At 43.6% G+C, this 72089-nt stretch overlaps 1 protein-coding gene across 2 annotated transcripts; it reads left to right on the plus strand.

The window, feature by feature from the left end:
* Positions 1–6523: 6523 nt before the first annotated feature.
* On the plus strand, positions 6524–45733 carry LOC138774552 (adenylosuccinate synthetase isozyme 2). Of its 2 annotated transcripts, XM_069955538.1 has the most exons (14): positions 6524–6622; positions 6733–6898; positions 17205–17307; positions 18871–18939; positions 20422–20472; positions 23096–23162; positions 25256–25363; positions 26252–26333; positions 31896–32022; positions 33373–33527; positions 33618–33742; positions 33825–33922; positions 42498–42647; positions 45520–45733. In XM_069955538.1, the coding sequence occupies exons 2-14, from the start codon at positions 6755–6757 to the stop codon at positions 45570–45572; spliced, it is 1332 nt and encodes a 443-aa protein (XP_069811639.1). In that variant the 5' UTR covers positions 6524–6622; positions 6733–6754; the 3' UTR covers positions 45573–45733. The 2 variants fall into 2 exon arrangements, with proteins under 2 accessions (XP_069811639.1, XP_069811638.1); XM_069955537.1 differs by having other exon boundaries at positions 6581–6898.
* The last annotated feature ends 26356 nt before the right edge of the window (positions 45734–72089 follow it).

Consider the following 72089-nt stretch of genomic DNA (forward strand, 5'->3'; position numbering starts at 1 on the left):
CGCCATGGGACCATCCGGCACATAGCACTGTTTTGGCTACCCTGTGACGTCCTCCACCCCAGATGAAATGTAACAGAGACCCCTGGTATCAACGCAACACAGTAGCAGAGATAGGGATTGGAAGGGTTTCCAAAAGGTACAGGTAACGGGGGAGAACGTTCATTTTAATCGCGTTAATCCTGCCTATGAGAGAGAGGGGTAGGGTAGACCATTTTGTTAGTTGGGAAGACACTTCCTGGAAGAAATGTGGTAAATTATGTTTGTAGAGGGTCCCGAAAGAACTGAGTAATGTTAGTGCCCAGGTATCTCAGACCCCCGTCTACCCATTTGTATGAGTATGAGCCCTGGAGAGACTGCACTAGGGAGGCCGGTAAGTTCACAGAGAGGGCTTCAGTTTCATGTGAATTAATCTTGTAGCCTGATAAGGCTCCATATTTTTCCAGTATGGAGTGGAGGTTAGGGAGCGAGACTAGTGGGTTATGGAGAGTAAGTAAGATATCATCCGCAAACAAGGAGAGTTTAAACTTCCGATCCCTAACCTGGACCCCTTGAACATCTGGGGAAAGGCGGATCTGTGCTGCCAGCGGCTCTATACTATGAACAAAAAGGAGTGGGGACACCCCTGCCAATTCCCATTATGTATAGCTATTGAGGCAGAAGTGGCGTGAGGCAGTTAACTTGAGCCGTAGAGGTCGAGTAAAGCACTTGGATGGCATGCAGAAAAGGCCCTAAAATGCCATAAGATTGCAAGGCTGCAAATAGGAAGGGCCAGCCAAGCCTGTCAAAGGCCTTTTCTGCATCCAAACTTAAAAGTAGACCCTTAAAGTTTGTTTTGTTCATAATCTCAATCAGGTCAATAGTCTGTCTGGTGTTGTCACCTGCCTGCCTGTTTATCACAAAACCCACCTGGTCGGCAGGTCGGCAGGACCATCCCCAATCGCACTGCTAATACCTTAGTAAATATCTTTAGATCCGCGTTGAGCAGAGAGATAGGCCTGTAGCTAGCAGGGTCTGAAGGGTCCTTGTCTTGTTTCGGAATTACCGTTATAAATGAACCCAGCATTGCAGAAGGTATTTGTTCTTCACCACTGAGGAAAGAATTAAAAAGAGAAAGCATGTGAAGTCATAAAATGGCAGAGAACGTTTTATAATACGTGTAGGGCAGACCATCTGTACCAGGAGATTTTCCTGATGGAAGACCTTTAAACACTTCCTCTAATTGTTCTGCGGTGATGGGTACATTAAGAGATTTCAAGTCAGCAGAAGAGAGTTTCGGTAGGCCACATGACTCAAGATAGGACTTAAAAAGGCTACCTCGCTCAGAGGGGTCAGGAGGGAGAGTGGTAGGGAGGGAGTAGAGGGAGTAATAATAGTCTGAGAAGATATTGGTAATACCTGATGGGTCATAATGCAGTTTACCCTGTCAGCCTCTCACGGCAAAAGAGGTTTTCTTGACATTTTGGTCACGTAGCTGGAAAGCCAGTAGTGTGTGGGCTTTATTATTCTTCGCATAATATTTATGCTTCGTGAATGAAAGAAGACGACTGCCCTTAGCTAGTGCCAAGTCCTTTAGCTCGTTGCGTATCGCCATTATGGTTCTAAGCAAGGAAATAGAAGGCCTACGAACTATGCAGTCCTCCTTATTACGCAGAAGCTGAGTTAATTCAGTGGTGCGTGGGGCACAATAGATGTAGATGACAGACGAAGGGAAAGATACTGGAGACGTACATGGATAGGGTCAGGTACCCCCTCAGAACAGAACACATAGGAAAGCAGAATCTAGGAACCAACCAGAAGGATAGAACAAGACAGCAGAAACACCACACCACCACGGGAACACCACAACGGGAACCAGGACGGAAAAACTCAGGGATGCTTTTGCAAAACAAATACAGAAACACCTTAGCAGTACCAATGGACCTTGACTCTCAGGCATAGGAACTGCGCAGAAACCCTCCTTAAATAGTCTTAGGCCACAGAAAGAGGTAGAGAGAAATTGTGACACTGCATCTTTAAATCTGGAGAGGGTGCGCACATATTAAGAAAGGAAGTCCAGCGTAACAAGGTAAAAGAGAAGTTCAATATTTATTCATTGCATCTAAAAGCTCCATACAGACACAGACTGGTTGTTTATGTTGTATGTTGTTTATGTGTAGCCTTGGCAGCTGCTGTATGGGACTGTTAAAGTTAAGTTTACTGTAACCAATACCCCCAGGTCCTTTTATAGAAGCAGTTTTACCCAGTGTTTTTTTTTTTTATTTACAGTCGTGCTCTACGACCTGAGGAACGCACCAAGGACCCAACAGGTGCAGTTCTTACATAAATATATTAAAAATAAGGGGACCCAATACCCAATACTGTGCGCTGCGGTACCCAACTCAATCAGAATATGTTCCATAAATGACCAACTTGCTGTTTCCTATCACTCAGCCAGTTACTCATTTACATATATTTTCCCCTAGTCCCATCATCATTTTATTGACCAATCATTCATAGGGCACAGTATCAAATGCCTTTAAAAAGTCCAGATACACAACATCCACAGCCTCCCCCAGGTCCAGTCTATAACTGACCTCCTAATAGAAGCCGATCAGATTAGTCTGGCAGGACCGATCCCTCATAACCCCATGCTGGTGCTGTGTTATAAGATTATTTTCATTAAGATACTTAAGGCCCTATTCCACGGAACGATTATGGTCCGTATTCGGACGATAATCGTCCTGTGGAATAGAAGGCAACGATCAGCCGACATCGTTCATGTCGGCTGATCGTTGCAGTCGTTTGTTTTTCAACATGTTGAAAAACAAACGACTGATACAGCAACGATCTGCTGCCGGCGCTCCGCAGAATAGGAGCGGCGGCAGCAGACGCTGCTGTATGCTATGGGCTGCCCGGACGATCTAGCGATCACCCGGGCGGCCCCCCCGGACTTACCCGCTCGCTTCTGCCGTGTGGAATAGTGGTGGCAGTGAGCGGGGAACAAGGAGCAAACGAGCGCTGAGAGCGCTCGTTTGCTCCTCAAGTCGGCCCGTGGAATAGGACCTTTAGTCTTGTGCTGGTTAAAAAAAAAGAGACTAAACACATGAAGTCTTGCCAGTATAGAGTGTCACGACTCAATGCGCCCATCAACCAAGTAACAGCATTCTCTGTGAGCGCACAGATGACGTAGGAAACACGGGACTTCCTGTGTTTAGACTCTTAGGGGGAAAAAGAGTCAGAAAACAGGCAGTGCTGTGTTTTCTATGATAACTTAAAAAAAATAATAAATGTAAATTGCAATTGTGCTTTATTTTACATCAACTCTTGAAAGTTATAAATATAATAAATATAAATATTTTTTCATAATTAGCAAGTGGAGTGCAATCTTGATTGATGTCTAGTCTTTGCTTCTTTTTGGTTTGCTATGGTTATAATCTAGGCATTTGAGTGGCACCCTGTCCCTTAATTATTTAGGTAGAGCCCCCCGTTTTGTTTTTTTAGTTGAAAGTTATAACTACACTACACTTTAACTGGAATGGATGCCTTCTAGGCTCAGTGATTTATACATTTTTAATTTTCAGGATTTTGTTGAGAATAACCCCTTGCAAAATGACGTATAAGTACGCCATAATGCGCAGGGTCTCAATGAAGCGAACCCAGCAGCTGAGCATGCTTCATAAAGAGTGAGGACTAGCTGCTATCAACAGCTGGGTCTTCACATTTAAAAACGGGCAGTTGCGATCATGCTGCTGTACGCCCTTAACCAATTATTTGAGCTGCAATCCTGTCACTGTCCAATTGAGACCCCCGCAGTGTGAAAACCCAATTGTTTTCCCTGTCTTCCGGAGGTCTCATACTTATCTCCATGCAGTCAGTTCAGCGATCTTACATAGTGCGGTTGAAAAAAGACTCATGTCCATCAAGTTCAACCAAGGAGGGGATGGATGAAAAGAAGGGGGATGGATAAATTCTACATTCAATAAATATACATTTTTGTTAGTTTCAGGGGTGGATTGACTTTACCATAGGCCACCCCACTGTAACTATAGCAGCACTAGCGTAGTGTTCATAGTACAGAATAGATAATGTCATGATGCCTTGATATGTGGTAAAAAAGCAGTGATTTTTTGCAAATCATGGCAGAAATGTAGCCAGGAGACAATACACCACTGAAAGTATAAGTCTTTTTCGGTGGCCATGGGCCCTGGGCTACCGCCGGAAAAGGACCTATTATAATCCTGTACTGGTTAGTTTGGTCTAATTACTTTGATCTCCACTTTTTATGGTGTAACCAGATCCTGGGGTAGACTGTTCCACAGATCATAGTTCTCATGGTAAAGAAGGCCTGTCGCCTCTGGAGATTGAACCTTTTTTTCTCCAGGTGGAGGCAGTGCCCCCTTTTGAGGGGGTTTTACCTCGAACATCTTCTCCCCATATGTCTTGTGGGGGCCATTTATATATTTAAATAAATTAATCATATCTCCCCTTGAACGTCTCTTCTCAAGACTTAAGAAATGTAATTATTTTAATCTATCCTCATAACTAAGATGCTCAATTCCTCTTATTGCTATATCCTTACCTTCCAGCGGTCCACTGACGTCCTCCTCATTAGCTGGAGCACAGCCCCACACCTCCAGGAGTGCGCTGTGGCAGCTTCACAGAGTGTGTTGCCGGTGTGCCCTCCGCGTCATCTTGTGGCACTCCCGGCTAGGTGACGTCAAGATATTCGACTGCGTACAGTTGTGGGTCTGCGACACCCGGCGAAAAGTTTAAACCCTGTAGTTGTGCTGCACTTTGTTGTTTGTGACTGGCAGGTCCATCTGCCAGTCAGTACAGCTTGGTACAGGTGATCATTTTGAGGATCAAGGCGGTTGTCCAATTACATTCTGGACCGAGCCCCTGACCTCCTATATAACAACCCCTGATTCTTCCAGTACTCGCTAGACTAGTTTCCAGTAGCATGCTAGCATCTCCTATTTTGTATGTCTGCATTGTTATCTGGCTTTCCTGACCTCAGCTCTTGTTTCCCTGACTACTCTCTTGGTTACTGATTTTGTGCTGCATTATTTGGTTTGATCTCAGCCTGTACGACCTTCCCTTGATCTCTTTCTGTCTTGTCTCTGTTCTGTGTTATCACTATAGCGTCAGGTAAGGGAGCGTCACCATGGTTGTCGGCAGCTGCTTAGGGCTGTTTGAGGCAAGTAGGCAGGGTCAGCCGGGTAGGACAGGCTAGGGAGTCCGGTCTGTGTCCTCTCCCTGTCCCTTCTCTATTGTTCTGTACCTACTGTCCTGACATGTATTAGTTTAGTTACCTGCTTTTGTACCTGTTCTAGCTCTAGGACGTCCTTTCTATGAGTTGGGTTCCAAAACTGAACAGATTGCTCCAGATGAGGCCACACAAAAGCTTTATAATATATTATGTCCCTATCCCGGGAGTGCAAGCCTATTTTAATGCAATACTTTGCTGGGCTTATAAACAGCAGATTGACATTGCATGATGTTCTGTAGTCTATAACCTATTATTGGCCCCTTTACTTTATTAAATAAAAAACACTTATACGGACAACAAAGATAATTTCTGAATGTGTTTAATGTTATCTATCCAGTAATATTGCCAGCTCAGTTGGAGGTTAGAGCATGACAGATTCGCTTTATTCTTCATTTTTTCTTATTTTAGGTGACATTTTGGCAGCTTTAGAACCAATTACGACTTTTCTTTAATACAGTTCTGGCTTGAAGATACAATATTTCCATTCTGTAACACCACTGTAATATTACAGGTTTTAGAGTTACTAGATTGCCAAATTTAAAGTAAAAAAATAATTATTTTTCTCTCATGTTTTTGAGATGTGCACAGTGATGTTCAAAGTGAAGATGGCTTAGCTGTAATATGACACAAGGACAGCCACTCAGGGTATGTGCACACTACGGAAATTGTGTGGAAATTTCAAGCAGAGCCTGTGTGGCGGACTCCGCTTGAAATTCCATATACCCATTGACTCAATGATATTCTGAAGCACATTCCGCCGCCCGCCTAAAGAATTACCGTGTCAATTCTTTGGGGGGGATGGTGGATTGAGCTTCAGAATATCACTGAGTCTATGGGACAGGTGGAACTTTTGCCGTATGGACTCCACTTAAAATTTCCATGCAAATTCTGTAGTGTGCACATACCCTAATTCCAACCATGAAGGCTCATAGACTTACATTGTCGGCACTAGCCTTTACAGAGATACGGACTTGGCATGGAGGGCACTAGATCCAGCTTTTCCTGGCACCCGGGGAGGAGCGGCAGGGAGCAGCGGTGCCCATGACTTGTCAAAAGTTATTTTTCATGACAGTGACTCCCAAAGCAATAATAAAAATAAAAGTTGAGCTTTGGTTTCCATGATAAATCTCCCTTTACGTTCTTTGTCTATGGTGTGACTGAGGTACACATCATCTAGTGCCAGAGTTGTTGCTAGGTGTGACTGAGTCACTGGCCTCTTGGTTTCCTCCTATTGCAGCTCCCTCTGAGGACCGGCAGATGGCGCTAAATAAAACCAAATTTCGCCAACTGCAAATTACACGAGGAGGGAGGTACACAAAGGGTTACTGTTTTTTTCTTCTTCTTTTTCCCCCTTCCTGCCTTGTTAGCTGGTTGGTAAGTTACGGACAGACGCCCGGCGGCTCCGTCTAACTTTGCGCACTATTTGCTGCCATCAGCTTTCTCCTTCCTGCTGTATGATTTAAAGGTGTCATGTCTTCGGGCAGCGGAGCGACGCGAACAGCCATCATGTCTAACGGAGAAAACCCGGCTCATCCTGCGACAGTGCCGAACAGAGTGACCGTGGTGCTCGGAGCTCAATGGGGCGACGAAGGGAAGGGCAAGGTGGTGGATCTGCTGGCGCAGGACGCAGACATTGTGTGCCGCTGTCAGGTGAGTGCCGGGCCTGTGAGGGGGCGCAGTCTCCACACACCAGCCAGTCATACTGCAGTGACATTCGCCCGCGCCGCTCGCCTGACACGTGGGGCGTCCTTCACTATTACGCGCCAAATGTTCCCACTGAGGGCGCGACTGGCGGATTTCTGGGGGGATAACGGGAGGGGTTACCGTACAGGCGGCCAGGCTCATCCCTATAACGGGGACGGTGTATGTGTCCCTGTCAGGTATATGCGGCCGCGCTCTTCCCCATAACGGGAGAGCTGTGTGTTCCTGTCAGGTGCCGGGCCTAATGTTAGTAAGGCCGCTGTAGCCGGGCTGCGGGAGGCTTCACCTTACTGCCTGGGCGCTGACTGTCTCCTCAGCTTCTGCTGTAACTGTCGGGTGCACAAGGACGAAAGAGTCACGGGTCACCGAGCATGGCGGCCGGGCCCTGACTGTGACGTACAGACACACGGAGAAGAGGAAGACTCCTGGCCGCTGTAATGAGATCGCTGCCCCTCATACTACCGCAGTCTCCTGACACGCCACTATTCACACCTAGTCACTTCCTGTTACACTCTGAGTAATGGGACCTCGGGGCACAATCAGCCTGTAGCTGCCCTCAGCCACATGGTTAGGCTGCTCTTACACAGGAGGGCACCTTTACTGCACTCATAAAGGGGTTATCCAGCCCTACAATAACATGGCCACTTCCCCCCTCTCGTCTCCAGATTGGGTGGGGTTTGAACTCGGTTTCATAGAAATAAATGGAACATAATTGCAAACCACACCTGAACTGGAGGGGGTAGTGACCACTAAATAACGCCTAAGGAAACGTGCTGATATAGCACACAGCAAACTTCCCAATCATGTGCATATAGCCAGCGTCCGTGCCCAGTATGACCTGCAAATTGTCAGTACTGTCATCATATCCCTCTGGGCGTGCTTCAAAGCTCTGTCCCACACGTCACCATGAGGCGGGCCTTCTATCGCGTTGACGCTCTGACTGCTTCATTATTGCGCATGCGCACTACAGCGCGTATAGGACCCTTCTGTACCCTGCAAGTGCAGTAATAAAGTCGCAGATAGATATTGGAGATAGAGCTTTGAATCACGCCCATAGGGGTGGGGTTACAATGCTGACACATCGGGGACCATGATTAGGCAATGTTTACACAACATTTTTTCAGCTCCTTTTAAAATGACGTCCGTCATTTTGAATCTAAAGTAATGGACATTATTTAGCTGTCTAGCCTCCCCTTAGTGCAATGACAACTGGTGGTACATAAATCTAGTTTGGGTTACTAATTGCCCTCTGGATGTGGCTTAATTAAAAAGTCTATTAAATTTAATAGTAAAAGAGTAGAAAGAAAGGTGACAAAAGAAAAACTGTGTGAACAACTAATAGAAAACGTCCGTTGTTTGCAAAAGATGTCCGAAAATAATCATGTTCATTATTTTGACATCCCCGATAAAAATGTCTTTTATTCATTACTAGAAAATGTACCCGGCGCTGCCCGGGTATAAGGTTTCAGTGTGTTAAGTAGATTTATTCTAAGGTGCCCAGGAGGCCAATCTATGTCCTTGTTGTTTTTTTTTAAGGGGAAATCGCCAGTAGCCCTTTATGCCCCTATATACCCGACAATTCTGCACTGTTACTGCACATTAGAAATAAACTAAAAACTTCAAACATCCATCCTGTATACCTGTAGTGTTTAGTTGGGGGGTGGGGGTTGTATATCTGTAGTGTATAGTTGAGGGGGTCCTGAATACCTGTAGTGTGTAATTGGGGGGGGGGGGGGTTGTATACCTGTAGTGTATAGTTGAGGGAGGTCCTGTTTACCAGTAGTGTATAATTGGGGGGGGGGGGGCTGTGTACCTGTACTGTATAGTTTGTGAAGTACTGTATACCTGCAGTGTATAGCTGGTAGAGGTCCTGTATACCTGTACTGTATAGTTGGGGGTCCTGCATACCTGTTATATATAGTTGGTGAAGGTGCTATATACCTGTAATGTATAGTTGGTGGAGGTTTTCTATGCCTGTAGTTTATAGTTTGAGGGTCCTGGATACCTGTAGTGTATAGTTGGTGGAGGTCTTGTATACCTGTTGTATATAGTTCGGGGGTCCTGTATACGTGTAGTGTATAGTTTGGGGGTCCTGTGTACCTGTAGTTTATGGTTGGTAGAGGTCCTGTATACCTGTAGTGTATAGTTTGGGGGTCTTGTATTCCTGTAGTATAGAGTTTGTGGGGGTCCTGTATACCTGTAGTATAGAGTTGGTGGAGATCTTATATACCTGAAGTATATAGTTTGGGGGTCCTGTATACCTGTAGTATATAGTTGGTGGAGTTCCTGTATACCTGTAGTGTATAGTTTTAAGGCCCTGTATACCTGTAGTGTTCTATAGTATATAGTTCGGGGGTCCTGTATACCTGTACTGTATAGTTTGAGGGTCGTGTATACCTGTAGTATAGAGTTGGTGGAGGTGCTGTATACCTGTAGTGTATAGTTTGGGGTCCTGTATACGTGTCGTATACAGTTCGTGAAGTTCCTGTATACGTGAAGTTCCTGTATACCTGTAGTGTATAGTTTTTGGTCCTGTATACTTAGTAGTATAGAATATATAGTATATAGTCGGTGGAGGTCCTGTATACCTGTAGTATAGAGTTGGTGGAGGTTCTGTATACCTGTAGTGTATAGTTTGGGGTCCTGTATACCTCCAGGGTCGTATTTACCATTAGGCACTCTTGGTCTGCCTAGGGCAGCACCTTGCATGGGCGCAGCACCAGGGAGCAGGGGGAAGGAAACAACTTTTACATTTTTTTTATTTTTCTAGTCTTCCACCTCCTGTTCAGTTTTGCCAGAAAATCTAGTCTTTTCGAAGGGGGGTATGGTGGTATTGGTCAGGTCTGGCAGTGTTATCCAGTCATGGTATGGTGGTATTGGTCAGGTCTGGTATGGCAGTGTTATCCAGTCACAGTGTGGTGGTATTGGTCAGGTCTGGTATGGCAGTGTTATCCAGTCACAGTGTGGCGGTATTGGTCAGGTCTGGTATGGCAGTGTTATGGTGGTGTTAAATGTGACCTCTGGAGCTATTATGTACCAATCTATCCTGATGCTAATTGGTGAGTGAGGATGGGGCGTCCTCAGGTTTAGTGCTTAGGGCAGTAGCAGCTGGTAACACTGCCCTGTATACATGTACTGTATAGATGGAGTAGGGGGTCCTGTATACATGTACTGTATAGATGGGGGTAGGGGGTCCTGTATACATGTACTGTATAGATGGGGTAGGGGGACGGGACCTTCGCAGTAACCTTCCCGGGCACCCAATGTATCTGTGTGCAAATTTGGCGTCAAACGGTTCAGGCGTTTGGAAGTTTATTTGGGACAGACAGACTTACATTTTTATGATATAGACATTGTGTTCGTTGGACGTCCGTCTTTCTATTGACTTCAATGCATTGCCATAGCAGTCAGTTAAATCGCGGCAATAAGGGAAGTTATTTAAAACTTTAAAATCGGACGTCTTTTCTCTATTTTTGACGTTGTGGGAACATAGCCTAACTTGCCAGAAGGAAACCTCAATCTGAACTGCCGAGATCCCGGGTGCTATCTGCAGCCCGGGATCGTGGCTATTAGCGGGCACGGTCTGATTGCTGTGCCCGCTAATTAGCATTTTAAGGGCAGCTGTCAAAGCTGACAGCTGCATTAAAAATGCTGCTTTTCCACTTCCCTGGTGTCTAGTGGGGGGGGGGGGGATCGCCCGCCCGCCGCAGCCGATAGCAATAGAGTGCTTACCTCATGGATCTATCCAGTGTATCTATACTGCATAGATCTCGGGCGCTGACCGCGTACCGCTATGTGTAATAGCGGTGTGCGGCTGGCGACTGACGATATACATTATCTATCCACGTTCCAGGGCTGCTCCTGCGGTCTTCTCCCCGGGTCCCGCTCGCTCCAGCTTCAGAGCGGCCTGTCAGCTGACAGGCCACTCTGAAGCTAGAGCGCGCGGGACCTGGGGAGAAGCGGACAGCAGGAGCAGCCCTGGAGCGTGGATAGGTAATGCATCCAGTTTAAACAAGGGCTGCAAGGACATCGGTAACGATGTCCTTGCAGCCCTTGTTAAACGATTATCGTGCCGTGTAATAGGTCCAGTAAACAAGCGACGATCTAGAAGATCGCTGCTCATTTACAGGTATTATCGGGCCCTTATCGGCCCGTGTAATACCACCCTAAAAAAGTAAAAAATTTTTCATTAATAAATCCCCTCCCCTAATAAAAGTTTGAATCACCCCCCTTTCCCCATTTTTTAAAAATAAACATATTTGGTATTGCGTGGCGCATAATCGCCTGAACTATTAAATTATCACATTCCTGATCTCGCACGGTAAATGGCGTAAGCACAAAAAATTCTGTGCAAAATTGTGCAGTTGTTGCTTAGTTCTCGGCTCTCATGCAGCCTTTTTTTTTTTTGAGCTTTTATGTGACAGTTTATGTTGAATAGGGAATAAAATGTAATTGGATGGATTGGATTGGGTTGGATTTGTGTTTCTTTTTTTTTAAGTGATCACTGTTACAATACCCAGCATCACACTGTAGTGCAATGTATTGTATGTGTCAGCATTATGCTGGGGTCTTTAGAGGGCCAGGACCTCGCTGCTTGATTTCTGATCAGTAACTATAGCAGGCTAACACCACCAGAGCCCATTATTTTAACAGCAGTATGTAACAGTTAAAAGCAATGGGAACAAAATAAGGCCCATTAGTGACCGCTGTAAAAAGCTGTATCAATGGTCACTAAGGTGGTAAATATTTTTATGTTGGAGATATATACAATTTTTTTCCCTATCTTTATTATAAACTAATCCTGAGATCTTCAGTTTTCATTCTCAGCACTGGGGCTAAAACAAAACTGATACTTTGTGTTGATAAGAGAAGTCTGCTGTAAAGTGATCTGTACAGCATTGCAGCAACATGTGACACCAGTAGATAGAGACTATAGCAGCTCCCCGTGGAATGACCTCTTCACAGGTCACAGAACATGCTCAGTGATATTTTACATTCATCTCAAGGAGACAGACACTGTTGTTCAAAACCGCTCAGGCAAGGTGGCAGCCTCCATAAAAATGTACATAAAGGGGAAAAAAATCAGTCAGAAAATAGAAACAGATAAGAACAAAAGAATAATGTTTAGTATCTGAAAAATCTGGGTGATACATTCCCTTTAACGTTGAACTTAAGGTATGGAACCAAATTACTTGGATAATATAAGAGCAGCCTAAGGCAGTGCGTCCACATCACAATGCAGTGGAAAGCACATTCAAGTTTCTTAACCAATACCTGCATGATGTCGCTGATATTCCTGGCAGCACGCCCATTATAGAGGAAATTTGGACAAGGTTTTGACCGCCTTCACAATGCATTCTAAACGCAGCTTAAAGGGACACTGTCACCTCCAAACTTTGGTTATCAGTTGATCATACATCAGTAGAGTATACAACGCTGATTCTATATCTGCAATTTTCATCGTTCTATGGATTCCTTTGCTGTAAGCCATAAATGAAGGAATTCAAGTAGTCCTCCCTATTATATTCATGAGCTAAGTAGTCCTCTCTGTGCAACAACATACCAGTTTGGAGGCTTACAACTGTGAAATTTATAGGAGTAGAAAGCTACAAACTACATACTTGGAATCTGCATCCTTTACCCTAGTTAGAGATGACTTTAGTTTACGGTTTTGAGGGGGGTGGGTTGGAGATGAGAGTCCCTTTAGGAGTAGGTGTTCACGCTATGTTTTCTGACTCCGTCTCGGGTATCTGTTTGCATCCTGCCAGTGTATGCTGTGGCTGAGATCATCTAATGCCATTCATTTCAGTGGCTGAGGAACCCCAATCTGCTAATCTAACCGCCCTAAATAACAGCCGACCCGCTATCGAGTCGCTTTATAATTAACATATGCGGAAATGGCTCCAACAGAGTTGGGGGGGGGGGGGGATTTGGTAAGTATGCACTCGTTTATTTTAACCCCTTAAGGACAGAGCCTGAAATGACCTTACGGACTGTGACAACTTTCATTTTTGCATTTTTGTTTTTTCCTCCTCGCCTTCTAAGAGCTATAACTTTTATTTTTCCATCTATAGGGCCATATAAGGGCTTGTTTTTTTCAGGAACAGGTGTACTTTGTAATCTAGCCTTTTAGTCTACCATAAAATGAACGATGAAACACCCAAAATATTATTTATGGGGTAATTTTTTTTGAGGGAGTGCTCCGTTTTTACATAATGCAGTTTATGGTAAAATTAGTGTTTCTCTTTTACCACTTTTGTTTACGCTGTTCACCGTAAACAACATTCTCATTTTAATAACTCAGACATTTACGCACGTTACACTATATGTTTATTTAATTGTTATGTATTTTATTTTTGAGTTCCCCTAAGGGACTTACATATGCTTTCATTACACTTACTATATACAATAGCATCGATCAGTGTTATCTGTGATCATTGCATAGAGCCTACCTGTGGCAATATTGTGCAATATTCGCCCATCTGACTGCATGGAGGAAGGTAAGAGACCTCTGGCAGTCGGTTACAATGATAAGGACCCCCACATTAGGGCCCTATTACACCATAAGGTTAAGCTGACAGATCTTTTTTTTTTTACACCAAAGCCAGGAATAGATGTGAAAAGAGGAGAAATCTCAGTGTTTCCTTTAATTACCTGTTCCTTGTTTATGGTCTATTCCTAGCTTTGGCTCAAAAAAATCTGTCAGATAATCTGGTGGTGTAATAGGGCCCTTCTAAATGTAGTGATCACGGCATTGAAAGGGTTAATGGCGGGTGGCCGCAGGACCGTGGCAGCCCCTCATAACAGTGAGGAACTCAGCTCGCATCATAGAGCCCCCGCAGACCATGACGTAAATGTATGCCACGAAAGTCATGGCCCAGATGACACATGGCATACATTTACGTCATGGTCTGCGTTCATTTACGTTCATTGTAGTTAAGGGGTTAATGCAGGGCGGCAGTAAGGCTACTTTAAGGCCATGTTTACACATTTCATTTTGTGTAATTTCTGTAAAATAGCCCTATTTTAGCAAAAATATCTGATCACAACCTTCGGCTCAGTCCATCCTGCATCAGAGGCTTTCATTGCAGTGTCGTTTGGCACTGACAAACTGAGGCAGATGGTCACAAAAAGACCCCGACAGACCCCATTGAATTTAACCCATTTCCGCTCCAGGACATAAGTCCTAGCAACAAAACTATTCAAGCTGGCGATTGGGTGGGCATAGAAGCAGTAAAACACAGCCACACTCAGTCTGCAATGTCCAAGATCAGACTTGTGCCGGTCTCTGCAGCTTAACTCTGTAGGTGCTGTGGTCAGTAGGGTTTACAGGAGGGAAGGAATCCTCCTGTAGCCCATTGGCATCCCTGGCATATCGCATTACAGAGTTGCTGATGGTTGCTATAGTAGCCCAATGTAAGGTCGTAAGGTCCATGTTATGGAGCAGGCTATAACGGTCGGTGTAAAACGTCATTGTGTTGTAATACTGTGGTCATATTACACTACTGTGCAGAAGTGTAGCTTGACCGTGATCTGACCAGCACAGCTTCCAGCTCTTTAGCTTGCAAATAACTAAGCATCAGAAGTAAAAAAAAACTACATTTGCTATGGCCTTCAAAATCTGGCAAAAGTGTGTTAAGGTAAACTATCAGCAGGTAAATCTAACATTTTGATGTCTCTCTATTGTGCACATGGTGCTGAGGAGAAAGGCAAGTCTCTTACCTTCATCCTCGGTGTCGTTTCCATGTAGTTTGTATTTAAAGAGAATGTACCATCAGGTAAACTCTCTAATTTAATATCACACATGAACCGAACGGCGCTGGCACGGGGAAGCCGGTGCCGCGATTCTTTTCTTGCACCGCGGCCTGAATCCCCCGTACGGCGCCATTCAATTAATGATTACCGGGCCGGGGGGTGAAGCACTGGACTCTATTGGCGAGACCCCCCCCCCCCCCTTAACCATGAATTGAATAGCGCCGTACATGAGCTACCAGTATAGTGAGCACACCTGTCAGGGGACCCCATTTCTGACACTATACCCTCAGATAATTAGTCTAGGGGTATAATGAGCATTTAGACCCCATGGGTGTTCAATAGCAATTTTTTTTGCATTAGGCCTTAAAAAATAGTCATATGTACATTTAACTCGGTTACCCAAGAAACATGGGGATTTGTATGTGTATCACTGTCATTCCCCACTTCTGCTTTCTCCCCTTCTTTCTACTTACTACTTTTATTGTGTATTAATTGGAAATGGGGTAGGCTATGGGTTAACAAGAACAGGTTCCTAAGGGGGTCACACCCCTTTTTCTTTTTATCAATTGTGTTTTTTATTATTTTTCAACAAGGAAATCATGAAGACAAAGTAGACTAGGCCTCTTGGTTTACTAGGAGCATGTAGGGAGAGTTTTGGGTCAGAGTTGAAGATGTGTAAGTGGATTTGGTTAATACCCCATCCAGGCTTAGAAAAACTTGGCCACATTTTTTTCGAGTTTGAGTGGGGCTATGCAATTTTAATGGTCTAATGTAATCTATTCTTATGTATATGTACTAAGTATTCATCCAACCTTATGTTTTAGCCTAGGCGGTCTATTTATCCCCATGTACCTCCTAAACATTCAGTTACTTGCATCATCCCCTCACCATCCCTTATACACCACATAATAATCTTACAGGCCCAACCAGTCGGTATCCCTAACTGCCAGTAATGAAGACAGTTTAGTTTTCAATTTTGTGTCCCACTCTGCAACGTACAGAAAGCATTACATGTGTTTTCCTCTTTCCTGTCGCATGCAACAGCAGGAAATCGCAGGACTTCATTCTCACTAATGGCTGAATGAGATGCGGCACCTTTAGCTTTGCGGGGTCTGAGTGAATCTGACAACTATGCAATCTGTATTGCTTTGGTTGTTTGGGACCTGTGTGTATGATGATGTCTGGTTTGACTTGTGTTTCCAGCAGATCAGTGGCTAGCATCTATCCTTGTGTAGATATGTGATGTGTATATAGCTTCCTGGTATGTCTCCCCTTTGTCCCTTCCCTCTGGGTCTCCTGATGGGGGAAATCTGTTGAGAACCCCATCTCCCTTTTAATACTTGACTTAGTTTTCTGTATATTGGGTCATTGTATGGATAATACTAGTCACCAGGTTGTCTATTAGCATCTATTCTATACATTCCTTGGTCGCTGCTGATTTGCGTTTGAACCAGGCCCCGGTTCAAAAAAAGGAGCGTGGCACCAGCATTCTCTTTATTAATGTAAAAATCTTAAAGCGATGTATCTGATGGTACATTCCCTTTTACACGAAGTTCTGTGTTCACACATGCAGGAACGCAGTAAAAATATGATTATATGAATGCATCATTTAAGTACATTAAATGATCATTTCATTGCATTACTGCATCTTCTTATTGCAGTAATTAAAGGAGTACTCGAGACAATTTTTTTATTTTCTTATAGATGGCTTATTTTAAGCCATGCAGTTCCCGATCATCTGCTATTTTCCAGCTCTGCCCCTCTGTGTACTGTATAGTCTTATATACAGTATATAGGGGGAAGAGGCTGCCCAAAGCGATCCCAGTGTTTGGCAGCCTACACAGAGTGACTGGTGATTGCTGTCACTGTGCTAGAAGTAGAGTGGATGGTGACAACAATGACCGCTTTTTCTGCAGTGGCTGCCAGACACTGGGATCGTGTACTGTATATAAGAATATACAGTAAAAGGGGGTCCTGCTCTTTTTAGCACTGTGTAGCAGCACTAGAACTTAGCAGGATATTGGGTCCTGCAGTTCCTGACACAAAGTGTGGGAGCAGCAGAGGGGCCTGTGTCGTCCCCAATTGTTGCCAGGCAATTACTAAAGCCATTAGCAAAAAACAGCTCCGAGTACCCCTTTATTCAGTTAATTGGTGTACAACCGCCCTTCATTGTGTTAATGCGGTAAAACTCTGTGTGTGAACATACCCTAAGGGCCCTATTGCACCAACAAATTATCTGACAGATTTTTTTAAAGCCAAAACCAGGAATGGATCTGAAAAGAGGAGAAATTTTAGTATTTCCTTTGTTACCAGTTCTCTGTTTATAGTCTACTCCTGGCTTTGGCTCAAAAAAATGTATCGGTGTAATAGGGTCCTTAGACGTGCTGCAGTGATGGTGAGATAGGTGTCTCATTGTAATGTTACCAGATATTTATATGTCCAGATATTTATATGTCCAGATATTTAAATTTTTTAAAGCCTGTGTTTCCTTTCTTTATAGGGAGGGAATAATGCAGGCCACACAGTTGTGGTGGATTCTGTTGAATATGATTTTCATCTCTTGCCAAGTGGAATCATAAACCCAAAAGTTACTGCCTTTATAGGTAAGCTGGAAGCCGGTGTAGCCTCTTAGTAAATCCACCTGGGAAAAGGGGGCGGGGCATTTAAGATTGGTGTACTTGTATGCAGGTTTTACATATATGTTCCCCCCCATGTTATAGGAAGATCCTAGACCAGACCTTTGCAGCCTTATCGCTCCCAGCCCTCCATGCATAGCTTCAAACACTGAGCACCTAACCTTCTAAACGCTGTTGTTGTTTTTGACTAGGGCGTCTAGGGGGGTGAAATGGCTGGGATTTAAGCTTTGATTTGAGGTAGACTTTGAGGTGGCAGTTTTATATCCAGGCCATTTGAACACCTAGATTCTGTGTTCAAAAGTGAACACAGCATCTATATGGTTAGGAGGGACGTACTGAGTGGTCACAATGGCAGCTTTAGGCCTACTAAAAGTCCTTGGTACTCAAATTCCACCCTTTCAAAGGTGCTGCTATAGTGTGATGCACAATAATACGTATTGCTTGTCTCTTGTTCAAACACCTAGGGAGCTTAAAAAATATATGTGGGGGAAAAAAGGACCCCCCCCAATTGGTATTAACAGGTTTTTAAATTCCTACATATTAAAGTAAAGACTATTTATTGTGAAAGGGGCATAGATGCACACCATGAGGAATAAACTGTACATATCACTAGTCAGACTGCATACTGGGTACAGTTTTGGCAACCACTGTTGCCAAAGTAATACATATACATAAGACAAACTGTAGACATCACATGGCTCAAAAAAGTAACGTATTTTCCGGAGTATAAGACTACCCCCAACTTTTCCAGTTAAAATATTCCAACTTTTCTAATGCACAGCAAATAAAAATTAATTAAAAACATCAGACAGCAGCGAGATCTGAGAGGCAGAGAAGGATGTACACTAATGCTGATAGGATACAAGGGTGGGCCAGACAGGTGAAAGATATGTGTTTTTCTGGGCACAGCACCGCTCTATCGTATTTCTTTTTTCTCCTTACTCTGCCCTTCATACGGTGGACACATGTCAGAGATGCGCCCGTTTTTGAGCTCCCCCCAGTCCAGTTCTGAGGTTTTTCAGTACCTGCCCTATAAGACAAAATCCGGCGTATAAGACGACCCCTGACTTTTGAGAAGATTTTTCTGGGTTAAAAAGTAGTCTTATACGCAGGAAAATACAGTAATAAAACTGCAGCATTTAAAAAAAAAAAAAAAAAAGTGATACCCCTCTGTCTCCTATTAGACAAAGCGAATATTATTTATTTTTTTGTTTCCACCAATTTACAATTGCAATCGAGCGCTTTTGAGATCGACCTGAAATCATTCACCATAATACACAGAATCAGTCGTTGGTTTCGATCAGATCAAATCACCCCTAAGACGCACCCTCCTCTGTACACGCACCAGGTCAGTCCTGTCCTTCTTATCAATGACTCAAATGGCAAATTTGATTGCCAAACCTAGACGAGTTACTTTGCAGTCTTAAAAAAACTTATAGAGCAGTTTCCCTTTAAACTTATGTTACACTGTCACTACTAGGCAGTTAGTAAAGCTGTGTCATGATTCCTAAATGTGGCTGTATTTTTTAGGTAATGGTGTTGTAATTCATCTACCTGGTTTATTTGAAGAGGCAGAAAAAAATCTGAAAAAAGGACAAGGTAAGTAAACACTTACGTTTATTTTTAAGCAATAGAGGCAAGTGTAGAATAGCTAAACAAACTGTTTTAGGGCAGTTTTATTTTATTTTTTTATAATTGACTTTGCCTTGAATGATAAATTAAATCCGTTCCTAATAGATGCAGATAGAGGTGTGTGTGAAAGATTATATATTTATCTATTATAACATTTCTAAAAAAAACCAACAATGGGAACACAGCACAATGTAACGCCAAATCAATGGCATTTGTCTGAAATCAACCTTTTCAGTTATGAAGCAACCCTGATTGTGAATTTATTTATCTTGCTGTTGTGCAAATGAAACCGAAAACAGGTAGGGATGATCATCAATAACCAAGACACCCCTATCAAGGAGTGGTTCTGTAGGTGGAGACCACAGACCATGTTTCTGTTCTCCTTCTTTTTGGCTTTTTTGGGCACCTTTGCATTTTGTCATTGCTCTCACCCTTGAGACTGTGCCTACAACCCACAAAAGTTGGTTATTTAAGGCCCTATTCCATGGAACGATTATCGTCCGTATTCGGCCGATATCGGGCAGCTCCCCGCCGCCCCTCCCGCACTCACCCTCTCACTGCTGTCGCGTTGAATAGCGGCGGCAGCGAGCGGGGAACGAGAAGCAAACGAGCGATGAGAGTGCTCGTTTGCTCTTCTAGACGGCCTGTGGAATAGGGCCTTTAGTGCAGCTCATCCAGGATAGCACATCAGTGCAAGCTGTGACATGAAAGTTAGCTCTTTCTGTCAGCATAGTGTCCAGATACCAGGAGACATGGAGGTGCCATAGGAGGGCCACAACCCAGCAGCATGACTGCTAGCTCCTTCTTTGTGCAAGGAGGAATAGGAGGAGCAGTGGAAGAGCCCTGCAAAATGACCTCCAGTAACCACTAATATCCATATGTCTGCTCATACTATCAGAAACAGACAGTGAGGGTGGCATGAGGCCCTGACGTCCACAAGTCGGTGTTGGGGAGGCATATGCAGGTGCAGTCTTTGTGTTAAGACATTTCTACTGAACTTGGATGAGCCTGTAATGTGATTTTTCAATTTAATTTTAAGTGTCATTTCAAATCCAGACCTCCATGGCATAATAATATTTATTTACAGTGATCCTTTTTTTATTATTCCATCATGTGATCAATAAAGATTTGCAACTGGAATAGTACATTCATTGATATCTAGGATGTAGTCTTTTAGTGTTCCCTTTATTTTTTAACTGCGTCCAGACGTCTGAGAAGTCCAAAACCAGAAGTAGGGCCTGAGTAGGAATAAAAGAAGGTTTAGCACACAGCCCGCCAGCACTTTCTGCATCAGTGTTAAGAAAGCATTGGAGCGGGGAGCCTGTTCCTAGCTTTCTGGAGATAAAAGATAAGTGACATAAGGAGGCATTATTGTGTTATTTCCTCAATCTGTAATTATTGTTCCCTAAATATTTTATTGTCCCGTTTGATAGCAATCTTTAATTTCAGGCTTGGCTGGCTGGGAAAACAGGCTTACCATCTCTGACAGAGCGCACATTGGTAAGATTTTTTTTGTTTGAATGATTGCACCATAAGTTGTGGTATAATTTACCTATCCTTTAGATGAGGTACTTCTGTTCAAAACAGGTTTGCAACTCACTGAGGGACTAGGGACCAGGTCATTAGCTAGAGATCTAGAGTAAAAGAAAACAAAGACTGCGCTCCATGTGCAGGACTAGATGCAAGAGGATGGATAGGATGGACAGTAACTGAGTGAAACCGGGTCCCCTCTCACTTGGTTAAGTTGTGCAAGATCGAGGCAGAACTCTCCATGCGTATACTCAAGAAGGGAACCAGTGTGCAGCTTTCCTGCAAACCCACACAAGGGCCGTACCAAGATGCAGTCCTCCTCTCCCAATTCCAGCAGGATAAACAGGCGCAGCTACTCCCAACAGATGAAGTATAAAAACTACTTTATTAAAATAATATATAAAACATATATAAAAGGCTCAGCATTACGCATTTCTAGACCGGACCAGTCTCTTCATCAGATGCTGTGGTTGGTGGTGGTATAGTTTACCTATCCTTTAGATGAGATACTTCTATTCAAGACAGGTTTGCAACTCACTGAGGGACTAGGGACAAGGTCATTAGCTAGAGATTGCCAGGCACAGACAGAGACCACAGATAGTAAAAGAGTACTACATTAGATCTCATACCAGAGCTTAAAGGAGAAGTCCAGGTAGACCTTTTTATTTATTTTTTTTTTTTTCCACAAGTGCGGGGTAGGATAAAAGAAATAACATGCTCTCACCCCATCTGTGGCGCTGGTAGCCGCATACTGCCGACCTTGTCTTTGGCCTTTTCCTGGTCTGAGTGGGGACCTGGGTTGTGATTTGTTGGGTTCAGTCAGCCAGTCATCGGCCATGGCAAGGTTGAGCAGACCTGACTCGTCCTGACTTTTTTCCATTTAGACCAGAAAGCGGCCAGGGACCAGATTGGCATTATGCGGCCACCAGCGCCACAGACTGGGTGAGAGCATGTTATTTCTTTTATCCTTCACAGCACTTGTGTAAAAAAAAAAATCCCAGCTTACACTGCTAAGTACTACTTTATTGTATTCATGCCATGCTGCCACTGTCTCTTGGGATGTAATGTACAGATATAGTAGAGCAGGATACCTATGTGTGTGATCTATACGAGACAACCATGAATAAGAGGCTGCACCCACTTTCTCTTAGAGAACTTGAAATTAGAGTTGGACCATTATATTCACTCTTTGGGGCTACTGAATGCTGAACTCAGAAGTGCTTGGCGGTTCCATAGCGTATGAATAGATCCTGGCCATTGTGTCCACGCAGGTCGCTGAGCGCTTCTTTCATTGCAGGATAGTAGCATACTCAGGAATGGGTAGGGGATAGCAGGCTGAGCTGGTAATATCCCTTTAGTATCCTGTTCAGACCTACAGGATCCGCAGCAGATCCGCAGCAGATTTGATGGTGCAGATTTGATGCTGTTTTCAGTTATTTAAATAAAATCTGCTGCGGAAAATAAGCTGCAGATCCGGTAAGTGTGAACGTACCCTTAAAGTGACTGTACCACCAGGCCCAGGCTAAAGCACTGGAGGCGGCCGACCCACCCGTCGTTGGGAAGAAACTCCAGCTCCTCCATGACGTGACTCCATTACAATCGATGGAACCCTATCATAGAGGGGCTAGGGTTTCCTCCCACTAAGGGTGGGTCGGCCCGCCTCCAGTGCTTCAGCCTGGGCCTAGTGGTACAGTCACTTAAGGAGACAGGGGCCCAGCACACAGCAGTAGAAAGGAAACATTGCTCTCGATTTGAGGCTCATTCTCCAGTATTATGCGTAATGTGTGTGTATACTGTACATCAAACACGTGTCTTATACGGGGCCCATTTCTGCTTTCTCTTTCATAAAAGTGCTGATTTTTTTTTTTTTTTTTATACTGATAGTGTTCATTTTATAACCTGGGATGGGGGATAACAAATCCAGATGGAAATACCCGTTTAATTTCTATCGGCTTAGCTGTTTTCAGCAGCAAACCATCTCTGCTGACCTCAAACAGGCTGGAGATGGCCTGGCAGCCATAGCTTTCCTTAAGTAGTGAACTTTTTCACAACAGAGCAAGTTTGTCAGCTCACCCCCATAATGCTGGTCTCTTTTGCACCATCAGTGTCCCACGTGGAGAATACTCGGGCCGTATCCCGTAGCTCCGATAAAATGTAGAAAATTTATTGAAACATAAATAAAAAATAACAGTGATAATCGCGCCAGTGAACTTTTTGTTAAGGCCAGTAGTGCATGCATTTTTTTTCTCTCTATCAATTTGTAGTGCTGATATCCTTTAGAAACTTATATATTTTTCCAGTAGATGCAAAACGGTCCTTGTCATATAATTGGACACACAGGTGTTGGGTTCCTAAGCAGTCCTTATGAATGGCTGCAGGCAGAGAGATTGCAAACCATGAAGCGTTTATCCAGAGATTGTATAGGAATATGTAACTTTTTATTATACAATGAATGAAGCATTTTTCGTTAATGGTCTGTTTTACTTTATCTGCCAAAGTCTACAAGTCAATAGTATGATTTCACTGAGCCCATGGTTTTTCTATGTTGTTCTAAATTTTCATTTAAGTAACTTTCCCTTTTTATTTTTTGAAGTTTTTGACTTCCACCAAGCTGCTGATGGTATCCAAGAACAACAAAGACAAGAACAAGCTGGAAAAAAGTATGGACACTGCGCACAATCTGTCATTATACAATACTGTTTATTGCTCAGGGTAATTCTTAGTCACAGTCAACTGTTAAATGTTGATCCCCTTATCCTCCATTTACCACTGCCCACCTAGAATCAATAAAGGACTTATCCGGCAATTGTATTTAAAAAGAAAAAAAAAAAGTTTTATCATTGCAAGATAACCCTTTTTAATTAGATAATTAATCAGACTAGGTCAGCTCTGTTCTGTGTCTGAGACCTGTAGATGATCCCATAGACTTGCACTGTAAGTATGTCTAGGTAACGCAACACAGAACTGGGAATGAAGGCGCTGCACATGTATTTCTCATTGCTCATACCCCTGATCATTCAAAAGTTTTATTTTATGATTGTGCCTGCTTAGGCAATACTTTGTCTGTCAGCTAAGCAACAGAAGAATTAAAGATACAAGACATCTCAGTCTTGGGCACCTTTCACACATCAGTATTGTGTTTTTTTTTGTTTTTGTCATCCACAGTGCATTAGTATTGTATCTTGTGTTTTGTGGATCCTGAAAAGTAGTAGTCTTTAATCCCTGTGGGGATTAGTCGGGAGTGGCTGCGGTTCATTCAAATGTTATTAGTAAAGGCCCTATTCCACGGGCCGACTGACAGGATACAGCAGCATCTGCTGCCGCCGCTCCTATTCCACAGAGCGTCAGCAGCAGATCGTTGCTGTATCAGTCGTTTTTCTTTCAACTTGTTTGAAAGACAAACGACGCAACGATCAGCCGACATGAACTATGTCGGCTAATCGTTGCTGTCAATTCCATGGGACGATTATTATAGGCCGAATACGGCCGATAATCGTTCCAGGGATTAGGGCCTTTTGAGTTGTGCCTTACACCAGCACAACCTTCTCAGGTGAGAGTTCTATGTGCTTGCTTTCACCACTTCAGTCCTGTCTAAATTACGTTATGGAGCGCTGTTTTATATTTTGTTTCAAGTTCTGTGCAAAAGCCCTGTTTAGACTAGTGCGCAGAACTCAACCAGTGTGTGATGTATCCAAATGAAACACTGTCTTCTGGTGTATGCTGTGGCTGCACACTGTTCTGCACCGGCTTTCATTTCATTGTTACAGGTACCCTTGGATTTGTCTTGCAGGGAGCATTTGTGATAATATTGATAATGATATTATATTATGAAATAATATATATGCAGGCGAAACTTTTGCCTACACAATAAATAAGGAATAATGCTCGGCATACTTGCTTAAAGTTTAGGTTGGCAATGTTAGTCCGAAACCCACACGCTCTGCATTTGACTCCCTCTGACTTCTCCAGCCACCGGGAGTTGCTGAACCTGAACTTTCAGTAAGTTTACTCAACACTAATGCCGCTGTCAGCATTTCCAAAACATAATCTGATGTACCGCTCCCACCTGAAATGGACGCTCAGCATAGACTCTGTACTGTCTATGCTGAGCTGCCAGTTCCTGTTTTGGAAACACTTGACAGTGGCGGAGAACCATGGCAGGACAGATAAGTATGCATCATGGTCATGTCCCCCCTCAGCCAAGGCAGCAAAGCTATTTATGTGACTATTACGCCCAAGCCCTTTAACTGTTTTTGAGCTCACTGCATCATAATAAATTCAGTCTGTGACATACATGCTAAGGCAGGGTTCACACATGGTAGCTGAAGAAAGGACTTACGGCAGCGAAAACTGCTGACATGTGAGTCATGTGGATTTCACATTGACTGCAGCTAAAGGCAGATTAAATTGTGAATGGCCTCTCCGCATTGCAGCTAAGGGTATGTTTGCACATGTTTCATTGAAGAAAGGCTGGACTGCAATAAAATGATGAAGTAGTGCAATGAAAGGATTCAATGCTGCATTTAATTGAATAATTACTGCAATTAAATTATGCAGTAATGTAATGAAAATGCATGTGTGAACACAGCCTAAACCAGAAATACAGCAGGACTGTTAACAATCATGGTTTTTAGTTGCAGTCAAGTTGAAAACAATGCTGACGCACATCATAGCTGCAACGTGTTTTCCCAGCCTCGGTGGTATAAATTTGAGAACACTTTCTACAGTTTTTTTTTCTCTTCTTTTCTTACAGTTTGGGCACCACAAAGAAGGGAATTGGACCCGTGTATTCTTCAAAAGCTGCAAGAAGTGGCCTAAGAATGTGTGATCTTGTTTCAGATTTTAGTGAATTTTCTAAGAGGTTTGTACTGCTTAAAAAAGGTTAAACCTAAATGGTTGAATAAAACATATTGACACCCCACAGTGTGATTCATGGAAGGGTGGATGGACACCTTGCCTAGCTGTATCTTGTATGTAATTAGAGAATTAAAGCTAATGTACCATCTCATCAACTAAAGTGTTTTATATATATATATATATATATATATATATATATATATATATATATATATATATATATATATATATATCTATCTGCGCTGATGCGGAGATCCTGATGGCTCAATATATTTTTTAAATCACTGGTTCTCGTCATCTGCACCAGTTTTGTAACATACAAATAGGGTCATTCTGTGCACTGGAGGAGGGCCCAGCACCCCCAGTGTATTAATATTCCCTCCCCTTGGTGATGCGCCTCCTTCAGAATCAAGTCTGGCTGTATCACAAAGGGAAGGGGATATCTGGGAGCTGGGCACGCCTGCAGTGCATAGAGCGGGCCAAAGTGCACATGAAAAAAACAGCAGAGATAGGAAGGGGGAACCAGGTGGCGATTTGAAAAATTGTACGTTACTGGGATCTACTTGCTGGTAGGGAAGTGATACATTCCCTTTAAGAAAGCACTCCAAAAGAAATGCATGAAGAGGTCTGCACTTATATGGATTTTATTGAGGGATTCTGTAAATGTCTGAAATGATGATGATCACATTTTGAAGAAAATAGCTTAGGCACTTCTGTAATCACAAAATAAACTAAACAAATAACAAAATCACAAAATAAACCAGCGAACCCCTGACCCCTTCATCCTGCTTTGTTGGACTGCTATAATCTATGTGGTTGACCATTACTTTTATCCTATGGTTCACAACTTCCTTAAAGGTCTTGCTAATAAAGGTTTTTTTTTTCTCCCTAGATTTGAAGTTCTCGCTAAACAGTATAAATCGATGTACTCTTCACTAGAAATCAACATTGAAGGAGAACTTAACAAACTCAAGGTATTTCAGTTATAGCTATGAGGCAGAATGTCTAGCTCACACAGGATTAGAAGATCTAGATGTCTAATTGAGCTTGACAGCATTCTGTACGTTACGAGAGATGAGCGAATCTCGAGACAGCTTGGACGAACCCCTTCGTTGGGCATTTGATTACTGGTCGCTGCAGAAGTTGGATGCAGCCCTAGGGAGTCCTGGAAAATATGTGCAGAGGACAAGGTTGCTGTATGGTTGTGTCAGCACTCTCTGCTCAGAAGACTCGCCTCTAAACTTGTTTAGAGGTGAAATACAGGCGTATGATACCTTAGTTGGATAAATTGATAGTGTAAATAAGAATCTGCTTACCTGCTATCGCTTGGGCTTCGTGCATATCACCCTTTGGATTTTGACTAATTTTGTACTCCTGCAAGAGCAAAGTATCCAGTGACCAAATATGGGGAACTTTCGGGATCCATGATAAAAATGGGACATAGACAGCACTGCTAGGCTGATGGTACCTAGAGACTGTTTGCTCCTAACAAGGGCCCATATATACACTATAACAGAAAAGGAAAAAGCTTTGTACTCACAAGATCAGCGCTGTCCCAGAAATATGGCCAAATTTTACAAATAGAATTGAAAAGGAAAAATTATTCCGTTAAGCACAAGGATATGACGTGTTTCAAGCGAGCAACCCCCTTCATTAGAATAAAAGAGCGTGCATGACTAACAGCATGAGACTTTAACCCCTTGCCTCCACAGCCTGTTTTGGTCTTAATGACCAGGCTCATTTTTCAAAATCTGACCTGTCTCACTTTATGCGCTTATAGCTCAGTGATGTTTTAACGTATGCTAGCGATTCTGAGAGTTTTTTTGTCACATATGGCACTTTATATTAGTGGAAAAATTTGGTCACTACTTTGTGTGTTTTTTGTGAAAGACATCAAAATATCATGAAAAATTAGGAAATTTTGCATTTTATTAACTTCTGAAATTCTCTGCTTCTAAAAAAAAAGTCATAGCACATAAATTAGTCACTAAATAACATTACCAATATGTCTTCTTTATTCTGGCATAATTTGGGAAACATATTTTACTTTTTTAGGCTGTTATGGGGCTTAGAAATTTATTAGCAAATTATCACATTTTGTGAAAGTTTCCAAAACTGAATTTTTTTAGGGACCAGTTCTTTTTTTAAATGGATTTAGAAGTCTGGTATCCTGAAAACCCCCATAACTGACCCCATTTAGGAAAATAGACACCTTAAAGAATTAATCTAGGGTTATAATGAGCATTTTAACCCTACAGGGGCTGGAGGAAAGTACTCACAATTAGGCCGTAAAAAAAAAATCGAAAATTTAAATTTTCAAATAATATATACGTTTAGATTAAAGTTTCTCATTTTCAAAAGGAACATGAGAAAAAAAGCATGCCAAAATCTGTAACGCAGGTTCTCCTGAATACAACGGTACCCCATATGTGGGCGTAAACCACTGTATGGGCACACAGCCGGGCTCAGAAGGGAAGGAGCGCCAATTAGCATTTTCAGTGTAGATTTTTCCGAAGAAGTTTCTGAGCGCCAGGTGCGTTTGCAGCGCCCCTGTAGTGTCAGCAGAATAGAACACCCCCAAAAGTCACCCCATTTAGGAGAGTACACCCCTCAAAGAACTCATCTTGGGGTGCAGTGAGCGGTTTGACCCCACAGGTATTAGAGGAAAGTATTCAAAATAAGACAGTAAAAATGAAAAACTCGAATTTTTCAAATATGTTCGTTTAGTTTAAAATTTCTCAATTTCAAGAGGAATGGGAGAAAAAACGTACCCCAAAATCTGTAACGCAGCTTCTTCTGAGTAAAACTGTACCTTATACGTGGGCATAAACCACTGTATGGGCACACAGCGGGGCTCAGAAGGAAGGGAGCGCCAATTTGCTGGAGCAAAACCGCAGCTAGAAATAGTTATTAGAATAGCGCAGTTACTAAAATACAATAAAAAAAATGAGATTACGGGCAACCTGGGGTGGTCACGGGCAACCTGGGGTGGTCACGGGCAACCTGGGGTGGTCACGGATAAACTGAAGTGCTTATAGGTAATCTGGGATGGGTACCTGTAATTTGGGGTGGTTACATGCAATCTGGCGTGGTTACGGGCAATCTGGAGAGGGTCACTGGCAATTTGGTGGGCAACGTGCGGTGGTCGGGGGCAACGTGCGGTGGTCAGAGGCAATCTGGGGGGAATTACGTGTGATTAGGGGCAACATGGGGGGGTTACAGACAATCTGCGGTGGTTACTGGCAACATGGTGTGGTTACAGACAATCTGCGGTGGTTACGGATAAAATGAAGTGCTTATAGCTAATCAGGGGTGGGTACATGTAATTTTGGGTGGTTATGGCAATCTGGTGTGGTTACGGGCAATCTGGAGGGGGTCACTGGCAACGTGTGTGAGTTAGAGGCAACGTGCGGTGGTCAGAGGCAACGTGCAGTGGTTACGTGCAATCTGGGGGGTTACGGGCAATCGGGGCTGATTACGGACCATCTGGAGGGGGTCACTGGCAATTCGGGGTGGTTAGGGGCAACGTGCGGTGGTTAGGGGTAATCTGGGAGTAAACTGCAATTATTACTATAATAAAAAGTGTGTTTGTTTTTTTTGTATGTTTTTCACTTTTTGTACTTTATACATTCATTTTCACTATATTACTATGATTACTGTGATATTTTCTATCACAGTAATCATAGTTCAGTGACAGAGACCAAATTGGTCTCTGTCACTTTAAATTTTCCGAGATAACTGATTCTGGAGCGCATGCGCACTTCAGAATCAGCCTGGACACCGAGGAGGACGGACCTCCCTGGATCAGGTAATGTATATGGGGAAGGGGGGTGACTGGGGGGGTGGGGGGCGACACTGTGTCACTTTTTTTATCCCCTGTCACCAATCATTTATGGTGACAGGGGATAAAAAGTGCTTCCCTGCACTGGGAACAGGCGATCAGCGGTATATAGTATATACCGCCGAACGCCTGCTCCGGGACCCCACGGGGGGTCCCCGATCACTGCCCCATGCTCTCCGCTACCTCCGGTATTTTATTTCCATCCCTGTGAACAGAGATAGTCTGGCTTATAGCGCTTTTATCCTTTGGTCTATGGGGCTATGTCCGGTGTCATTTTTTGCGCCATGATGCGTTCTTTCTATTGGTACCTTGATTGCGCAAATACGACTTTTTGATCGCTTTTTATCGCACTTTTCTGGATTTGATGCGACCAAAAATGCGCAATTTTGCAGTTTGGAATTTTTTGCGCTGGCGCCGTTTACTGTGCGAGATCAGGAATGTGATTAATAGTTCAGGCGATTACATGCGCGGCGATACCAAATATGTTTATTTATTTGTTTATTTATTCATTTATATTTATAAAATGGGAAAAGGGGGGTGATTTGGACTTTTATTAGGGGAGGGGATTTTTTATTAATTAAAACACATTTTTACTTTTTTTTTTACATAAACTAGAAGCCCCCCTGGGGGACTTGTATATAGACAGCACTGATCTCTCATAGAGATCAATGCTGTGTATATACACAGCAAAGATCATTGTAATCGGTGATAGATTGCTATGGCCTGCTGCAGGCCATAGCAATCTATTGCCGAGCCGGGATCAGCGTCATTCCGACGCTGAGACCCGAGCCGGCCAGAAGAACGGATCTCGCCCCCGCGATCGCATCGCGGGGGGGAGATCCGTCCCACTAGACACCAGGGACGTACAGTACAAAGCACTTCAATGCAGCTGTCAGGTTTGACAGCTGCATTGAAGTGCTTAATTAGCCGGCGCGGCAAGGGGACCCGCGTCGGCTAATAGAGGCACTGCCCGGCTGCATATTGCAGGTGGGATCGGTGCCGTTCAGAGCGGGGTCCCGGCGGGACCCCGTTCTGAACACCCCCGCGGCACCATGACGTACCAGGTACGTCATGGGACGCTAAGGGGTTAATGACCACTTGTGTCACTTTATGCGGTTATAGCAATGTGATGCTTTTACATATGCTAGCGATTCTGAGATTTTATTTTTTTTTTGGGGGGGGGGACATTTTGTACTTTGTACAAAATTTGGTCATTATATTGTGTGTTTTTTGTGAAAAATATCAAAATATCCCCCAGCCCACCCCCAGGGGATTGCCGACACCACCTTCCCAGAACCCAGGAGATCGCCAACGCCTGTTAGAGATCCAGAAGAGGCAACAGCGATCGCCCTCCTGTCATTGAAGATAACTGGAAAATTAAATATATTGAAGAAAGTTTAAATCTTAACAAATATCAGTGACATAGACAAAGTCATAGTAGCTTTTTATGACCATGTTGAAACCTTGAAATAGATGGATGTTTTCACATTGTTCGTTAGAGCACACCCAGTTAGTAAAGACTACTTGTGTTCTGCTTTTCTGCTATCACTTGTCATCTTTGGCAGGAGACTTATTGGCTTTTCTGAGGAGATTCCAGCCCTGTGTACACAGAGAGGACATTGTATGCATCGCCTCTGCCACTTTCTGCACTCTTGGGAAGGAGACTTTGCACCCTAACTTCCCGGAGACTGTAAGGCCTGTGGCTTACATTAGGGTGATAGTCTACTATGCAGCAAAACCTCATTCGGTTTGCCAGTCGTATAAGCATAGGCTGTATAAATGTCTTCCTGGCAGCCCTAGGGCTGCATCCATCGTCTCCAACCATCAGGAGTCAAATGATGAACCCTCGTGTGTTTTATTTATTAATTTTTTTTATTTATTTTTATTTTTTTTTACAAACTAACTTACTGTAAGTTCGCTCAATTCTAATTTTCAGCTACTGGATGCTGTCAGACTTTATATTTCAATTGAGGTTTATAAGCCTCCAGCGGGATTGTTGGCTACCTGGCGTGCTTCCTCAACTCAAACGCCGCGGCCAGAGTGATTGGCTGAGCGGTCTGTCAGTTCAGACAGCTCCGCTCCGAAGCCGATGCTGCCGCACAGGACCGGGAGAAGAAGACCTGCAGCCCGGACAGGTAATGTATGAAACAAGGGCTGCATGGACATCAGTAACGATGTCCTTGCAACCCTTGTTTCACGATCATCAGGGCCGTGGAATAGGCCCAGTAAACGAGAATAGGGCCCTATGCCTAATGGACTGTATATATTGGACCTGTTGGACATTCTGTGTTGGTTAATGGGGAAAGACTACTGCCTTCACAGGGCAATGGAAAGGAGGAGCAGCAGTAAATACTGAAGAGGCTGTGGTGCACAAACAAACAGTCCCTTTTATCTGCTGCTCGGTAGGGATACTGGGAATCAGACTGGTGCCCATCTGATATTGATGACCTTTCTGGTGAATCAGCCCTCAGTTTTATTAGAGGCCCCATAACTCCTTTAAGTGTAATGGTGAACTTTTTATCATATATGGACTTTACAGATTTATGAATATACTAGTCATTGCAGATAATAATAGGTAGAAGACTAATAAGAAGAATAAAATTGCATTATGTTTCGGTGGTTATTTTAACCTACTTATTTTATTGCAAGCATCTTACCAGAAGGACTTAAGGTGTGTTTTTTTTGTCTTTTTAAGGACTATGCTGAAAAAGTAAGACCCATGGTGAAAGATGGTGTTTATTTTATACATGAAGCTCTTCATGGCACTCCTAAGAAAATTTTGGTTGAAGGTGCAAATGCAGCACTCCTGGATATTGATTTTGGTGAGTAGTTTTGCTTTCTATTGTAAAGCAGAACTCCCATTTTAGACGTTTAGTCTGTAAGTTATTTGAGCTGTGATGGAGTGCAACTTAAAAGCTAGCAACACCGAAGGAGAAAAAAAAAAAAAATCAGGTCAGCATGCCCCATGGGTTATAGAGTTAGGTGTCATCTTTCGGACCTCATCTGGAATTCCACTTGCCCTTTTGAGGGTGTCTGCATTGCAGAAATCCCTGTGAGCTGCTTGTATAGAGACCCCGCAGCATGCCTTTTAAAATCTGCACTTATCTTTTTTTTTTTTTTCTTAGCATGTGAATGCCCACACAGGGAAGGTTTTCAGTCGCTGAATAAGACGACTGCTCACTGGCTTATTAATCCAAAATAAGTAGGCATTAAAAGGTGTTTTCAGCAACATCTTTTTCTAATGACTTTTCCTGATTCTTTTTGTAATTGCTTGAAGCATACCTGTTATAAATAATGTTTTGACATGTCAGAGCAAAATAAAAATTAGCGCTTCGATGCTTGATAAAGACCAAACCGGTCGAAACGTTGCTCATTGTTTATACCCAGGATATGTGAATAAAGTCTTGAAAACTTGAGTGCTGTTTTGTAAAATTCGGAGATAGCTGACTGACCAGCATACATCCTTCACTTTACTCTTCTCTGGACTTTGATCCATTGGTGCTGTTGGATCTTCTCTCCTGTTATGTCAAAGACATGTCAAAAATTTTATCATTCGGGCCATGGCCAAACAAGTGGGTAGAGCCATGCTCTGCTGCACCCCTCTGCACTCTCCGCTTTGTATCTGTGTAAGGGTGCGTTCATGCAGATTTGATGCTGCAGATATCAATGTAACTTAATGACTGAACTCTGCATCAAATCTGCTGCGGATCCTGTACGTGTGAACGCACCCTAAGTGGGAGAGCCAGCACGGTCATTTGATATGTCCGAGACCCAGACTGATTTTTACTCATGTCAGTGGCCATTTAAATTTAGAAAACTGGCTCATGAAATAAGGTAATTTTTGTTGTGAATGTTCACTTGCGGATCTGTAACTGATCGTGTATATACACTGTGCAGGAGCACTGCACATTTTCTGCAGGAAATCAGCAGGTGTACACATACCCTTTGGGTGGAAAACACAATATAAAATGCTCTAAAACCAGTGTCCTATAGTTAAAAACCATATTACATTAGGTTTACAGTGAGTGTGCATATAACAACAATATATCCACAAGAGGTTTTTTTTCTTTTCAATTCAACAATGTCTAGTGTTGCACTGAAAAAAGAAATGCATTTTGTCCCACAGGATTTAAACTTGCAATGTAATTTTACAATTTTATTCAATTTTACAGGCACTTATCCATTCGTGACCTCTTCAAATTGCACTGTTGGTGGAGTTTGTACAGGCCTTGGTATTCCACCTCAAAGCATTGGGGATGTTTATGGGGTGGTTAAAGCTTACACTACTAGAGTTGGTATTGGTGCCTTCCCGACCGAGCAAAGTAATGTAAGTTGCCAGTTGTATTTATGGGTGTGAATTGATATTGATGGGAGGTCGTAAAACGTTTTTCATTCGCTCTGTCCATTCTTTTTATAGGATATTGGAGATATTCTTCAAACTCGAGGCCATGAGTTCGGAGTTACCACTGGAAGGAGGAGAAGATGTGGATGGTTGGATCTGGTTTTACTCAGATTTGCACACATGATCAATGGATTTACGGCGTAAGTTTGTACAAGATCTACATGACCAACCTATAAACTGCAAAAATGTTATGAGTGTTACAGTAATGAAGTTTCATTGTAGGTTGGCACTTACAAAACTTGATATTTTGGATGTCTTTTCGGAAATCAAAGTAGGTGTTTCCTACAAATTAGATGGTGTAAAGATACCTCACTTTCCAGGTAAGCTTGGCATTCACTCTATGCAAATAAAATGCAATTCCTGCCTATGGCAGAGAAATCTTTATTTATTTTTTTTGTTTACTTTCCTAGGTTAAACCTGATGGACTCTTTTCGTCTTTCAACCTTATGAACTATATTACAGGCCCTATTACACCATCAGATATCTGACAAAGCTAGGGACAGACTATAAACAGAGAACAGTTGATAAAGAAAAGACTGGATTTCTCCTTTTTTTCAAATCTATTCCTGGCTTTGGCTGTAAAAATCTGTCAGCTATCTGTTAGTGTAATAGGGCCCAAAGTCTTGAAAAGCTGACCTGAACTAGTTTCTGTAATTAATATTAGGTCTTCACGGTGACTCATTTTTGCTACCTCCTGAATTCTAGCTTTGTTACATGGCTTTAATACCAATACATAGTTAGATGGTTAGTATGGTTGAAAAAGGACGCAGGTCCATAAAGTTCAACTAAGGAGAGGATGAATGAAGGGAAGGGGGTGGGTGATGGGTAGATTCTATAAAAAAGCTTAAAGTGTCACTGTCGTTAAAATTTTTATTGCAGAAATCAATAGTCCAGGCGATTTTAAGAAACGTTGTAGTTGGGTTTATTAGCCGAAAAATGCATTTTTATCATGAAAAAGCAGTTTGAAGCTCTCCCCCTGTCTTCATGGGTTTCCTACGGAGAAAGTAAAGGCAGCAAAAACAGGACAACAAAGAGTTAATTTACATTCACATTGCAGGCTCTCTCTTCTGACAGGCACCATGGAGCTATCTGACCACTAATTAGGGCTCTGAATAGCTCCCCTGCTGAGCAATCCTTTGTTCTTGGCTCTCAGCTGCTGGCTAATCTCCCTCCTTCCCCCTCCCCCCTTCATAGACCAGACAGGATCCAACTGATGAAAGAGATGAAAAAACAGTCGAGATTTCCTGATTCTGAGGTGTGGACAGCAGAAAGGAGAGGAGGGGGGACCTGGGAAAAGGCTTTTTACATGGCTTATAAACCCAATTACAAAGTTTCTTAAAATCGCCTGGACTATTGATTTCTGCCAAAAATAATTTAACGACTGTGACACTTTAAAGTGGAGCTATCAGCAAATCAGATGAATCTAACTTGCTGAATGTCCCCTGTAGCGCCGAGGAAGCTGAGGAGGAAGGAATGTGTCTTACCTTCCTCCTTGGCACTGGTCCCGCGCTGTTGGTTAGAGTAAACTCTGCTCAGAGTGGAGTTTACCCTAACTAACTGCGTGGGACCAGTGCCAAGGAGGAAGGTGACACACATACCTTCCTCCTCTGCGTCCTGGGTGCTATAAGGGGCCATCAGCAAGTTAAATTTGTCTAGCCTGCTGATAGTTCTCCTTTAATTTTGTTTTGTTTTAACAACTTGTCTCCCCTGTAGTAAAGCCTCCAGTTTTTTTGCTGTGACTGTTCTTAGTCACTCTTCTCATGGTATAGAAAGATTGTCACCTCCGGAGATTGAACCTTTTTTTTCTTCCAGGCGGAGTGTCCCCTTTGTTGTTTTTTTTTTTTTTAAACCTGGACCATCTTCCCCATATGTCTTGTAGGGGCCATTTATATATTTAAAAAAAAATCATATCTGACTTTTTACGTCTCTTTTCAAGGCTAAACTAATGTAATTGTTTATATCTCTCCTCATAACTAAGATGTTCCATTCCCCTTATTAATTTAGTTGCTGCCTTTGTACCTTTTTTAGTTCTAGGTCATCCTATTTATGAATCTTATAGGTAATTATTCAGGTTAAGCCCCAGTTTATCTTTATTTAAGAGGGCTAGAGCTTGGTTTTCCAAATACCATATTTACTTTTTAACATACCAATTTTTTTCCCCTTTAACCAAAAGACTGGCATTTTTGAAACATAAAACCAGATATACAGTATAAAGTGGTAGTGCGGCGTTTAACATTTATTCACTAAATAACACACGTTGCAAACTTATATAGCTTTGTAATGTGTGTTATTTAAGTGCCCCCTTCCCCGTGTTCCCCCCCCCCCCCCCAACCCCGAAAGTGTGGTGCAGTATACTTGCTCAATTGCTGTCGACCCCTAGCCGCTGATGACGCGGCAGAGGGTGGCCGGCATGAGGTACGGCTGGAGCGGGCCAGCCTCCCGAAGATGACAACGTCGACCTAAGATGGCGGCCGGGGTTGACAGCAATTGAGTAAGTATACTGCACCACACTTCCGCGGTGGGGGGAACACTGGGAACAGGGCATTCACTTAAATAACACACATTACAACGTTGTATAACTTTGTAATGTGTGTTATTTAGTGAATAAATGTTGAACGCCGCACTATCCGTTCAAACTTACACTTATGCTACAAAGTGATAGATTTGTTTGTAATTTGACTGTAACAAAGGGGTTACAGAGAGGGCTCACTATGCTAGCAGCAGCCAAGGACCGCGGTTGTTAGCTGGTGCGGTCTGATCACCAGTGCCTTCTAATTAACCATTTAAATGTTGCTGTCAAAACTGAAATATCTGTCATACTTACTGGGCCTCAGTGATGTTTTGACACTGGTCCTAGTTTGATGATCATTAAAGGCTACCTTAAGGAGCTCTTAGTAATCTAGCGCCAGTTACATAGATCAATTCAGTACATAGGTACTGCATTGATCGCTTTGAGCAATTAGTATAAATAAAAAAATCCCATCTCATAATAAAAGTTTAAACTGCCCTCCCCCCTTTTCCCATTTAACAAATAAACCTTTGCTATTGCAGTGTGCGGAATTGCCTGAACTATTAAATTGTCACTTTCCTGATCTCGTACGGTGTAAGCTCAAAAATACTACAAGTTTTTTTTTGAAACACAAGGAAAAAAAAACTGGCTGTGTCATTAAAGGGAACCAAGGTTCCCTGCAGCACTGTATAGATCTACAGTGCAACTTGCGGAGCATATCAGCCGCGTCTGCAGCTGTAGCTGTATAGAGGGGATTTGGATGGGTAGACTCCTGTGCCTAGTCACAGCTCTCTGCCTGTCAGCGTGCAGGAATGATTGACAGGCAAAAAAGCCACTGACTGGTCTCTCTGCCTGCCAATCATCCCTGCACTGCACACTAATAGGCAGAGAGCCGTGACTAGTCACGGGTGGCTCCCTGCACAGATGACTAGTTGATGCCCCTCTCCCGGTCCTGTGTGGTGTAATAAAACCTCTTTTTTCCCTTTGTAAAGCTACTGCTGCAGACACGGATGCAAGCTGCACAGTAGATCTATACTATGCTGCAGGGAACCATATCGGCATAATCATGCTGATTGGTTCATTAAAACAGATTTAAAAAGTCAGACGAAAATTTTTATTAAAGTATTGTAGCCACAGTGGCTCTGGGAATCGGGTTGTGACATCATCATTTTATCCAGGAAGTGAAGCCTTGATGCAGTAGTAAGTGCAGGAAAAAAAGCACTTTAAGCATATACCATAATAAGTGTATATTTGTGATTTGTACAACTTTTGGGGGGTTTCGCCGGACTTCTCCTTTAAGTATGTTTAACACTTGACTGCTCTTTTCTACTAGTCCTGTTTGATCTGATGCTGCCAACTGTAGTACAACCTATTGACTCTTGATGTATCATATTTCCAGTGTCAAATGCAGCTTAACAAAAATAGCCATTTACTCTGTTAAATTTGACATCAGTAAAGGAAGTCACAGTGGAGGCTGGGAGCACACATGTTTGGAGCACTTCAGTTTGCTTTATATATACAGTTTGTCATAAGTTTAAGTATACTTGAGTTATCATTAAAACTCATATTTACCCTTAATACAGATTTAATGTCTACAAACAATAGTTTTAGCAAGTTGTTTAGCACATGACTTTGTACCTAACAAATGTTTATAAACTTAATTTCTTTTGTAATTCACTATATTAAAATTCTAGGGGGTCAGAAGTTTACATAGACAGCTTGACTTTCTGGTTTTATGGTATTTTGCAAGCTATATTTAAATGTACAATGTCACGGCTTTAGAAGTTTCTGAAAAGTATCTGTTAGCCTTTAGGGGAAACAGGGATTTAAAATTTTTGCTTTTTTTTTTAATTCGCATTCTATTCGCATTCTAATATCCATAAGTCTTTGATTTTTCCATTAATCATTTGAGGGCTTATTTTTTGCGAAACTAAATTTACTTTGTAATGACACCTTTTATTTTACGGTTAAACTGACATTATTTTAAGATTAAAACAATAGCTAAGTTATATAGGTTTTATTTTCCAACCTAAAAAATTAAAAACAACAAAAAAATTGTTTTAAAAGTTCCCTATTTAGATCCTTTTATGTTTCCCACCTATGGAGCTACAGTATCTAAGGGTTACTTTTTTGTGCATGGCCTGTACTTTAGATCGGTATCTCTTTGGTCTGGATCTGGATCAGCCCTGCTATTGGATGTGTCATCAGATAGTGAAGTCCCCATGGTGGAACAGTAAAATAAGCATAAACAAAAAATATAAATAAAGTGAAAAAAACACACACAATATACCCCAATGGAAATATTCAATGTAGGGGGAAAAATACATATTTGATATCGCTGTGTACAAAATGACAATGGCAATAAAAATATCACCATGATTAAATTGCAGAAATCCCCCCCCCCCCCCCCCCCAAAAGAAAAAAATTTCATTAAATGTGAGAATATATTGGCCACACTTTACCACTTACATTTTTCATGACACATTGTATTTTATGTATCTTAGAATTGCATGGATAAGTTATAGCATCAAAGAGCTATAATGACATAAAGTGAGTCAGGTCAGATTTAAAATAGGACTCTTGTTGTTAGGGTATGTTCACACTGAGCAAATGTGGTGGAACCTCGCCTGCCTCAATGTGACACTGCTTCTCTATGGGAAGGCTCTCGCACTTCCGCAACAAGAATTGACATGTCAATTCTTTGAGCACAGAGTGACGTGTGCTGTGGTGTGCGAGCCTTCCCATAGAGAAACCGTGTCACACTGGATTCTCTGCCGCAAAATACTGCCACATTTGCTCAGTGTGAACATACCCTTAGAGCCAAAATTAGCCAGGTCCTGAAGGGGTTAAAGGTAAAGGAACCAAATACTAGCCATGTGTTTGTAAATTTAGGAGCCACTGGGCACAAAATGAAGGAAATTAATGTCCATCTAGTCTGCCTTTTTATATTTTAATTTTTTTTGTAATGACTGTCATGACTTTCAAAGTCTTACAAAGTTTGCAATATACATTCGTTATTTTTTAATGATGTTATGCTGTAAAACAAAGCTGTACTTACTAGAAATCTCCTGAATGCATGAAGGCAGCTTCTTAGTCTTGTGCTGGTTGAAAAAAAACAGACTAAACGCATTAAGTCACGGTTCAATGTGTCAATCAATCAAATGGCTGGGAAACACTGGACTTCCAGTGTTAAAACTCTTTGGGGAAAAAAGTCAGAACACAGGAAGTGCCGTGTTTTTAATGATAACTAAAAAAAAAAAAAATGTGAATTGCAAACTTGCTTTATATCTACTATTGATTAAGGTTTTGAAAGTTAGAATGACAGTGACACTTAAATCTTTCTGCCAACTAACCTGTCACGTGTTCTGTCAGCTGTCTGCTGACACTGTTAGATAGTTGTTAGATCAGGGAGACGCATGGTACCTTTCATATATCTGTCTGTGATTCCAGGATGTAGAAAAATGCTTTTATACTATAGTATGAAGAGAAAAAGAGGCTTTTCCCAGCTCCTGAAGTTCAGCAAGCTGTAACACCTCCTCCCTCCTCCTCCCATACCTCACTTGATTGAGACTCAGCTTCTAGGTGTCAATGAAGCAGGGATGGGAGAGAAAGGAGGTGTTACAGCTTGCAGCTATTCAGGAGCTTGGGAAAGCTCTGAATCCTGCAACTCCAGCCGGTGACCGCGGCTATTAGCAGTTGCAGTCCGATAATTAAGGCAGTTAAATGTAGCCATCGTAAATGACAGCTGCGTTTAAATACCCCCTATAACCCATCCCTGTTGTCTAGTGGAAGGGATCACCCCCCCTGTGATGCTATTGCAGAGGGGGGATCCCTTGTTACCTGGCTGGGCCTCAGCAGCGCAATGACTCTGATCCCAGCTCGCTAAGCTACAGATCTGGGCTGCGGCAGCCCAGAACAATACAGTATACATACTGATCTCATCGATCAGTGCTGTATAATGTATACTGCACTGATCTCTGAGAGATCAGTGCAGTTGTATTAGAAGTCTGCCAGGGGGGCTTATAATTAATGTATGTGGGGGAAAAAAAAAATATTACTAAAAAATCCCCTCCCCTAATAAAAGTTTGAATACCCCCCCCCCCCTTCCCATTTTAGAAATAAAAATAAATGAATAAATTTGCTCTCGCTGCATGCGTAATTTTATTTTTTTTTGTGTGAGATAATACTGAAATCTCGAGGCCCTATCAGACCAAGCGATTATCGGCTGTATTTAGTTCATTATTGGCAGTTGCGTCCGATAATTGATTGGTGTTATAGCTAGTGTTAAAAGGCAAAGATCAGCTGACATGCTCGATGTTGGCAGATCCTTGTCTTTCAACATCACCGCGCCCGCTAATTAGGACTGTTAAATGCAGCTGTCAAACATGATGGCTGCATTTAAATCCCCTGTAGAGCTCCATCCCTGGTGTCTAGTGGATGAATTCCCCTCCCAAGATGCAATTGTGGAGGTGGGATCCCCTCTTCTTACCTAGCCAGGCCTCAGCGTCAGAATAACGCTGATCCCGACTCGGAAATCCATAGATCTGGGCTGCCCTTAGTAATACAACACTGATCTAATCGATCAGTGCTGTATTATAAACACAGCATCGATCTCTATGAGAGATCAGTGGTGTGTAATGTAAGTGAAGAAAAAAGTGATGTTATAAATAAAAAATCCCCTCCCCTAATAGAAGTTTGAATCACTCCCCCCTTTTCCTATTAAAAAAAATAATAATTTGGTATCTCCGTGTTCTTACACGGTAAAAAACGCATGCAAAAAAATTCAAAATTGCGCATTTTTGATCAAATCCACAAAAATTGTAATAAAAATGATCAAAAAGTCACATATAAGCAAGGTTATCGATAGAAACTACAAAAAAATAAAAGCATTATAAGTAGAGATGAGCGAACCTCGAGCATGCTCGAGTCGATCCGAACCCGAACTTTCGGCATTTGATTAGCGGTGGCTGCTGAAGTTGGATAAAGCCCTAAGGCTATGTGGAAATCATGGATATAGTCATTGGCTGTATCCATGTTTTCCAGACAACCTTAGAGCTTTAGCCAAGTTCAGCAGCCCCAGCTAATCAAATACCGAACGATCGGGTTCGGATCGACTTGAACCCGGTTCGCTCATCTCTAATTATAAGGATGGTAATAGATTGGTTTTTAAGGAACATTTATTTATTTATTTTTTTAAAGGTATTAATTTTTTAAAAGCTGTCAAAATAAAAGTTTTATGTAAGTTGCATATCACTGTAATCGTAAAAAATTGTGTTTTATTTTCAGTTTCACTGTGCAAATAAATTATTCCTGGTTTTGCAGCATATTTTGTGGAAAAATAAAGTCTGGCTTTGCAAAGTACAATAAAGGGCTCATATGGGTCTGTATGTGAAACAATACAAGAGCAATGGCCTTTTTAAAACAAGCAAAAAAATTAAAGTGCAAAAATAAAAATTGACTCAGTCCTTAAGGGGTTAAAATGGAAATGGTTAAAAACTGCCTTGTAATGTTCTGCAATTGAGGACTACGTTTTTGCACTGTAATCTGTAGTTATCAGTACAGTTTTTGTGAAAGGTGTCTTTTTGATAACTTTTTTTCTTTTTTTAAAAATCTACAATTCTGATTAGGGATGAGTGAACCGGCCGAGGTTCGGGTTCGTATGAACCTAAACTATCGGCTTCTGATTCCCGCTGTCTGCCCGCTCCGTGGAAAGGGTGGATACAACCTTGAGGACCGCCTGGAAAACTGGGATACAGCCATAGCCATAGGCTGTATCCCAGTTTTCTAGGCGATCCTCAGGCTGTATCCACCCTCTCCACGGAGCGGGCAGACTCCGGGAATCAGAAGCAGATAGTTTAGGTTCATACGAACCCGAACCTCTGCCAGTTCGCTCATCCCTAATTCTGATGTTTGATCCATTTTATTACCTTCATACTGTTCACCATGAAGGATCAATAACTTTATATTTAGGAGTTCAGACAATTCTGCACACAGCATTTCCAAAATGTGTAAAGTTTGGGTTTGGGTTTTGAGTTGCGTTTTTTGTGTTGTTTTTTAAATGGTGGTGGGTTTGGGGGGTGATTAGCTAGTATGCAGTCCTCCAACCACATTCTCCTTCTCCAACCATTGATTCTGCATTTATCCAGTTTTGTTTGACTCCCCAAAAACAGGATTCCTAAAATAGGGTGTGCAAACAAAAATGTTTGGAAGTTAACATCTACTAACCTGCCATAAAAATGGTAAATTATTATGAAAATGTTAGAACCAGGATGGAAAATGTCAGCTCATGGTATTAGTGTATAACATCAATATGTGCAAAGTCTGTTTTAGTAAAATGTATTTGCATCAATCACACTAAATGGTTCTTTCTGTGCAAATATTTATAGCAAATCAAGAAGTTTTGAACAGAATTGAGGTTGAATATGAAACGCTTCCTGGGTGGAAAAGTGACACTTCTAATGCCAGAACATTTGAAGAGCTGCCTGAGAATGCTAAGAAATACGTTCACTTTGTAGAAGAATCACTTGGCGTTCCAAGTAAGTTGACTATTTTTGGCTTTGTTTACAGGTGACCACAGATAAAATAAATAAATAAATAAATAAAAATCATAAGCATCCCCAATGCACTACTGAAATCTGAAAACTAAAAAACAAAACGATGCTGGACATATGTAATAAAGTATCAAATACTCATGACAAAATAATTGGATAAAAAAATAAATCTTTATTAGTGACACACAACATAAAATCAATGAATAATATGTGTGGAGAAAAAATGCAATAGTAACCCCTTGGAGGTGGGGAGCGTACTACAAATATTACGTGCATGAAGAAAAGAATATACAATACATTACAGTAAAAAGTCAGGCACGCTGTGATAGCAGCTGCGGACCGTGGCTATTAGCGTGTGCAGGCTGATCGTTGGGCCCAGCTATTTAACGATTTCAATGCATATGGTAAAAGATACAGCTGCATTAAAATTTTAAGAGCCCCACCCATGGGGGTCTAGTGAAATCCAAACGATCAGTGCTTGTGGCCAGACTGGTAGTCTGCGCCACTGATCCCAGCTCGGCACTTGATTACTATAGGGTCCAGCAGCCTATAGTAATCGAGCACTGATCTCATGGATCAATGCAGTACTCTATGAGAGATCGGTGTAGTTATAATAGAATTCCCCCAGGGAGACACTTAGTTACGTTGTAATAAAAAATCCCATCCTATAATAATTTTAAATCACCCCCTTTATCCATTTTATATAAAATAAACATATCTGCTATCGCCGCGTGCAGAATCGCCAGACCTAATAAATTATAACATTCCTGATCTTACACGGTAAACCGCATAAGTTCATAAAACCGCAAAAAAAAAACATTGCCAATTTTTGGACACCTTAAAGCCATAAAAATTGTAATAAAAGGTGATGAAACAGTTGCATATACTCAAGCAAGGTGCCGGTAGAAATTACAGATCATGGCGCGGGAAAAAAAAAAAAACACCCCTCACACAGCCTCATAGACCAAAAAATAAAAGCATTATAAGGATGGTAATAGAGCATTAAGTTAATTTAAAAGGTTTTAATTTTTTAAAAGCAGTTAAATAAAATTGTACAATTGGTGTCGTGAAAAATATACATGACTGCGGGTGGACTGGAGGCATCATTGGGGGGGATGTGGCCTGGAGGGGGCAGGGTTACAGGGTGGGGAATAACAGGACGTTCTGAGCGTGCATTGCTAAGACTGCTGGGAAACTCAGGGAAGAGGAACAACGAAACGGCGCAGGCAGAAAACTGCATTGAAGTAGCGTGACTACTTTACAACCACATAAAGAGTGTCAGGGGGTAACATGTTAACAACGCTACTGAGTTCCCTTTTAATGAAAAACTGCTGATGGTTTATTCAAGTTAAATCATTTATCGACGCTCTGTTGTTGTCAGCAGTGCCATAGAAATTTAACCCCTAGACGACCCTGGACGTAGGGTTACGTCATGGAAGTCTGTCCCCAGACGACCCATGACGTAACCTTACGTCCTGGGTGTTTTTCCCGCTATGAAGCGCGCTCCAGAGCGGAGCGCGCTTCATAGCAGGTGGGGGCCGGCTGCAAACAGCAGCTGGGACCTCACCGGTAATGACACGCTGCAGCGATCATTAGTCCCCTGTCACTTATCGATCGGGACCCCCGCAGTGTGACTGCGGGGGTCCCGATCGGTAAAACGGACTGCCGGAGGTCTCTTACCTGCCTCCGTGCGGTCCGATCGGCGATCTGCTACACTGAGCCTGCATAGGCAGGCTCAATGAGCAGATCGCCGATAACACTGATCAATGCTATGCCTATGGCATAGCAATGGTCAGTGTAAAAATCAGAGTAGTGCATGTAAAAGTCCCCCAAAGGGACTTCAAAAGTGTAAAAAAAAAAAGTTCAAAACACACACACACTACCCCAAAACCCCTCCCCCAATAAAAGTCTAAATCACCCCCCTTTCCCATTATATAAATAAAACATATAAAAATGAATAAATAGATAAACATATAATATACCGTAGCGTGCGTAATTGTCCGATCTATTAAAATATAACAAGCGTCATTGTGATCGGTAAACGGCGAACACGAAAAGAGGGGAAAAAGTGCGCAGATTACCGATTTTATGTTACATTATATATTTAAAAAAATCTATAAAAAGTGATCAAAACGTCCGATCTTCACAAATATGGTATTAATAAAAACTAGAGATCATGGCGGAAAAAATGACACCCCATACAGCCCCGTAGGTGAAAAAATAAAACCGTTATAAGCGTCACAATAGGCCCATTTTATTAATATTTAATTGCCAAAAAAAAGGATTTCATAAAAAAAATACATATATAACATTAGAGAATCTGTGTAACCTGCATGTGGTTGTGTTCGGACTGACCTATAGAATAATAGTGTCATGTCGCTGTTACCATATATTGCATTATGTAGACACAGGAACCCCCCAAACGTTACCATATTGCATTCTTATTTACGATTTCACCTATTTATATCTTCATAAATAATATATTTGGAATTCCATCATACATGTTATGGTAAAATGAATGACGCCATTACACAGTACAACTATTCCTGTAAAAAACAAGCACTTACATGGCTTGTAGATAGAAAACTGAGAGTGCTGGAGCTCTTAGACGGGGAGGAGGGAAAAACGAAAGCACTAAGATCAATATTTGCGCGGTCCACTGGGTCATTTTGGGCCTGGTCCTCAAAGGGTTAAAGGAGCTGCTAGACAACTACAACTCAACTACAGCTCTATTTAAACTCCTTATCTTGGTTAGTGGAACCAGGGTGCCCGGTGATGTCCGGGACTCCCACTGGTTATGTGAATGAAATACACCTTTAAATGCACATTAACATATTTCATTTTTTTTTCTTTGCAGTTAAATGGATTGGTGTTGGGAAATCAAGAGAATCGATGATTCAATGTTTCTGAGAAAATGCACGGTTCTCCTTCATGGACCTCATTTTACAATTGTAGATTTTGACTTGAACAATGGAGATCTAAGGGAATGGGCATGGGTTGGGGAAAGCATCTACTTTTTCTGGAACTATGTAATTGGGATATTAAATATTAATGTACTTGTCTTAACAACACTTTATGTATGCTTCAGTTTTGTCATAGTTACATAGTTTGTAAGGATGAAGAAAACATACCTCCATACATTTCAGCTTATTTTTTTATGTTGATCAAGTGGAAGGCAGAATCTACCACTATGTCAAAGCAAAGTTCCAAAATGACTTCCCGACTCCAAATCAGAAGAAATCCCTGGATCAAAAATCCATCATTCTCTATGGGCGTCGGACTCATCTCAGAAGCACGCACTGCTTCCGACGGGGATATCTCCGTCTCTGGACCAGTTCCAGGCATGGGACTTGGAGAGAAAGGGTAAGTAGAAGGGTCTCTAGTGGGGGTCAGGCGGCCTTCACTTGGGCACTCGGGTGACAGGTTTCCTTTAAGGGGTTAACCAACTTCATAGGGTCCCGTAATTAGTGTAGGTGAAGTAAATGTCGTGCTAACAAAGTATCATGTCAACCTGCAACAACTGCAGATACAGCTATTATATGCATAACAAAAAAAAAAATATATTTTTTACTTGTGCAATGGTGGTGCCAGGCTCAAAGTTCAATTGCTTGTGCTTGGTGCAATTTTTTTAATTCATCCATGTCACAGAAGCTACTTTTTCATGTCAACATGGCATGATTCCAGGAAAGTACCTTCATCAGGCAAGGTCTGCAGCGAAATCTGCTGCGGTATGCGGTACAATTATTCCCTATTCTCGCAGTGTGAGAAGGCAGCCTTTCTGTCTTAACTAAGTGTCTGCCGCAAGTTGGGCGCTTGAAGAAGCTCATGCATTACTTGCCCATGCTCAGTTTAGCATCTCCAGCTCCTGGGTCCCTGGTGGTGCTCAGCCAGTTAGTGTGCTGCAACACACTGATTGGCTGAGCGCCGTCAGTGATATGGGAACTGGATAAGCAAGCCGGAGCTTGGGCAAGTACAGTATGAGCGTCTTCAAGCACCCCACTTGTGGCAGACAGTACAACAAAGAGGCTGCATTCTGGCAGCGGACTGAAAATCCGTTGAGAGAACGCAGAGACCATAGGGAATAACTGTACACGCATACTGCAGCGGATTTTGCAGTGTGAGATCCACTGCGGATGCAGGGCAATGTACGAATGCTAGAAGCCTCACTAATAAAGCTAAGGAATGAGAACTGATAATGGAGGAATAATAATATGATATAGTGGGGGATAAGCAAGACATGGCTGGATGATGGCTATGACTGGGTTGTTTAATCTGCACTGTTATGGCCTGTTCAGAAATGACTGTACAAATAAGAAAGGGGGGAGGGGTCTGCATATATATGTAAAATCTTGCCTTAAGCTTTTTCTGCGGGAGGATATTTGTTATAATAATGTGGAGTCTTTGGGTGAAATTGGGGAGGGGGAATGGGGAAGAATAATACGAACTATAACAACCCCTATAGGGGTAAGTTTTAAGTCCAGGTATAGTGGAAGAAGCAGAAATACTCCAAATAAGACAAATACAAGAGGCAGCAAACCAGCTTGAAGTCATTATAATCGGGGACTTTAACTACCCCAGTATAAACTGAAAAGTAGTAGTCTGCAGCTCCATTATACTGGAAATGGTAAAAGACAATTACCTTACCCAACTAGTGCAGGAACCATAGATACAGAAGTTGTATTACATTTTAAACATAACTATGAGAGGACATCCGTCATGGCTTCCAAGAACATTTGACTGGTGAGAAGACCATTTTCTTGTGCCTGTCATTGGGGTTCACAGCACCAGTGGGTATAGGCTACTGCCACTAGGAGGCGACACTAGACAGAAGAAGTGACTCCGCCTGGCAGGCTATACCCCTCCTACAGACACCAGGCTAACTCAGTTTTAGTCTAGTGTCCGTAGGAGGTAGACACAGGTGCCATGCACCTCCTTTTTTATTTTAGTTTTATTTCTTTTCTTTTTCTTTTAGGTTATCGGGGGACCGTCGGCGTGGGCTGCTACACCAGACGCAGTTCCCCCTGAGGGTGCATGGAAAGTTTTCCTTCCCTGCGCCGGTCACCCGTCCCCCAACGTCTGCTCCCTGCGGCAGGATTCCGGTGCCCCACCAAGGTGCGAGGTGACCGAAGGGGTGACCCTGCGCACACCTGAAGACGCCGGACAGGTGAGTTTTCCTGTCCTTAGCGCCCCTTTAGGCCTCTCTTTAGGGGGTGGGGGGTCATCCCAGGGCACCCAAGTGCTGTCCCTAATCTCCGCAGGGCAGCCTCCACTGCAGCACAGCCCTCTCTCCCTCTCCTGCAGCCACAGTAGCTCCATAGGGGACCACCGGAGGGGTCATGGGTTTTTCCCTCCCCCCTTCCCTCCGGCCCATAACTTTAGTCCCCGCATCACCGTGGGCCGCACCTGGGGCCTCGCTGCCGCCGGCCTGCCCCATAAATTTAGTCCCCGGCTTTGGCCGGAGCTAGGCCGCATCGGCGCACATGTGTGACGTCACTGGGGGGTCGGGAGGTGGTATCTTCAGGATACAAGATCGAGTTTGTGTCCATCCCACCCCCTCGTTTCTTCCCATCAAATCTCCCACGCTCTTCGGCACGGCTTTCCGAGCTTTTCCGGGCAGTTCAGACTGTCCTTGCTCAAGGAGTTGTGGTCCCAGTCCTGGGGGCAGAGTGCCCGCCCGTACTTCTCCTTCCCGCCCGCCTGCTTTGCTCTCATTGGCTACTCCTTTCCCAGTGGCCCCCACCCTTGTTTTTCTCCCTCCTCCTCTGCTGACTATTCTCAGTGCAGCAGTTTGTGGCTACCTGCGTTTCCCCAGCCTGTCAGCTCCACAGCTCCAGCGTTCAGTGCAGCAGCTCCAGCATCCAGTGCAGCAGCAGCTCCAGCATCCAGTGCAGCAGCTGCTCCAGCATCCAGTGCAGCAGCTGCTCCAGCATCCAGTGCAGCTCCAGTGGCCGACACAGCAGGTCCAGGGTCGGGTAAGCTCACCCAGTGGGTGATATCCCCCTCCTTCACTCCCCAGGCTAACAGCCCTAGCTACCATGTTTGCCCTTCCTGGACGACCCCCCTAGGCAGCTCACCCCCGCGGCTGTGGCAACACACTTGCGTGTGCTCGCTGTAATAAGAAGTTCCCCTGCAGTCAGCCTGGTTCACTCTGCCTGCTATGTCTTAACCGTGGTGCTAACTTCCAGGAGGGCCCCCCCCCCCCCTCCAAGCTCAGATGTAGCCTCTCCTGACTGGGCTAGGTCCCTGTCACAGGCGATCGGTGACCTCTCTGAGCTGTCTCAGGTCATGTTTCATGCCATTGAGCGGTTGCCCTCCCAGGCGCCCCCAGCTGCGGGACCATCCAGGATATCTCCGGACTCCCCTTCCAGAGGACGGTCTCATAAGAGATCTAGACTCTGTCTCATGGTCACCCTCTCGGCATTCCTCAGACCCTTCTGTCAGATCCACTGCAGGCCGTTCCGCTTCCCAGCGATCCCTCTCCGCCACCTCGGGGGACCCCTCTGATTCAGAGTCTGACAGGGAGGATCAGCTGGCCTCTGCTGTGCAAGCCTTGATCCGTGCAGTGCGGGACACCTTGCGTATTCAGGAAGAGTCCCCTTCTACATCTAAGAGTGAAGTCTCCTCCAGTCGCCATGAACGGCAGCCCTTGGTTTTTCCCAGTCACACGGTTTTTGAGGATCTTCTCGCCAAGGAGTGGAAACACCCTGACTGGCGGATTCCATACTCTAAGCATGCCGAGGTTTGGTTTCCCTTCTCCCCTAACTTGGCCTCTGCATGGACGGTGCCCCCATCGGTGGACCCTCCTGTTTCACGACTCGCCAAGTCTACTACTCTGCCTCTGGCAGATGGTGCTTCACTCATTGACCCAGTGGACAAGAAAATCTGTCTTTATTGCAGCTAGTTTGGCCTTGCGTCCTACCTTTGCAGCATCTTGGGTCAGCAAAGCTTGTTCCTCTTGGGCCAGGCAGTTAGTCCATGACCTCTCCCTGGACTCTCCACGTGAGGACCTCCTGTCTCTGGCCACGCAGATTCTGCAGGCGTCCAAATACTTGTGCAACGCTTCTCAGGAAGCCGCTCGTTTATCTGCTCGGGCCCTGGCGCACTCTGTAGCCATCCACGCTCTGTCTGGCTAAAATCCTGGTCAGCTGACGCCCCCTCCAAGAAGGCGTTTACGTCTCTTCGCTTTGCAGGAAGCAGACTTTTTGGGGAGCGCCTGGATAAGTTAATCTCGGACGCTACTGCAGGGCAGAGCTTCTTGCTTCCTCAAAACCGGTCCCGACGTCCGCAGCCTACCAGGCGATCCAGCCGATTCCGCTCCTTTGAGCCTCCGGCACGTCGGCACCCTGCTACGGATACGCCTCCAGCTCCCTCTTCTAGGAAGCCCTCCTTCAAACCCCGTCCTTCCTGGCAGCCCCACTCTCGCCCTTCCAGGGGTCCTGCCCCCAAGTCTTCTTCCTGAGGCTCCTTCCCCACTCCGGTCTCTTTCTCAGTTGGGGGGTCGTCTGCACTCCTTCAAGGAGGTTTGGATCGCCCATGTGTCCGATGTGTGGGTCGGGAGGTGGTATCTTCAGGATACAAGATCGAGTTTGTGTCCATCCCACCCCCTCGTTTCTTCCCATCAAATCTCCCACGCTCTTCGCCACGGCTTTCCGAGCTTTTCCGGGCAGTTCAGACTGTCCTTGCTCAAGGAGTTGTGGTCCCAGTCCTCCCCTCCAAGCCCTTCCAGGGATTCTATTCCTATCTGTTCACTGTCCCCAAAAAAGGACTGTTCCGTCCGTCCTATCCGGGATTTGAAGCGGCTGAACAAGTTTGTTCGCCTGCAGGGGTTCTGCATGGAATCCTTATGGTTGGTGGTCGCGTCTCGGGAGCATTCTATGGAGTTTCTCGGCATGCTTTTCAACACCGAGACGGCCCGCGTTCTCCTCTGTCCCCCCCCCCCCCCGACTAGGTTGCCTCCCTGCGCTCGCCAGTCTAACTGCTTTGCGCCAGCTCTTTTCGCTCAGTTTCACTCACGCCCTCTGCAGGGAGCGATTCTGTCTCAGTGGGACAGGTCCCCTCTGTCTCTCCACAAGAAGATCCTCCTCCCCCCTGCCGTTTGCAGGGAGCTTCTTTGTTGGTTGACCTCCCCGGTGGCCCTTCTCGGCGGCTCATTTCTCCCCCTCATTTGGCTGGTCATCTCCACGGATGCCAACCTGACCGGGTGGGGGGCTGTCTTCGATAGCCACACGGCTCAGGGCTCTTTGTTGCCAATGGAGGCTTGTCTTCCCATCTTTCTCGCCCTGTCTCAGTGGACCAATCTCTTTAGGGGTTACCCGGTACGTGTTCAGACCAACAACGTCACCGCCGTTGCTTATCTGAACCGTCAAGGCGGCGCCAGGAACCGCTCAGTCATGACCGAGGCCGCTCGCATTCTCCATTGGGTGGAGCGGTTATTCCAGCTCTCTCAGCAGTCCACATTCCCGGGGTGGACAATTGGCGTCGGACTCTCAGTTGCGAGAAGCTGGATCAAGGCGAATGGTCCCTTCATCCCAGGGTGTTTCTTCGGCTCTGCCGGAGTTGGGGATTCCCAGACGTGCATCTCTTCGCACCCGGGATGCTTGCGCGTTCGCGGTGGACGCCTTGGCCTCCCATGGGAGCAGTTCTCCCTGATTTACGTCTTCCCTCCTCTGCCCTTTCTCCCGCGCTTCCTGAAGCGCATCAAGGCACTCGGCGTTCCTGCCATTCTTGTCGCTCCAGACTGGCCGCGTCTGTCCTGGTATGCCGACGTAGTGCACTTCCTGGTCGACGCCCCCTGGCGTCATCCCCTGCGGGCCGACCTCCTTTCACAAGGGCCAATATTCCACCCCAGTTTACCTCAGCTGAGTTTAATTGCGTGGCTGTTGAGGCCGCGGTATTGAGGTTTCGTGGGTTTTCGGAACCAGTCATCCAAACCATGCTTAAGGCCCATAAGCCTCAGTCGGCTCTGATCTACCATCGCGTGTGGAAGGCCTTCTTTACCTGGTGTGAACAGAATAATTTTCACCCCATGGTGTGTTCCACACCCAAGATTCTTTCCTTTTTGCACTCCGGTCTGGATAAGGGCCTCAGTCATTCCACCTTACGTTCTCAGGTTTCTGCCTTGTCTGTTCTTTTTCAGTGGGCTCTTGTTTTTCGCCCTCAGGTGAAGACTTTCCTTCAGGGGGTGGCCCATTTGGCCCCTCCTTTCCGACAGCCTGTGGAGCCCTGGGACCTTTATTTGGTCCTCGAGGTTCTGCAAGGTCCTCCCTTTGAGCCTTTACGGGAGGTGTCTCATCTCTTTTCTTGGAAGGTCGCCTTCTTGGTAGCGATTACGTCCATCCGTAGGGTGTCTGAACTGGCGGCACTCTCTTGTCGCTCCCCTTACCTGGTCCTTCACAAGGACAAGGTTGTGCTTCACCCTATTCCTTCCTTCCTGCCGAAGGTAGTGTCGGCATTTCACATTAATGAGGATATAATTCTCCCCTCTTTTTGTCCTGCCCCCTCCCATCCTAGGGAACGGTCCCTGCATTGTTTGGACCTTGTCCCGGCCCTACGGATATACTTATCCGTCACTGATTCCTTCCACCACTGGGATTCCCTGTTTGTGGTCCCATCAGGTCCGTGCAAGGGGCTGGCTGCCTCCAAGACCACCATTGGGTGTTGGATCAGGGCAGCCATCACGGAGGCCTACCGCGTTCATGGCAGGGCTCTGCCTTTTCGGGTCACTGCTCATTCTACTCGGGCGATGGGGGCTTCTTGGGCAGTTCGCCATCTGGCCTCAGTGTCCCAGGTCTGCAAAGCTGCCACCTGGGCTTCGGTTCGCACTTTTTTCAAAGTTCTATCAGGTCCATGTCCTGGCTTCCTCTGATGCCAGTCTCGGCCGCACGGTTCTGCAGGCCGCCGTGCGTCAGGCGGGCCGCATGGGGGTTGTCGTTTTCTTTCCCCACCCTCTGGGACTGCTTTTGTACGTCCCACTGGTGCTGTGTCCCCCAATGACAGGCACAAGAAAAGAGGATTTTTTGTACTCACCGTAAAATCCCTTTCTTGTGCTTTCATTGGGGGACACAGCTCCCACCCTGTTTTTTTGAGGTGGTTGCTCCCAGGGCTTGTTCTGTTCTTGGGTTTTTTGTTCCCGGAACCAGCCTGGTTTTTTGCTTGTTGTTTTCCTTACTGTGTACTACTGCTTGTGACTAAACTGAGTTAGCCTGGTGTCTGTAGGAGGGGTATAGCCTGCCAGGCAGAGTCACTTCTTCTTCTGTCTAGTGTCGCCTCCTAGTGGCAGTAGCCTATACCCACTGGTGCTGTGTCCCCCAATGAAGCCACAAGAAAGGGATTTTACGGTGAGTACAAAAAATGCTCTTTTTAGACCTCTCATAGTGCCTATTACAGTTGGAGCCTCTGAGATTGTGCAAGAAGGTTTGGCTTGCAGTGGCCAGGGGCCACTTTGATGTTGTTTTTGTGTATTGTGGGGATTAAATTTTAGAATGTGTATATTAAGTTATGTTTTAAATGTAAGGGTGGTATTACACGGGCTGAGCAGGGCCCGATAATACCTGTAAACGAGCGCCGATCTGCTAGATCGTCGCTCGTTTACTGGGCCTATTACACAGCCCGATAATCGTTTAACAAGAGCTGCAAGGACATTGTTACCGATGTCCTTGCAGCCCTTGCTAAACTGGCATACATTATCAGCGGACGGCAGGAGCAGCCCGGGAACGTGGATGGGTAATGTATATCGTCAGTCGCCGGCCGCACCGCTATTACACGCAGCGGTGCACAGTCGGCGCCCGACAAAAATAGGCTCTAACGTATATTAACGATCAGCCGAGCATTTATTACACGGAGCGATAGTCGGCCGAATTGGCCCGATTCGGCCGACTATCGCTCCGTGTAATAAATCGTTACGTGTAATAGTACCCTAATTGTTTGATTCGGTGGTATAGCCCCCATCCACCCAGCCCCCCCCCCCCCCTTTTGTTTTTTGTCTATGGTATCCATTATACTAGTGTCTGGTGGTTATTAGTGCAGGAACCAACAAGAGGGGGGGCACTTCTGGAATTAATTTTAACCAATAGGTCGAACAGAATATCTAAGGTAGAGATGGAGGGTCACCTACTTAATAGTGACCACAACACATAGAGTTTCAATTTCTTCTTTAATACAATGCTTATAGGGGGACTACAAAACATTAAACTTTAAGAATGCCAAGACCCTGGGTAAATAGACTGGAATAATGCCCTGAGAATTAAAAGTACACAAGAGAAATGGGACATTTTAAGAGCATCCTAGGTATATCTTTTTATTGACACATACCCTATGGGAATAGGAGAAAACTACAACTGCAAGGGATGCAATAAATATTTAAAAGACAAGCATTTAGACTACTAAAACAAGGTTGTGGGGGAAGCATTAAACTATTGTAAGAAAAATAAGTTTTGGAGAAAAAGGCAAGGCAAGCAAAAATTGTAACAGAATCCCAAAATAATATTCACCTATATAAATAATAAGAGACTTAAAACTAAAAATGTTGGTCCCCTCAAAAATATTCTGGGTGTAATGGTGGAGGGGGATGAGGAAAAGGCCATTCTAAATAACTTCTTCTCTACTGTATTAACAAGGGAAAATCCTATAACAGATGATACGACTTCCATCCTTCCATAAATCTCACCTGCCTAACCTAACAAAGTGTGGCACTGCCTTAAAAACATTAAAATCCATAAATCCTCAGGCCCAAAAGCCATCCATTTCATATGTTTGAAGAAATTAAGTACTGTGTTAGACAGACCCTTATTCCTAATATTTAAAGATTCTATAATGACAAGAACTGTTCCACGAGACTGGTTCAGGCTGATGTAGTACAAACATTCAAGAAAGGGTCAAAAAGTGATCTTGGAAACTATAGGCTTATAAGTCTGACATCTGTTGTGGGTAAAGTATTTGAGAGTTTTTGAAAAGATCTTATGATGATCTTGAAGAGTATCTTATTGAAAATAATCTTATAACACTGTACCAGCATGGGGATTGGCCCTGTCAGACTAATCTGATCAGCCTTTATGAGGAGGTCAGTTAAAGACTGGACCTGGGTGAGGCTGTGAACTTTTCAAATACTTTGATACTGTGTTGTATGAAAGATTGGTTTATAAAATGAGGATGCTGGGACTAGGGGAAAATATATGTAATGGGTAAGTAACTGACTGAGTAATAGGAAGCAGAGGGTGGTCATTGATGAAACATACTCAGATTGGGCCACAGCTACTAGTACGGTACCGCAGGGGTCATTATTGGTCCACTACTTTTTAATATGTTTATTAATGACCTTGTAGAGAGACTACAGAGTACATATTTCATTTTTGCAGATTCTATACTGTGTAAAGTAATCACCAGAGGGTGAATCATATGTTATTATAGGGAAGGACAATATGTTATTACAGAGGAGGTTAATATAAAATTACACATGGATTTGAGGAAGCTGACAGCTTGGGCAGAAAAATGGCAAATGAGGTTTAATGTGGATAAATGTAAGGTTTCGGCTTGGCCTGTAGAAATAGGTACAATTATGTGCTAAATAATAAAACACTTGGTAACACCTGCTTCCGAAAAGGACCTGGGGGTATTGGTGGACAGTCAACTAAACTTTAGTGATCAGGGTCGGGTAACGGCTGCCAAACATTATGGCATACATCAGAAGAGGCTGAAAAGCTAAAGATGAGTACATCGTTTTGCCTCTCTATGAAATGACTCGCCAGATTGCAACTGTGTACAGTTTTGGGCACCTGTATAAAAGGACAAGGCTGCAGAGGAGGGTGAACAAGGTCATTAAGGAAATTGGTGGGTTACAGTACCAAGACAGATTATGAAGCTTTGGGCTATGTGGTTTAGAAAAAAAGACTACTTAGGGGTGATCACAATGTACAAATATACAGTGTATACAGTACAGAGATCTTTCTAGTGATCTTTTTACACCTAGGCCTGTAACCATGACAAGGGGGCATTCTCTACGTCTAGAAGAGAGAAGGTTTCGCCTTCAGCACAAATGTTTTTTCTTTAGTGCAAGAGCAGTGGACTATGGAACTTTCTACCACATGATGTTGCCATGGCTGATTAAATAAATTCAAAGGAAGCCTGGATGCTTTTCTTCATAAATATAATATCACAAGTTATGGGCACTAGATTTCACGTGATAGGAATTAATGCCATATTTTAGTCGGGAGGGAATTACTCTCCCAAAAATGGGGCAATTGTCATCTGCCCCATAAAGGTTTTTACCGCCTTCTGGATCAACACAGTAGGGTTATATGCTGGTCTCTTGTCTTTTTTTTTTTTTTGTCAACCTTATTAACTATGTAATACTGTGTAACTAGATTTGGTGCTCCTGGCATCATAATGAATCTCTTAACAAGCTTCTTAAATCCTGAAATTGTATAAAGGTTGCACTTTTTAAAAATGGTGGGATTTAGGGGTGTTTCTAGTTTACAATCCCCTCAGAGCCACTTCAAAAATTAATTGTTAAAAAAAATTGCGCTGTGGAAATTTATCGTGAACATTTTTTGCTAAATGTCAAAGCCCCAGGAAGAACAACAAGAGGAACATGGAAAATAACATTTACCAAATGATCAAAACATAAAGGAGATATATTGTAAATATAAATGTTCAATTGATGTGGTATGACTTACGAGTGGAAAAGTTTTATGCAAATTTTTTTTTTTCCACAAATATATTAACTATATTGTTGAATGCATTGACAAAAATTTACTATTAGAATGCCTTCACACCTACCTGATTCGTAGCGGATCTCACTTCTGCGGATTCGCAGCGAGATCAGCTGCGGATTCGCAGCGAGATCAGCTGCGGATCCGCTGCGAGATCAGCTGCGGATCCAGTATCATTCACCCCTATGATAGCACATACTCGCAGCGGGATTGACATCTCGCTGTGAGTATGTGCTTTAACTCCCTGGTGCCATCAGCCCCGTCCCTAGCATCCTCCATCCCCGTCCCATCCCATCATCCCCGCCGCCAACATCCTCCATCCCTGCGCCTGGAGCCGGGAACCTCACTGCAGCCGCGCTGCCAAGCAGGTAATGTATGCTCTCGGCACGGAGATGGAGGATGCCGGGGATGCGGGCGGCGGGGCGGGCACCAGGGAGTTAAAGCACATACTCGCAGCAGGATGTCAATCCCGCTGAGAGTATGTGCTATCATAGGGGTGAATGACACTGGATCTGCAGCTGATCTCGCTGCGAATCCGCAGAAGTTAGATCCACTGCGGATCCGGTAGGTGTGAAGGCACCCTTAAAGTGTAACTTCGATTTGTAAAAAGTTCCGACATGTCGCTATCGGTGGGGTCTGGGTGCTGAGACACCTGCTGATAGCTACAGTGAATAGGCAGAAGTTCCATAGGCTCCATTATAATTGTTAGATTGCAGTTACAGCGGAGATAAATGAGCTGAGCGCTTATGTCCCTTTATTCTAGTGAGCGGCGGGGGTCTCAGCACCCGGACCCTTGCCGACATACACTTCTAAAGCTTTACTATGACACTTTAACAAAGTACATTTTGCCATGAAAAAAAAACACATTTGGAATAGCTTAGATAAGTTTAAGCATGACAAAGCCAGATTTGTAAAATTAGCCTGCTCTTCGGCCTTGAGGGGGTATTTCAGAAAATTATATTTAAACAAAACTATTTAAATCATCCAAAGCTATATATAAAAAGTGTCTGCGTCTTATTTTCCCAAAGATAGGGTGGCGTACCTGAACAGGTTGGCATCTCCACTCAATACTAATTGCTAATATAGTTATATCACAATTTATTGGGATTAATTTCTTTCATTTCTGGAGTTGTATTATCTACAGCTCCCCCCTTTTGGGTGGTGAAAGTTAGAGATGAGCGAATCGGGATTGGGTCCGAGTCCATCCAAACCCGAACGTTCGGCATTCGGTTAGCAGTGGCTATGTGGAAAACATGGGATATAGTCGTTGGCTGTTTTCCAGACAACCTTAGAGCTTTATCCAACTTCAGCAGCCACGGCTAATCAAATGCTGAACGATCGGGTTCGGATGAACTCGAACTCAAACCCGGTTCGATCATCTCTAGTGACAATGCATCATCCTGTGCTATTTCAGGATATGTGGCTGGATCTTGTTTTTAAGCTGAAGCCCCATCCTCTGAGTGATGTTACTACCTCTGACCAGCCCATACATCGCCTTAATGCCTGTTTATACATTCATATATACATCTTTATTGAGACACTTAGTGAAGAATGAGGTGTGTTTACAGGATGCTGCCTTGTGTTGACCTGATGCTGCAGAAGAGAAACAGACAGGAAATAAGCAACAGGTGCAACCTCACTGCTTTGGACAAGGACCTGGTAGGTAAGCTGGGGGGGGGGGGGGGGGGGGGAGGAGAGTAAGCAGGGGCTGGAAAGCTCTGATGTATAGCTTAGGGAAAGCAATGCATTCTGGAAATTGTAGTACTTGGCCACTGCTCAACCAGGAAATATAACCCAGACGTTCAGAACTAATGGCCCTATTCCATGGGCCGTCTAGAAGAGCAAACAAGCGTTCTCAGCTCTCGTTTGCGCCTCGTTCTCCGCTTGCTGCTGCTGCTATTCAACGCGGCTGCAGTGAGTGCGGGAGGGGCGGCTGCCCAGGTGATCGCTAATCGTACAGGCAGCCCATAGGATACAGCAGCGTTTGCTGACGATGCTCCTATTCAACAGAGCGACGTCAGCAGATCGCTGCTATATCAGTCGCTTGTTTTTCAACGTGTTGAAAAACAAGCGACTGCAACGATCAGCCGACATGAACGATGTCGGCTGATCGTTGCACTCTATTCCACGGGATGATTAGTGGCCGAATATGGCCGATAATCGTTCCGTGGAATAGGGCCTTAAGACCCCCAATACAAATAGATTTTTGGTGGTTTCAGAACTGGAACAGACCGGAAAGCTGTTCTATATGTTTCTGTAGCATTTTTAATTTTCTACCTTATGTCGAAGTTTCCTTTGAAGTGGTATTCTGCCAGCTTCTCCACTTATCTAGGACACAGACAAAAGACCTTTTGGTCGCCTCTCCTACAACCCCATTCACACTAGGCAGGGGCATGTTGCTATGGCTGAAAATGCAACAAAATTTCAAGAATGGGGAAACCGCAATGAAACATCACTTTTATTAATCATGTTAAAAAAAATAAAAACCCCACAACATTAATACCACAACAATCATCCACATCAAGTATATACCAAATCCACCACAAATTCCGTCACTCGCATTTCCTCCCCTCCCATAGACTCCATTCTATGGTTGGACGAAGGCCGCCGAAAGAATTAACATCTCAATTCTTTCAGCGGATGGCGGAATCCGCCTGAGTAGAATGGAGTTTGTGGCACAGGCAGAGATGCGAGCTGTGGTTATCCGCCCATATCCCATACTGTGAACCCTTTGGCTCCTTCCCCTTATAAAAGTCACCTGTGGTTGTTTGGCCAAAGTGTCCTATAGATCAGGATGGAGCACATCCTAATGCTTTTCTAATAACCTCCTTGCCTGATCTGTTGCCCCATCAAAAGTGGCTATTAGTCTGATTGTCTTGTCACTTGGATGCTGAGACTAGGGGAAAACGTATGCAAATGGGAAAGTAACTGGTTGAGTGATAGAAAACAGGGTGGTAATTGATGGAACATATTCAGATTGGGTTTTAGTTACTAGTGGGGTACCACAGGGGTCAGTGTTGGGTCCACTTCTTATTAATATTTTTTTTTATTAATGATCTTGTAGAGGGGCTACAGAGTAGAATCTCCATTTTTGCAGATGATACTGGCTAAAGTAATCACCACAGAGGAGGATAATATATTACAGAGGGATTTGGAGAAGCTGGAGGCTTGGGCAATGAAATGGCAAATGAAGTTTATTGTGGATAAATGTAAGGTTATGCATTTGGGCCGTATAAATAATAACAGTTATGTGCTAAATAATAAAACACTGGGTAAAACTGCTTCCGAAATGGACCTGGTGGTATTGGTGGACAGTAAACTCAACTTTAGAGATCAGTGCCAGGCAGCAGCTGCCAAGGCTAATAAAATAATATGATGCATCAAAAGAGGCTTAGATGCTAAAGATGAGAACATAGTTTTGCCTCTTTATAAATCACTGGTCAGACCACATATGGAATACTGTGTACAGTTTGGGGCACCGGTATATAAGAAGGACACAGCTTAACTGGAGCCGATGCAGAGGAGGGTGACAAAGGTCATTAAGGGAATGGATGGGTTACAGTACAAAGACAGATTATCAAGCTTGGTGCTATGAAGTTTCGAAAAAAGACATAAGGGGTGATCTGATCACAATGTTCAAATATATGAATGGACAGTACCAAGATCTTTGTAGTGGTCTTTTTACTCCTAGGTCTGTAACCATGATAAGGGGGCATCCTCTACGTCTAGAGGAAAGAAGATCATCAGCATCAACGCGGGTTCTTTACTGTACGAGCGGTAAGACTGTGGAATTCTCTGCCACATGATGTTGTCGTGGCCACTTCATTAATGTTCAAGGGAGGCCTGGATGCTTTTCTTGAAAAATATAATATTACAAGTTATGGGCATTAGATTTCCAGTGATAAATTGATCCAGGGATTATTCTGATTGCCATTGGAGTCGAGAAGGAATTTTCTCCCTGTGATGGGGCAATTGTCATCTGTCTCATAAGGTTTTTTTTTTTTTTTTTGCCTTTCCTTGGATTAACACAGTAGGGTTTCCCTAGGTTGAACCTGATGGACTCTTGTCTTCTTTCAACCTTATTTAATATGTTACTTTACTTTTTTCTATGTTAGCAACCGTGTACACTCAACTGTTTTGGCCTCCTGATAGGCCTTACGAAGAATTTCGTCAGGATAACCCCTACTAGAGAATCAAATTTGCCGACCATCAGATTGTTTCATGAATTCTCTGGGGGTAGAGCAGTTCCTTTTCATCCTCAGTATTGTCCCTTTGTAATTAGGATATCTAAAAATGCTAACTTTGACTCCTGTATCTCATGAGTAAATTTTAAACTAATCTCATTTGGGTTGAGCATGGCCACAAAGTCTGATAAGTCCTGTCTGGAAGCGGGCCCAGATCCCCACCGGTTATGTAATATGGTAATTACTCTCTGTAAACGCTAATTATTCCTCCCACCAACCCAAGGAGGAGATTAGCATACTCCGGGGCAAGACTCCCCATAGCTTTCCCCTTTAGCTGCTGGAAGATCCACCCGTTGAACAAAAATTATTCCACATCATGCTTCCACATCAATACTCATTAGTAGTGTCCCTTCATCCAAAGTAATTCCCTCTAGTTTCTGCAATAAGTCAGTGGTGTCTCTTATGTAAGAGTGTAAACTCATGAAAAAAAGGTTAAAGTATTTTATCTAGGTAGATTCCTACATTCTGGGACAAGGTTCCAACCCCTGATACTATGGGTCTTATGCTATGTTTACACGGAACGATAATTCGCCCGATCGTACGATTAACGATGTCGGAGTAACCTTTTTTTTTCCATAACGATCAGCGTTTAGACGGTACGATATCATACGGAAATTCGTTTTGCGATTGCTTAAGCCTATCTCACACATTGGTTAAATCGGCAAACGACTGTTCACACGGAACGATCTGCGAATTTTTTGCGAACGATCGACGATTTGTGAACTTGTTGAAAGATCAAAATGAACGATTTCTTGCTCGTCGTTTGATCGTTCGCTGCGTTTACACGTACGATTATCGTTCGAATTCGATCGTTATCGTGCGAATTTGCACGATAATCGTTCCGTGTAAATGCAGCATTACTCTGTGATTTATTCCTTTCGTGTATTTTCTTTGTTTTGTAGCAAGTAAAAGGTCGCCAACCAAGGGAATTTGGGAAGGACCCAGCCAAGGGGTGGCTTCTGTAAGGAAACCACCAAAACCACCATATTAAGTGGCCCTATAAGTCAATGTAATGACAAGGGAAAAACCAAGGCCAGATATCCATCCTCCTACAGCTGTTTCGGGGTGTTGCCCCTTATCAGTGTGAAGCAGGATTCTGGCTAGGTGGGAGCAATGCCTAGTAGAGCCATAAGAGAAACAGATTGCTGATCTCAGGGAGACCAGCCAAACTGCAACACCACTGGCTGCTAGTGAAAGCGCTCAAAGCAGTGAAATCCTAGGTGCATTGCCCCCTGGGAAACACGAACATGCAAAAGAAGAGCCTGGGGAGCCTCATTGAAGAGTCTCGAAACACAGGACTAGCCAGATATTCCTCTGGGAAGGACCCAGCCAAGATGAAGGCATTGAAGCTATGGACTGGCCCACCCGTTCCCCAGACCTGAATTCGATTGAGCACATCTCCTAATGTCACATTGCACCACAGGAGATCCCTCAGGAGCCTATCCGCAACCTCCTCAAGTAGGGAGGTCATACAGGCACGTGGAGGCCACACACAATACTGAGCCTCATTTTGACTTGTTTTAAGGACATTACATCAAAGTTGGATCAGCCTGCAGTGTGTTTTTCTCCACTTTAATTTTGTGTGTGACTCCAAATCCAGGCCTCCATTGGTTAATAAATTTGATTTCCATTCTTGATTTTTGTGTGATTTTCTTGTTAGCACATTCAACTTTGTACAGAACAAAGTATTCAATGAGAATATTTCATTCATTCAGGATGTGTTATTTGAGTGTTCCCTTTATTTTTTTGAGCAGTGTATAATTCCCATCATGCCTGGACAGCTAAAGCTGTCTTATTTTTATGTGTAGTAAAAGGTCTCTGCCCACTGACTCTCCCTTTCTGTTCTTTCCTACTTTCTGTAGTAGTATATTTTAGATCTCCCGGTTACACGTCCCTTTAGGGTGCGTTCACACCTACAGGATCCGCAGCAGATTTGATGTTGCAGATTTGATGCTGTGTTCCGTTATTTAACTGAAATCTGCTGTGGATCCGCAGCAAAAAATACGCTGCGGATCCGGTAAGTGTGATCGTACCCTAAATTTATCTTTTGCCAGCATGGGTAGCATCAATTACCTAGCATAAGTTGAGGTCCATCTTCTCCCATATTCACATGTTTGCCTATTTTTCAAGTCATAGAAACATAGAAGATTGTTGGCACAAAAAAAAACCCTTGGTCCACCTAGTGTGTCGTTTTAGTATTTTCTTTCTTATTATCTTAGGATAGATATATGTTTATCCCAGGCATGTTTAAAATCTGCTATTGCACATCTGCCGGAAGTTTCCTCTAAGCATCTACTACTCTTTCAGTTAAGTAATTTTTCTCACATTGCTTCTGATCTTTCCCCCAACTAACCTCTCACTGTGTCCTCTTGTTCTGAGTTCAGTTTTAGGTCTGAATGTCTGACCTTACTCTTTTTGAGGAAGATTGTTGTTCACCATTCTATTGTGGGCCTGTGCACAATGTCACACCTGTATGCCTTTTAATGGGACCTATGTGTGTGGGTGCAGACACTTTCCCTGTGAAGTTATATGTACTTATAACTATAAAGTTATATATACTTGCCCTGATGATTTATGTACATATTTGTGGAATACAGGTGCTGCTATTCCTAACATTTAACGCATAGCTGCACCAGGACCTTACTGAACATCCTGGTGCTGCTAGGGGCGACCCCCCCCCCCTCTAAACTGCTGCAATCCTGGGTGCTACATGCAGCCTGGGACAGCTGTATCTAAATAATTAGCGGGCACGGCGATCAGACCGTGCCCGCTAATTAAGTATTTAGATGCAAAGTTGACAGCTACATCTAAATACTTCTTGTACCTGGTGGTCTAGTGGGGGGATCCCCGCATCTGCTCTGGTCCGGGGTCTGCGCCGTAATCGCGCTGATCCCAGCCCGGCACTCTATTGCTTTCGGCTGCAGCAGCCGAAAGCAATAGAGCACAGATCTCATGGATATATGCAGTATATCGTCTTTTTATTAATACAATATCCCCTCCCCTAATAAAAGTCAGAATCACCCCCCCCCATTTCCCCATTTTCCCCAGTCGCATATGTGCAATCAAGGTACCGATAGAAAGTAAACATCATGGTGCAAAAAATGTCACCTCACACAGCCCCATAGACCATAGGATAAAAGCGCTATAAGCATGGGAATAGAACAATTTTAAGGAAAATATTTTTTTAAAAAGGTTTTAATTTTTTAAAAGCCATCAAATAAAATGTTACACTAGTCACATATCATCGTAATCGTAACAACTTGAGGAACATGTATAACAAGTCAGTTTTACCCTAGGGCAAATGGTGTAAAAACAAAACCCCCCCCCAAATAAAAAAAAATTGCTTTTTTTTTTCAATTTCACAACACATATAATTTTTTTCTGCCTTCACTGCATATTTTAGGCAAATATTACGTCTGCTATTGCAAAGTACAATTAGTGGCGCAAAAAATAAGGGCTCATTTGGGTCTCTAGGTGGAAAAATGCATGCGCTAGGAAAAAATTAAAACTGGCTGTGTCCCCTAAGGGTTAATGCATGATATTACACCACGAATATTTGGTTTGAAAACATGCTTCAACAGACAGGTGCCTCTTTTTTTTTTTAAAGTTCCCCCCCCCCCCCCCCTTTATTGCATATTGCCTATGAACTCAGTTGCCTGTGCATGTCTGTATGTGTCCTCCACCTATCCCCATCTGGCTTCATCTATTTAAAGTGACTCTGTCTGCTCACCAAACACTACTAACTCTGCTGCATCACCTCCTACTAACCTGCGCCACCTGCTGGATCTGCTGTATGCAACTACACTGAACTGTGCGGACTCTTCTGTAACTGTCTTAATGCAACTGCCTGGCCAGCCGTCATCTCCATCAATAGGTGACACAGTGGGACCACACCTGAGGGGTTGTTACATTATATATGTTGGTCCATGGGTTTGTAGTTTTGAATTGACTGAGAGGGAGGGGCCATAAATTTCCTAATTTATTAGCATGTACGGAATGGTTGTCTAGTTTTACTTCTCTACAATACATGTGCTACATGTTTTTTTCCTGCCCTTAACATGGAAAATAACTCTCAGCTTCCAGTACATATTCCTGCTTGCATAGGACTTTGTTTTTTTTCTCCTTACTTTGCTTATTTTTTTTAGTCCATTTTCAACTTATGGGAATATTTTATATTGAGGAATCACTGGAGTTGCAACTAATAACCACTAGATGGCAATGTTACTACATAGATACCTACAGGATAAGCCAAATGTCCCTTTATATGAGCAGGTGGCTGCCAGAGAGAAGTCCCAATCCTCCATGTACACGTCAAAACAGTTAAAAGGAGCCTTAAGATGGGCTAGTATTTGCGTTAAATGACGCCTCCACTAACAATTTTTAGGCATGCATAAAAGATGCAAGCAGTTGAATGAGCAGTTTAATCAGCTGATTGCTCTGCCTTATTACAGTGGTTAATAATTTCATCCGATGACCACTCCGTATAAGATGTTTTTGGGTACACAAAAATGTGGCAGCAAGCACAAAGACTAACTTAATTACCTTATCCAAATTATCTATGTAAATGCTATGATATATGCATTTTTGGGTCATGTTCACACGATGTCTTTTTTTAGTAATATAACGGTCATTATTTTTAGTCTTCATTGATTTCCATTGACGTCTATGGAAACAACAACCTTCACACAATGCTTAGAATAACAGCTGTCAAATTAATCATCAAGACATTTATCGTTGTCTGTTATTTTAAGTTGTTCACACACACACTTTTTTTTAACCTATGGTCATGTAAGGGTTAAGTATTGTACCAATGGCCGTCACTGCATTGACAGCTGCCACAGTATGTTAAATAATGGCTATTATTTGGTACTCAAGATAACAGCCGTAGGGCTACATACAACATGACTACGTATGACGAGGCAGCGTTGGACCCGAAGATCCACTGGCCTGCCCAGGAATCCAGGTGAGCACACCATTCAATTATGCCTCTTAAGATGCACAGAGTGACACTGACAGTATGCCAGGCACAGGCAGCATCTCTGTAACCCACTGTCTGTCCTGGAAGAGAGGAGAGCAAGTTCCAGGAGAGGGGCAACTGTGCAGTGTGTGTGTGTTGTTTTTTTTTTTTGCTGCACAGAGTGGGTTATGCATAGAAGTAGCTGACAAAATATTGGAACTGCACAGAGGGGCCTAATAATATATGGGAGCTGTACAGAGGGAACTAATACTATATGGGAGCTGCAGAAATGTGCTTAAAGGGGAACTCCAGGTAGAGGTTAACTCCTGGGGGGTTTTGTTCTGTTTTGTGTTTCTGTACTTCCTGGTTGAGCAGTTCCCAGAATGCAGTACTGGTTCCAGAATGCATTGCTTTGCCTCAGCTGTTCATCACAGTTCCCCACCCTGCACATTCCCCACCCAAATCTATTGCAGAACCTCTAGGCTGTGTTCACACATTGCAGTCTCATTGTGTTACTGAATTATTTGCAGTACTTTATCATTTCATTGTTGTCCCACCCACCCAGCACACTTGTGACACCACACAGCACGCTGTATTCTCTACCTGTAACACCACACCCCACACTGTATTCTCTACCTGTAACGTAACAACACACTGCACGCTGTATTCTCTACCTGTAACATCAACCAGCACGCTGTATTCTCTACCTGTAACATCAACCAGCACGCTGTATTCTTTACCTGTAACACCACACAGCACGCTGTATAATATACCTGTAACAACACACAGTACACTGTATTCTCTACCTGTAACGGCACACAGCACACTGTATTCTCTACCTGTAACACCACACAGTACACTGTATTCTCTACCTGTAACGGCACACAGCACACTGTATTCTCTACCTGTAACACCACACAGCACCCTGTATTCTCTACCTGTAACACCACACAGCACACTGTATTCTCTACCTGTAACACCACACAGCACACTGTATTCTCTACCTGTAACACCACACAGTACACTGTATTCTCTACCTGTAACGTAACAACACACTGCACACTGTATTCTCTATCTGTAACACCACACAGCACTCTGTATTCTCTACCTGTAACGTAACAACACACTGCACGCTGTATTCTCTACCTGTAACATCAACCAGCACGCTGTATTCTCTACCTGTAACACCACACAGCACACTGTATTCTCTACCTGTAACACCACACAGCACACTGTATTCTCTACCTGTACCACCACACAGCACGCTGTATTCTCTACCTGTACCACCACACAGCACGCTGTATTCTCTACCTGTAACACCATACAGCGCTGTATTCTCTACCTGTAACGCTGATAGCGGAATAAAGTAAAGAGAAGACAGCCGCGACGGGGGAGCGTGTTGTTAGGTGAGTTGTGTGGGTTATTTTCTGATCTGCTTTGCACAGAGACCATTTTTCTTCACTTCCTGAATTTCTATTAGCTACCAGTGTGGCAGAACCATACAGATATGGTAATACATTAAGTAGACACATCTACATAACTTTTAATGTAGTTTTAATAGAAAACAAGTTTTCCTTATCCGGAGTTCCCCTTTAATAATAAATGAGAGGTGCACAGAGAAGCCTTATACTAATATGAAGGATGCGCAGAGGGAGCTTATAACATATGGGGGCTGCAAAGAGGAATCTAATACCATATGGGAGCTGCACAGAGGGAGTGTCAAGGTTGGGATAAACAGACACCAGAAGAAGTGATCCCTGAGCTTACCCCAACCTCGGTCCCTGCCTATTGCCCCACCCATGCTAAACCGTGGGGCGACAACCACGATGACTGCGATATACACTGACTAGGGTACAGGGGATAAGAGACAGACAGACAAACACAGAAGAATGGTCAATAAGGCCGAGTCAAAACCAGGAAGGTACATCAGGACAAAATCACAAAGCAAAGAATAGTCAAAAACTAGCTGAAGTCAAAAACCAACCGGTAGCGAAGTACAAAGGGATCAGGCAAAGGCGATGGTCAGAAACACAGAGCAAGGTCCGAACTGCAGAGAACAAACCACCAAACTAGCAAGTGCAAGGATATTCAAACACTGGCAACCAGCAGACTGTTTGCAGACCTTAAATGCAGCCTGGAATCCCCACCACCACAGGTGAGAGGAGGAGAAACTCCAGAGAACAATTAACCCTTGGGTGACCAGGTCTGTACAACATGGCAATTGATTACAATGCTCGCGTTCTCCGGTGTGTACCTAATGATAGAGAACACGAGCAAGCATCCACATCACCTGCAGAGTCAGAGGCAGGACCGACAGCACGGACGCCATGACCGCCAGTCCTGACAGAGAGCTAATACCATATGGGAGCTGCAAAGAGGAACCTAATACTATATGGGAGCTGCACAGAGGGAGCTAATAATATATGGGAGCTAGATACAGAAACAACAACTATGGGAAAAAAATCTGAATCGTCGAATTATCTTTATTTATCATGATTAACTACAGCATTTTCTTAGAACGTAGTAAAATTAAATTAAAAAAACAACAACCGCATATAAGTAAAATTACATGAAATTAAAAAAGACCAAACAATTAAATGATATAACAAGGTATAGGTGCTATGAGATGTCTGATTAAGTGCCTAATCCATAATGTAAACATAGCCCCAACTTGGTAAACAGTGTCTAAGCAATATTGTATACAGATAATCCTGAATAGCGTTAGCACTCACCCATTTTACAATGTCGGTCACAGCTGTCCCTACACATTTTTCGCCAATACAGGCTTCTTCAGGGAACTGCCCACCAGGCCCCTGGCTACACCACCGCCCCCCTTCCTATCATATCACCCAATCTTGTGACCGCAAGCAGTGTTTTCAGTGCCCCCGGCTGATGAGTGGATCCCTGGGGTTCTCCCTGGCATCCCCGGGCAGCGCACACACCAGGGAGCTTTGTGTGCGCCAGGAGGGCGCTATGTGTTAGAGATGTTCCCTGTGCCTGAAGTACTAGCCCCAGGGAGTCGCTCATCAGTCGGAGAAGAAGAGAAGACAGCCGCGACGGGGGAGCGTGTTGTTAGGTGAGTTGTGTGGGTTATTTTCTGATCTGCTTTGCACAGGGGGCATCTATAAGGGGTGACTACTCAGGGGGTATCTATAAGGGGGGACTACACAGGGGACATCTATAAGGGGTGACTACACAGGGGACATCTATAAGGGGTGACTACACAGGGGGCTTCTATAAGTGGAGAACAAAGGGGGCCATCTATTAGGGAAATAACACAGGAGCGCCATTTATAAGGGGGACTACAGAGAGGAGGGCCATATACTAAAGGGGATGCACATATTTGTTACTTGTAATCTGACACAGTTTTTTTTTTTGGATTTAGTATACTGGATTTGGTCAGTAACAGGTATAGTGGTAATATGTATGGTGATATTTCCTTCCTATATACTGGTATTAGTGGTAATATTGGTCTTGGTATATATACACAGCAATACCATTGCTTGGTCGAGAAACGGGGGGGGGGGGGCAAGTTGCCTTCTTGCACCAGGGCCCAAGAGACATTAGCGCGCCCCTTCTCATAGTGTGTTATAACAATTCACCGGGACCAGTTAAGACAGCGTCCGCCTTCCAAGCTTAGTGGGCACATTCAACTCATAGTATATTATACCAATTCGCTTTAATCAGTGAAGACAAGGTCCACCTCATTCACATGTTCAGAATTTTTTCTAGTCTGCAATCCTCGTGTGAGCTGTGGAAAATCATGGGTTTCCGTATCCTATAAATGTTGAACTGATAAAAAAATTCAACTAGTTTGCTTAGATTTGATCCACATTTTTCACGGACTTAATGGATGTGACATCCGTGATGTCTGCAAATAACATGAATCCCATAGACTTCTATTGGTAATCCATACCACAAACACAGACATGTCCTTCACGGAATGGATTGCGAATCAAAATTAAAATGGACAGTATGAATAGCCCAATATAAATCAATGTGCACTAAGTTAACTATGATTCTGCAACTTTACGGAATGTGTGAATAAGGCATTTGTAGGCGCAGTCAACCCATGGGGGGGACATTTATTAAGTCCGGCGTTTTTTTACGCCGGACTTATAAATGTCCCCGCATCTCCGGCGCTACGGGGATTTTTGTAGAGGCGGACTGCCTCTACATACATCCCGTGCGCTCTGGTGTGCACCGCCGAAAACCTACGCCAGCTGAGGACTGGAGTAGGTTTTCGGCGTATCTTTTTGCGGAACGGATGGTGAATCGCGCAGACTCTGAGTCCGCGCCCCCCGGCGTACCTGTCGGAAAGTGCCGATTTGCGAATATTTAATTTGCAAATCGCCCATTTGCGAATAAAATATTCCGCAAATCGGAAATTTCCGCCGAAACCCCCCGGATGATACATGTCCCCCATAGTGTGTTATACCAATTTGCTTTCATCAGTGAAGACAGCGTCCGCCTTTCAAACCTAGGCCTTATTCACATGTTCCGCAAAGTTGTCCGTAATTGCGGATCCATAATCACGGTTCATCTTAGTGCACATGGATTTATATTGGGCTTTTTATACAGTTCTTTTTCATTTTGATGCGCAATCCATTCCATTAAAAAAATGGGACGTGCTAGTGCGGATTGTGATTGTGGTACTGTTTACCAATAGAAGTCTATGGGATCCGTGTTTTTTGTGGAGTTTATTTTTTTACCAGTTCAACATTTTACGGAATCAGATGCATACATGAATGCATATAGATGATTTTTCATGGATCACAGAGAAAAATAGTAGGAGGTTTTGTGGACCAGAAAAATCACTGATTGTGTGAATCAGGCCTAAATGGGTGCAGTCAATTCATAGTGTCATGACAATGTGCTTTAATTGGTGAAGACCGCGCCTGCCTTTCAAACTTAGTAGGCGCTGACCACTCAACCAATCACAGCTCAGCTTTCAGCTCTGATAGAATAAAAGAGGAGCTGCGATTGGTTGCTGTGGGCAGTCTACACCAGGTGTATATTTACACCCTTTCATAAATCTCCCCTAGTGTGTTATTCAAATTCGTTTTCATCAGTGAAGACAGCTAGAGATATAGAGAGAGATATAGGAATGGAGAAGAGGGTGGATTGTGGGTTGATTGTGGGTGTTTTTCTGTCATAGCTGTGCAGCCAGTGTCCGGTATACAAAGTGACTGGGTCTGTGAGGACAGGGTCCATTATATCAAACTACTGTAAAAAAAAAAAGTATTGTTAATCAATGGGTGCTGGTAAAACATTTCCTATTATCAGTCAGTGGGTATATATTATATATATCCCATGACAAAACAATTCTATAGCCTTATACCACTCAAGAAACCAAGAGAACCGTAAAAAATTCACACAATAAGTACCCTTTGTTAAACCATTGTGCTACATCTAACTATCATGGTGATAGGGTAAAAACTCCAGGAACATTTATCAGCCAGTCACCATGCGTGTCTGTAAAAATTGAATATGAACGCTACTATTCCTTGTCACAAATGACTAAAGGCCCCACGGCTGTGGTAACAAGAAGGGAAATGTCATATTTGACAAACATAGTCATGGAGGTTTCTGCCTTGATAATACTGTTTTTGGGGTATGGGTTGCATGGTGCACTTTGTGGAAGCATTGAGCTTCTGTGGAAAATGTCTGTATTGCAAATGGTTTAATTGGTCTAGCCCATGGGCAGTAAATCAGAAGGAGTGGTTCTTTAACCCTGTAACTACCCATTACAAATCTCATACATCATGGTGCTGTTAGGGGAGGTCAGAGAGGGGCCGTGCCGTGACCCCCCTCTAAACCGCTGCAATCCCGGCTGCTTTCTGCAGCCAGGGACCGCGGCTATCAGCGGGCGCAGCCGATCACCGCGCCTGCTAATAAGGACATTTAAATGCAGCTGTCACACATGTATTTAAATGTCCTCCATAGCTTCTCCATAGCGGCCTAGTGGAATCGTGGAGGAGGGATCCCTTCTCCATACTGGGCCAGGCTTCAGCGTCGGAATGGCGCTGATCCCGACTCGGTATTCTATGTATCTGGCCTGCAGCAGACCAGAGTAATAGAACACCAATCCAATGGACCAGTGCTCTATTATATACACAGCACAGCGATCTCAATGGGAGATCAGTGCTTTGTGTACAGTCCCCAAGGGGGCTTCTAATTAATGAAAGTATTTTTTTTTTTTAAGTTTTTTTTCTTATTAAAAAAATCCCCTCCCCTAATAAAAGTCCAAATCACCCCCCTTTTGCCATTAAATAAATAAATAAAAATATTTGGTATTGCCACGTGCGTAATCGCCTGAAATATTAAATTATCCCATTCCTGATCTCGCACGGTAAAGGCTGTAAGCAAAAAAAAAAATCCAAAGTGCAAAATTGCGCATTTTTGGTTGCATATACACAAACAAGGTACTGATGGAAAGTACAGATCATCGCGCAATAATTGACACCTCACACAGCCCCATAGACCGAAGGATAACAGCGCTATAAGGATGGTAAAAGAG

Source organism: Dendropsophus ebraccatus, chromosome 15 (assembly GCF_027789765.1).
Source record: "Dendropsophus ebraccatus isolate aDenEbr1 chromosome 15, aDenEbr1.pat, whole genome shotgun sequence".
Lineage (NCBI taxonomy): Eukaryota > Metazoa > Chordata > Amphibia > Anura > Hylidae > Dendropsophus > Dendropsophus ebraccatus.

What these genes read in the sequence shown, in the direction of transcription:
- LOC138774552 (XM_069955537.1), top strand. Translation starts at nt 6,719, where the DNA reads ATGTCTTCGGGCAGCGGAGCGACGCGAACAGCCATCATGTCTAACGGA. An exon ending in AAATCTGAAAAAAGGACAAG is followed by an intron (nt 18,940 to 20,421) that starts GTAAGTAAACAC and finishes CTTTAATTTCAG; the next exon opens with GCTTGGCTGGCTGGGAAAAC. An exon ending in ACTCCTGGATATTGATTTTG is followed by an intron (nt 32,023 to 33,372) that starts GTGAGTAGTTTT and finishes TCAATTTTACAG; the next exon opens with GCACTTATCCATTCGTGACC.